The sequence below is a fragment of the Natator depressus genome, chromosome 1, assembly GCF_965152275.1.
Source record: "Natator depressus isolate rNatDep1 chromosome 1, rNatDep2.hap1, whole genome shotgun sequence".
NCBI lineage: Eukaryota > Metazoa > Chordata > Testudines > Cheloniidae > Natator > Natator depressus.
The window spans coordinates 201,933,469-202,004,062 of record NC_134234.1 but is presented as its reverse complement, the minus strand read 5'-3'; the positions used below and the strand labels follow the sequence as shown (position 1 = coordinate 202,004,062).

At 42.9% G+C, this 70,594-nt stretch overlaps 1 protein-coding gene across 2 annotated transcripts; it reads right to left on the bottom strand.

The window, feature by feature from the left end:
• Positions 1–13,572: 13,572 nt before the first annotated feature.
• Positions 13,573–58,040, bottom strand: SLC22A15 (solute carrier family 22 member 15). 2 transcript variants are annotated; one of them, XM_074974450.1, is made up of 12 exons: positions 57,805–58,040; positions 48,541–48,753; positions 42,234–42,366; positions 40,736–40,900; positions 39,210–39,339; positions 37,339–37,554; positions 33,962–34,102; positions 32,765–32,850; positions 30,012–30,132; positions 29,116–29,188; positions 20,577–20,765; positions 13,573–15,706 (listed from the first exon to the last, which is right to left on the bottom strand). In XM_074974450.1, exons 1-12 carry the CDS (start codon positions 57,889–57,891, stop codon positions 15,620–15,622), a joined length of 1,641 nt encoding a protein of 546 aa, XP_074830551.1. In that variant the 5' UTR covers positions 57,892–58,040; the 3' UTR covers positions 13,573–15,619. The 2 variants fall into 2 exon arrangements, with proteins under 2 accessions (XP_074830551.1, XP_074830561.1); XM_074974460.1 differs by lacking the exon at positions 20,577–20,765.
• Between the last annotated feature and the right edge of the window lie 12,554 nt (positions 58,041–70,594).

Sequence of the window (70,594 nt, the reverse complement as noted above, 5' to 3'; positions counted from 1 at the left end):
TTTCTAAAAAAACAAACAAGGCACCTTAGAGACTAACAAATTTATTTGGACATAAGCTTTTGTGGGCTAGAACCCACTTCATCAGATGCATGGAGTGGAAAATACAGGAGCAGGTATAAATACATGAAAAGTTGGGAGTTGCCTTACCAAGTGTGAGGTCAGTCTAACGAGACAATTCAATTAACAGCAGGATACCAGGGGAGAAAAAATAACTTTTGTAGTGGTAATGAGAGTGGCCCATTTCAAACAGTTGACAAGGAAGTGTGAGTAACAATAGGGGGAAATTAGTATGGGGGAAAGTAAGGTTTTAGGTTTTGTAATGATCCAACATTAGAAAACCAATGGATTTTCTGAAACTAAGCGAGGCTTTTTATGGTAAAGTTTGTTATAATGGATTATTACTCATCTAGTGCATAGGCAATTTACCAATAAATCTTTCCCTGAATAGCTTGCAAGATAACTCAACAATGTATAGATACAAACAGACATACCTGTCACTAGGCTAGGAGTGTAGATGCTGGGGTGTCTGGAGAGTTCTTGAGAGTCACAAGTAAGCAGATAACTGGGATTTGTCTGGGATGCTGGGTAGGGATACTGGAGGCCAGCTGAGAATCTGGGGTCTTATTGCGGGGGCTGGTGCCTGGGGACTCACTGGGTAATACCGAGGCCTCTGACCTTCTGTCCCTGCATGCTGACCACCTGTTCCTACTGATGGCACTTGTTCCTTCTAACTACTCCTTTCCTGCTCTGAGTGAGCTGGGGAAAATAGTGAGAACAGAGGCAAAGAGATCACCATCTGCACACTAAGCACCACAGCAGCTCCCTAGAGGGAGAAAGAGCAACTGCTACCCCTGGCTGGAGCCCAGCAAGATGGATGAGAATTCAGTAGAGCTGGGGGTAGGTGTGACAGGGATGCTACATTTGTGAATGGCATGGAGATGCTTAGCCCATAACAGCCTTGGAGAGGGCATGGGAATGCAAACCCAACCCAGTGAGTGAAGGGGCTTAGAATTCATGATTTCGAACAGATTTCCCCCCCCCCCCCCCCCCGATTTGTTAACATTGCTTTGAGGCAAGGACTTGGGGCAGGTCTACTGTATAATTGCAGCGCTCAGGGGTATGGATTTTTCACCCCCGAGTGACGTAGTTATACCGATATAGGTCTATAGGATAGACTTAGCCTTGAAATTGGAGGCATCAGACGGATTCAGGAGTGTGGTCCAGGCATACGTTAGTCACTTGGAAGAGGGCCCAGACTCAAACAGCAGTAAGGACACAGCAGGGGCTAGGTAGCTGCACATTTTGAACAGAGAAGGGAGGAAGCAAAGGAAAAATGAAGCAGGCAAGGGCTATGTTATGCACGGGCTTGAAGATCAGACAGCAGTTAGGGTCACGGTGGAAAAAGATGCACATAGAGGAACAATTAGGGTGACCATATTTCCCAAAGGGAAAACAGGACACCACATGGGGTTGGCTCAAGGCCCCCCTGGCCCCAGCTGCTCGCCCAAGGTGGCCCCAGCTGTCACTGGTCACTCAAACCCTGCTGCCCCCCCCCCCCCCCCAAGAACCCTTCCTCCCTCCCCCTCCAGCCCAGCCTCCCCCCTGCATGGGGGGGCGAGCAAATGGGACAAATGCCCATCAATACACTACAGTAGAGGATTAAAGTTGATGAGACACTTACTAGAAATAGGTTACAAATGGAACAAAGTGGAGCAAGAGTTCAGCACTTATGTACTATACTGATGGGCATGGTGTATAAAGCTAGATCGACCCAGCAGCCTAGCTTGGCTGGAAGAGGACCTCGTCAGAAGTTTCTACAAACTTTTGAAAGAATTCCTGTGCTCAGGATGGCTACCAATTCTCGGTCGTATATAGATACAACTGCAATAGGTGAGGTGCACTAACAGGTTCCTGGTCACTGTGGTTGGCACGTATTTAGTAATAATTCTAGTTAAATAGCCTCCTAGAATAACCTGCTGGCATCAGTGGATGATTACATTTGTTTTAAGAAAAGGAGGACTTGTGGCACCTTAGAGACTAACAAATAAATATTTGTTAGTCTCTAAGGTGCCACAAGTCCTCCTTTTCCTTTTGCGGATACAGACTAACACGGCTGCTACTCTGAAATGTACATTTGTTTTGCAAGCAAACATATTCCTCAATCTCTGTCAATAGACAATTCAAGTTCAAGCTGCTCCCCACTAACAAGATGCTTGGCTCTTCCCTCTTTATTGGCTGCTTTGTGCTGTCACAGACAAACAACCTCAGGGAACAGTTCAATCATTTGCATTACACTGGCTCAAGGTTGCAGTGGAGCAAGGGTAGATATGTAGGGCCAGAGCTGGTCAAATGGAGAATTCACTGCAGAGCTCCTGAGAAATAGAAAGAGCAGGAGAAAGTGGAGCACAAGCTTTTAAAATTAAAAAGCATTACAATTTTGCAGAAATAGGATTGTGTCATTTGACTGGTAGGAGGAACAAGAGCCTTCATCTGCCTGTATCCCCCCCCCAAACAAATTAAGAACACAACATGAACATGCCTGCCAATTTAATGACAAAAAAAGGCAGGGCTCCTCCCATCCATGCAGAGAATCTTGATGGGATAAGGAGTGGAAATTCAGACACATTTCAAATGACAGGAGAGGGCAAGGGCAAATGCCAATTTCAAACTACCCAGCCTCTGAGAACTGATCAAACTTAGCCCCCCACATTCACACTGCTCAAGGGAAAGGCCAAGTCACCCCAAGAGTTCATGCCACCAAGTTTTGTAAGATACTAGGACAAAAGCATAACAGTTACTTCTCAATAATACTCTGCCTTTCTGCAACACTTCTCATCCAACAGAGAAGGATAGGCTAGTGGGTACGGACTTGGGAGACTTAAGGTTTAATTCCCTGCTCTTCCACAGACTTCCTGTATGACCTTGGGCAAGTCACAGTCTCTCTGTGCCTCCAATTACTAGCTGTAAAATGGTAATATTAATACTTGCCTACCTCATGGGCCTGTTGTGAGGTTTAGTACATTGAAGACCAGAAGACACTCAGGTATGATGGTAGCGGGGGATGACAAATATTTTAGGTCAAGACAACTTTACAAACAATAAGTGTCATACCCTGTGATGCAGATAAACTGTATTGGTTCCATTGTATAGATTAGGGAATTAAAGTTTCAGAAAGGGTAAGCCTCCGGAATAGAAATCTGAGATTCAGCCCTATCTACTGCACTACATGATCTAAGAACTGTAAAAATGTAAGTAAGTATTAATCAGACACTCCCAAGTGAATGCCAATGAAATAGAATGAAAGCTGTACCCAAGGGGAAAAAGGGCTCTAGTAAACAATCACCACCTGATACTGTTTAAGCAATAGCTCTCATCCAGGGAGTGCATTATATGACTATTTTGGTGAACACTGCAGGTATATTCTTAGCCCAGCTACACACCGTGATATGCCTCGCAGGTTTACAAACAGAAGAAAAAACCCCAAGCGTTTGCTACATCAACAGAAGTTTATAGTAATGAAAACCAGAAATTGAAACTATCCCCACAGCTGGGGAAGGATGGTGCCTCAAGAATACATTAGAACTTAAGTGTTAGGGGGGCAAGCTGCAGCTCAAAGTGGCCATCAAAATGATAAAAGGATACTACTAATGATAAAGGATGGTAAAGGGATACGATTATATGGACAGCTGCCACACTGAGCACATTAAGTTAGAAGTTTTACATTTTAGAGACATTGACCCAAATTCTGCTCCCACTTACATCAGTGTAATGGGAAGAAGCAGTCCAATTCTGCTTCCATAGTGTTTAAATACTGCCTTCACTTAACTTTGGGGGTCTGCTCTGCTAAGGTTTAGGGTAAAAGCCAAGGGAAAACACAGAGAAAGTCACTGCTATTAGGCCGGGACTCTTTTGCTTACATGGGAGGTGACAAAGATACTCCCACCATCCAGGAGCCCATTTTGGAGGAAGAGCAGATTGGGGGAAATCCCCACAAACCCCAGAACTGCAGGGGTGGGATGAGCCTGAGCAGAGATGTGGGGCCAGAGAGCAAGTGACAGTTCAGCAGCAACTGAAGTGCCCTGTACTGAATGGCTTAATCTGCTGCCAAGGCTGCAGCAGGTTTTACCCACATGCTCTTTTCTTGAAGCACCAACATGCTGCTCATTTCTATACCAGACCCACTACTGAAGCAGCTTGGTAGGGATGCTAGTGCTGCTCCCCCACCTCCTGCTGGCTGAGCAGATGAATGGAACTTTTCTTAATCCTGCCAGAGGAAAGTTTAAGGGCCTTGAACTGTGATGGAAGTTTACACTTGAAATTAGATGAAGGTTTCTAACAACCAGAGGAGTGAAATTCTGGAACAGCCTTCCAAGGGAAGCAGTGGGGGCAAAAGAACTATCTGGCTTCAATATTAAACTTGATAAGTTTATGGAGGAGATGGTATGATGGGATAACATGATTTTGGCAATTAATTGATCTTTAAACTATTCATGGTAAATAGGCCCAATGGCCTGTGATGGGATGTTAGATGGGGTGGGATTTGAGTTACTACAGAGAATTCTTTCCTGGGTATCTGGCTGGTGAATCTTGCCCACATGCTTGGGGTTCAGCTGATCGCCATATTTGGGGTCAGGAAGGAATTTTCCTCCAGGGCAGCTTGGAAGAGGCCCAGGGGGGTTTTCGCCTTCCTCTGCAGCATGGGGCACGGGTCACTTGCTGGAGGATTCTCTGCACCTTGAAGTCTTTAAACCATGATTTGAGGAATTCAATAGCTCAGACATAGGTGAGAGGTTTATTGCAGGAGTGGGTGGGTGAGATTCTGTGGCTTTCATTGTGCAGGTCAGACTAGATGATCATAACGGTCCCTTCTGACCTTAATATCTATGAATCTATGGTGCTGCTTACACTGAACAAATACAATCTGTGAGTGATTCAAAGGACATCCTGAAATAAAGCAGATGAAAGCAATCCTGCCCTACATTCTCAGGGATCTGGTCCATGGCTAGCTACCATCTCAACAAAAAGGTCAGTCTGGATAAAGGTAAGCAGTATTTTTAATGTTTATCCAGTCTCTTAAACTTGCCCAGTCTCAAGCAATCCCATTATGCCACACATTCTGCATGGAGCAGTCACTCAGCCTTCCCCTGAATCCATCAGAATGGTATCCAAACAACACACCACACATGAGCAGTTGGCAAAGGAATTTTGTGTGCAATGGGAGAGTGGCACTGTGCATTAGGACAAGAGGAAACTGCACAACCCCCTCCCTCCTCCAACATAATCTCACAACCCTTACAATGTCACTACACCAGGACAGAGTGGGAGAAGGGTGCCCACAGTGAAGCCCAAGACCTCTCTACATCTATCCTCTCCACTTCATGGTGAGGACGAAGCTCAGCCCCCTCAGCTTGTCAGCTGTCAAGAGAAATATGGATACAGACCAACAGGCTGCTCTTTTAATTTGGTGAACTATGTACATGACCTAGGAGAGAGCTGCTGTCACTTCTGTACCAGGTTGTGTTTTCCCCCTCAAAAGAATTTAGGAGTTACTCAGTGAAGATGCTCTTCACAGCAGCTGGTCAAGACGGTAGTGGTTTCCTTCAGAAATTCAAAGACAATTTGGCCACCACTGTTTGTCTCATCTCCAACCATCAAAAAAAGATGCAAACTGATAATTCTGGGAAAAGCATAGTTGAGTGTATTTCAGAAATCAACTTTTTTTAAACCAATATAGGAGGCTGCAATGGGAGAGTTTTTTTTACTTTTACCTTACCAGCTTGAATCTGGTCCAGGTTAGACGTAACTAAAAGTTGTTACTGTTTGGCAGTCCATGGGGAAAGGTGTTACTGCTACCACAATTAGCACCACTGCTGGCAGTCTTCACAGAGGGTCCAGTATACCTCTCAAAGTGTCCATGATTTCAAGGAATGACACTGATGTTAGTCCCAACAGGGGTGGGGGAACCTCACCTTTATTACTGACGATTTACATCAGAAATGGAGAATGAAGCAGCTGAGACAGTAGATTGTTCCTTATTGTGAATAACTAATACCACAATACTTTCAAGTTTTCCACATGAATAGTTTGTCCTCCTCATTTCAGGTCTTTAATAAATTGCATTTCTCATTTGGGCCTGGGTGACTGAAAGGTATGAGGGTCAGTAGTTAAATGGCACTTGTTCACAGTGGGAATTTGTCCTAGTTACAGCCATTGATGTTAAAACTGCAGTTTGTGGCAGGGCATCTTACTGAGTTCCAAACAAGAAAGGAATGCATCAGAGAGAGTCACAGCTTTGTCATCACTAAGGGTTTGTATGAGTGCAGATAAACCAATGGCTGGCCACAGATAACTAACTCGGACAAATCCCCACGGTCACAAAGGATAGACCGAGGCCTGGTCTACACTAGAAAATTAGGTCAGCTCAACTACCCCTGAGCAGCACTGTTAAGACAACCTAAATCCCTGCGTAGACAGCAGTAGGTTGATGGAAGAATTCTTTTGTTGAGGTAGCTACGGCCTCTCAGAGAGGTGGATTACTTACACCAACAGGAGAACCCCTCCCGTCGGGGAACGTAGCATCTGCACTGAAGCACTGCAGCAGCAGAACAGGTTTAAGTGCACACAAGCGCCTACTGTCTCAACTCAGCTGTTCCCTCCAGGGCATAACTGAGGCAAGTAGTAGTAAAGGATGTGGAAGTTTATACTGGTGTTAGCTGCACTGTACGGATTCTGTAGACAGAGACCTTAAGTAGCAGGGCTTTCAAGTCTACACCTTTCACCAACACTACATTGAAAATTAAAATAAAGAGAGAAAGTATTAAACCATTATGATAGAAGAGACAAATGTAATGTCCACAAGAATGGGGAACAAAAGGTCAGTTTTGTTTAGTAATTCTAAACAAAGGTACCAAATTAATTGGTCGTTTGGTTGTTATGGACACTTCAACTGTTTGTAAAAATTCACTTAAAGACTACTGAAGAGGAAAAACGTCTTCAGCTTTAGCAGTACTTTGTTTTGAGAGATTTCTTTTATGCTGTAAGAATATAAAAAAGAGGTGAACCCAAAGACAGATGACTATTTTAAACAATGAAGCAATGTGAGAGCAGACTGACTTCTTCCCATCCTTGTCAGTGCCCAATGCCAGAGGTGGGAATACAAACCAGGAATCTTGCTGGTCACTTTCACTTAGCCTCACTTTGCAGAAAGGAAAATGGCAACATACCTCGCAGACTGTTATGTACATAACTTAGTATTGGATACATGCTCTTTTCTATTTAGTTTGTATAAATCAAAAATATTAACCTCTGAAGTGTAAAAAAAGGAGCTATTTAAGGGGAAGTTAAAAAATTAAATCAAAAGATGCTTTACTTACAGACATGTCCAAAGAACCTTACATTTTAAAAAACCTTCAATTACTATGCAGAGGTGGATATATCACAGTGAAAAACCTGTTGCCCAATATTTAGAGAAGAGACATTATCTCCAGTATCCCTAAGCCATATTTTTTCAGGTATATAAAGAGACTCTCTCTTGACGTGATACAGGAAGTGCACTTCAGCTATTCATTACTTTTTTCTGTTAATGAAAACAAGTGTTAAAATATTGCCAGTAGCTGTCACAGTATTTCATAAAGTGGTATAATTTTAGACTGAACTCTTTAGGGCAGGGACCATATTTTCATGTGTTTGTACAGCACCCAACACAACAGGACCCCAAGTCCCAATCAGTGTCTGTGCATACTACCATAATATAAATATTAAAAACAACTGCAGCATTGACATTTTACTGGGCTAAATCCCCAAGAGTGTTTCCAGTCTTTCAACATCAAGCAACAATTGAGGCTGGTAGTAAATTGATTCTCACATTCCACTTGCTCCAGTTTGTTTTTGTTAGAAATGATTTGTGATAGATATAGTGGAATATATTGATTAGTACTGACAGTCCCAGCTTCCCAGGGGTTTTGTGGCACTGCCATTCCACAATGACCTGCTTTCCACCTTGTCAATTTCCTCCTGAACAATCAGTTATAAATATCTGTTCTATTAGAGATCACTTCTCACCCTTCGGAAAACAAAAAGGGGGTCAGGCAAGTAAAATCAGTACAATAAAATAGGCTTGCAATGGTCCAGAACAGCTGATGTTTATTGAGAGAGCTTGCGTTAGTGAAAGAAAAGGCACAAAGTAAGCGACAAAGACATTTATATGAACTGTATGAGTCAGAGGCAGTTTCAGAGTTTTTACAAATTACTTAAAAGTTACCGTGCCATGGCAGACAAATATCTACGAAAGCTTAAAGATTAAGATCTTAAAAATGCTCAAAAGGTCACCCAGAAATAAACTAACATCTCCCAGAATGTAAAGCATATCCCATATTGATTTCTGGCTAAATAGTGTTATTACATTTTGGGAGTAAGTAGCTTTAAAATGTGTAAAATTTTAATGGAGTCCTTTTTTTAAAATCTCACATTGCAAAAGGTTCCAAACTTGAACCAACCTGCTGGTTTTACCTTGCAGAGCTCCAGTGAATTATAGCAGCTATAGATCAAACAATGTGCATCAAATACAGAAACAACCTAGACAGAAGACTAGAGTCTTAGTTGTTCTGAATATTTTTACATTTGTTACAACAGTTTAGTCCTCTGTGGCAAACACATCTTAAAAGGAGACGGACCCAGCACTTAGTCACACTGTATAAGTGAATGCCACCATTACAAAAGACATACGTTAGGGAAACAAATGTTTTGAGGCTTGAACAAATGGTGACTTCTTGGTGTTCTAAAAAAACACGAACAACCCCACAGGCTTTAACCGTACAGCTGTGAACTAGGCCTTGTACACGCAGTGCTCAAGAAGTCCAAATCAAGGATTAAAATATATTTTTTATATATATATATATATATATATATATATATATATATATATATATACACACACACACACATATACCCACACATTGCATAAAACAAACATCTAAAATTTTCTGCCTGGGTACATGGCCCAAGCAAAAACCCAACCCCCCTAACCACCAGACATCTTTTTGCTTAACCAACAGGCTGACAAGCACTTCTGAATGTAGGATCAAATTCCATCCTGGTGTAAGTAGGTACAACTTCACTAAAGTCAATGGGTGTTATACTGGCAATGAACTTGGTCTTATGTTGAAAAAACAAAGTTCATCCACTTAGCTGCTCCTCTGTCAGGGTAATGTCCAAATTCTGCCTGAAGTTGAAATCAGTGGGGTTGTGTAAAGTAACTCAGGGCAGAATTTGATCCTCTGTTCAGAAATTTCATTTGCTTGTCCTATGCGAATAATTAACTGCTTACGAAAGGCTAAGAGCAAGGAGAAACAAGACAGTGCCAGCGTACAGTCTTCTGCCCAACAGATGGGTTTCAGCACAGTAAAGGCCTGGTTTGCAGAAGAGCAGAGCATCACAAATGACAGCCATGGTTGTTCAACCCTTCTAAAACTACCCCTCACTCCACCCCAAAACAACCCTTGTACTTACATTCACTATTCAAAACTCACTGTAAAAAACATTAAAGCCATAAGTCCTTCCCCGTTTCAAGTTAATCAGTGGATCACCAGCAGCATACAAACAAAACAATGGAAAATATTTTTCCCATAGTTTCCTAAAATCTCTTTAATGTAATATTCAGTACCAAATAAAGATTAATGGAAAGAGGTAGCTTAAAAAAAATCCAATGTTATTAACTCAAGGAAGGAAAAGCTGCTACCATTAAGTACGCTGTGCAATAAAAATTCTCTTCATAAAGCAAAAATTATACCTGCACAATGACTGCATCTCATTCAATCTTCATCAATAACATGTAAAAAAAGGTTTTGATTTCACTTTTCCTTGGAATTAAAGACTGACCATTTAGAGACTCACCTGAAATTCTAAGGGAAGAAAATAGGTTATTAGCATTTCCCTAAGGTATTCTATTCTTCGATATACTGTAAATTGTATTTTTAATGTGTTGACAATACCAAATCTTTCCATAAAGTTCTGCTCTTTTCAGATTATACACAGATATTGGCTTCTTCCCAACTAAATCCTTAGCAGCCCTTCAACTTTCATTGATCATTTAAAACCATTTAAGGCCAAAATCTGAGCAACACTTCATGAATTTAGAAGGCTTCATGGATAATGCACTGTTCAAATACAGCTGTTTAGTATTTCTGTAAATATAAACTATCCATTTAGTAATCAGAAATTCTGATTACTATTATTGTCACACTTTATCTGGCTCCTGATTGACTATGAATCTGAGCAGTATATCAAAGTTGGCTGGGAAGCAGTAATATTTTGTTTTAGACACTCATGCACTATTTGTAATTGAGGGGCAGATATACAAAAGGGAACAGTGATTGGTCCAGGCAGCCATGTTATATGTATCCACATAAAGGTGTGAATTATGCCACCTCATGGCTTTGTCCCATTCCATTTACCAGCCTGGAGGTACAGAATCTCTTTGCAATCTTTTGGAGACAGGAAGCAGCCAGCTCCTGCTGTGCATTCCAGCAGTTGTCTGCATTTTTGCTGGCATACATGCTACCACCAGAATTTAAGTTTTTTTTTAAAACTGAGTTCCAAAAGGAAACTGAACTCTCTTGTAGACATTTTAATATTTAACACTGCCCTTAATTAAAAATATACCAGTTCAACCATCTACTTCATTCTATAAACTCCATGTGGCCTTCAATTAACATTTCTTAAAAGTCTGATGAGTGAACTAACAAATTCTAGCAAGTGGTCTTATCTTGTTTATCCTGATCTTGAACAGTGAGCTTTGATATTTACAATAAAATAAGACCCTGCAGAGTTGTGTATGATATATGAGACAGGCAACGGTTTCATATTATGTAAATTCTATACTTTGTTTTTTAATATTAATCTCTTTGGCTAATTACTGTCTCTGCAAGCAGTGAGAAGGGTTTCAGAAACAATGGTCATTAAAGTGCAAAGAGCATTAAGGCATGAACAAAGGTAGTTCTCCCTTTTCCTGTCCTAAAGATCCATGGAGAGATGCTTGTAAATCTAGTTTTATCCGGTCACATGGAAGAATTCCAAATGAACACACAGAACTAGTTTTAGACATTATTTCATTCCAGCTTAGAAATCTGGCAACTGCTTAGACCAATTCCGTAGAATTACCTACGGATAGCACCAGTCCAAACTGATTTGAGGACACTTAAAAGCACTTTAGCACTAGGGACACTTCAAATGAATCAAAGTAAAACAAAAATCGATTCCCTATTTATATTTTCTTAGTATTTTTCACTAGGTTTGCAATCAAAGCTATTTTAGGATGATTCAAGAAGCTATCAGTAGGAGACACGGGATGAAAAAAAGTAAATAAATTTAGGCTGACCTTCAAGGTAACTTTTTAAAACATCTATTAGACTGGAATAGTCCTATCACATGGATCATTTGAAGGTTACAGTAGATTGGAGTAGGCATTGGCAACTATATGGTAATGAAGAATGCTGCACTGGATGCTAGAGGTGAAAGCTACAATATCAAATAAGCCCTTTCCATATGATTTCTATAATAATAGCTATTTCTCCATCTAAGAACCTTTCCTTCACTCTTTATACCCTACAATGAATTCATAGAGTACTGAAACTCAAAACAGTTACATGCATAGTCCTGCACTAGAAATAATTAAATGTAAGAAGAGCTGTGCATAAATACTTAGCTGGTCCACCCAGAGGCGTGCATGTACATGCTAACTTCCACCATACAATCCTTGTGTTGCCCACAGATTTTTTTGGTGTATGTGCTGCCAGCCAGAATTGGGCCCATAATACTGATATACTGACATGAATGTATTACAGTTTTAAAATAAACGAAACTGAGAAGCTAACGCCATAGCTTCCATAACATTTTTCTTTCTTGAATTTGCTTGACCAAGTCAACATGGTCTAGAAGTTAGAGCACATCCCCTGCCACACCCTGACAACAGAGTTGGGAAATGATAAGAAGATGGGTCTCGCTGGAAGCAGTGCTGACCTGATCTCTGCTGTGGGAAAGTCTCAATTCTCTCCAGTAGAGCCCCATAAAGAGACCCAGCTGAAAAACAACTTCTACAAAACAAGGAAATACAGGTAAGAGACTGACAGCTACCAACTTGGATTTATTCTTATGTCTACACAGGACCAAGAACCCTGAATAGTGCAGATCACTTATGTAAAGTTAGCCTAGCAACAACGGAATAAAATAAACCTGGGGAGAGCATTTGTCAAACTTCAATCAAGAATTGCAAGGATTAAACCTGTCAGATCATCAGTGCTATTTTAGTGTCACTAACAGTGATACTTTTCTTTTTGAACTGGTGTATATTCAAGTTTCCCTGGGCAGATGTCCAATATGTGCTGCCCATACATGGGAAGACTTAGAATAAGGCCAGCTCTGAACCATTAGATTATACCTGGAGGTAGGGTAGCCATACAAATGTTGTGACTTGGGTCTCTAATTAAAACAGGCACTAGCTGCAGAATTCAGAACAGCATGCATTGTCAATCTGAAGAGTTCTGCTTAGCAATATTGGTCTGCCTAGATACAGTGTATGCTGTCCATACTTGCCATGAAATGCTGTGCATCATATGTGCACAACAAATGCTAACAAGGGCAAAGTATCTGATGCCACAATGGCTTAGGACTTCCCTGTATGAAACAGGAATCTTCTACTGTTCTGTAGCATGTGATCAGTTTGTATCACCCCCAACTTCTAAGCACAAACCCAAACACCAGAGGAGCCAGACTGAAGCACATGGAGCGGAAGAGTAATTAGTCATTTGTCAGAATCCTTCTGTAAAAAAAAAAAAAAAAAAAAACAAACCCCCACCTCAACGAACACTGAGCTTCCGCCTAGGAAGATCCTGTTCTAGCAATTCACTGGCCCCAAAATAAATAAATAGCCACTCAACAGCCTCTATGGTAGACAGAGTAGGAGGTCCTCAACCTTTGAATGTGCAAACCTGGGACAGACTCAGTATAAGGGTCTCCAAAAAAATTGCAATTAATTTATTTCACATAAAAGTTTCTTCATCCTTGGTTTTGCAATCATATGTATAAGAGTGCTTGTATGAAATGGAGGTACATTTGACCTTAAATTAGGGACTGTCACAAATTTTGACCATGATCCTACAAAGAAATCCATCCACCTGAACCACTGCAGCCACACGGAGTAACAATGGAAAGTTACATGGATGGATCTCTTTGCAGGTTTGGGACTTTTAGCAATCTAGAATGTAGATAAAAGCAAAAACAAAACCAACAAGGCCAAGAGCGCTAGTCAGTCTCACAAAGGAGTCCCTATTTCCACTGCTTAAAGCCAGAAAGAGGCAGTGATTCCATTGTGGAGACTGATCCCCTAAGAAATATAGGGTTTGTGACAACATCAATACAGTTCCTAGGTACTGCAGCATTAACTTCAGTAAGAGCTATTGCACATGTAGAACCTTTGAGGAAAAAAAATCACCAAGAACCTAATGAAAAGAAAAAAACCCTTTCCCCCCATGTTTCTTATAATCCCCATATTTTAAAAAGTGTCAAATGTCAAACTAGAAAAAAAAAAAAGCACAACACACAAACTTAATTATAACTCCAAGAACTCCACTCAGTCATTTTCCTATGTATAAATAAGGCTGAAAACATCCAGATTAGTTTTAAAAAGTTCTATTAATTTTGCTATCACATCCACAAGAGCTGTGCAAGAGTCAGGAGAGATCAAAGTGTGGGCTGCCGGTCAAATGTCCCACTGTTGTCTACAATGCAGCCAGCAGTCCTCTTCATCTTCCCTACTGATGTGCTACCTGCAGAGACTACTGAGCCCCACTACAGCTCACCGTTGTGCTCATAGCACTGTATCAATCAGTTCAGATCAAGATGGAGTACTGCATGCCAGAACATGTAGTCTTGTGGGCTTCCCCTCTGCACTGAAGATGAGGATGGCAGCACTACATTCCACTCAGGTAACAGAGATACAACTCTTGGGCTCCTAGAAAGTTGCCTATGCAGCTCTTGACTGGACAAAGTTTAGATACCCTGCTGTAAGTTTCAGATCCGATCTTCTGCTTCCTTCCGGAATAACTGAGTTTTTCGCTCTGACTCTGGAATATGTTCAGTAAACACCCTTCTCCCCAATTATTTGATCCATGTATTATTTTCCAATAGAATAACCAGCTACCTTTACACTTTTAATATGAAATTTGATCCCATAAACTGCAAAGAATTATATAGAAGTCAACTGTAACAGCTAGGAATATTGAATCCGTACCCAAAGGCCGCATCTATTAGTTGGCAAAACTTCAACACTCAACATCCTTCTCTTTCAGTATACTTTAAAAAAAAAAGTTTAGTGTAAACAAAAGAATACAGTTCTCCCTCAGCAAGGTCAAGTAACGAACTGAATGTGGGCTCAAGAAACTTCCAAAGAACATTATCTACGTACAGAAATTTAAAGTAAATACTAGCATCCTCTTGCAACGATCCCCAAGACACTAGTAGCAGCCTGCACAGGCAATTTCAGTACTCTGTACCACTGCATGCAGATCTCATTTTTCCTCCATAGCCATAATCATGGATAGCCCACAATAATGCAAAACATAGCTAAGTAAAATTACTTCCCGTAAGACATTCACTCTATGCCATGGAAAAACAAGTCCCTCAGTTTACATGGCAAAGTGAGAAACACAAAATCAATCAGAATATGCAACAGAAATTCAGAGCCATCCTGAGATTTACAGACTGTCATGACAAGCCTGTGTGAGAAAGAACCAAAATAAAAGGGAAAAAAAGGAAGTTGTTTTGGGAGGTGCAAGGGCTGGGTGGAGGAGACAGACAGGGGGAGAAGAGATCAGCAATAATGGGGATTTTGTTTTACTTAAGTCCCTCTGCCCTTTCTTATTAGCTGGTCCCTCTAACCTTTGATAGCCCCCTAGACATCCATCCTACAACATCAATGAGTACAGCTATCTTTTGTTGGTGTTCCCTAAGCACTTGAGGTATGAAATTCCATTTCAGTGAACGGATGCAGAACTGGTGGAGATTCCATAGTTCATTCTTTCCAGTGTGCTGCAGGTTACTTGAGAGGATTTCAGGAATTTGTTCCCATCATACTGGCCTATAGTATCTTCTGTGTCCAGTTTAACTCTTTAGATTTCATCCATCTGAAGAAGCCTAGTTGAAACCTTTCCAGTTTATGGATTTCAGCTGCTTCAAAATCAACATGAGCCCACCTTGAAGGAAAAATGCAAACACATGCAGCGGAAGTCTGCAAGTTGAATCAGTTCTCAAGTTCAAGTTTCAGAAATACCTCAAATCCCTCCCCATCATCTTTGGCCTCAAACCTAGCCTGCAATCATAAGTTTGAGCCACAAACATTTGAATGGTTTTCATGAGTAAGAAAAAAAAAAAAAAAATCAGCAGTGGTCACCAGTCAAACCACTGTAATGCATCTGAGTAGTACTCTAATTCCTCCCCCAGTGCTGGAAAGGCAGAGGCACTTGCCCTGTTATAATTCACCCGCAGACAGTTCCAGTTTTATTCTTACAGGTGGACCTGGCTGGACAAGTTTAAAAAAAAAAGGCATAAAAAGGAAAGCTTCCTCTTGTTACTTGATCATTTGGGTCTCTTCATCAGCATCATAGAATTCTTCATCTTCACTTTCACTCCCTGCAGAGCGATCTTTATCTGCAGACTAGGAAAAAAAATGAAATTGTTAATACATTCAACAGTTAACATTGAAAAAATGTACTTTTGCAGCACCTTCAGAGCATCTCAAAGTGCTCTTTACAAATAGGAAGCATTACAACCCTACTGAGAGGTGGGGAGGATTTTGCACATTTTACATAGGGGAAACTGAAGTACAGAGAAGTTAAATGACCTGCCCAAGGTCAGTTCCACTTGGATCTGAGGATTTTAGATTCATACTTCTTCGAACCCTCTTAGAAAATGATGGACTTTTATCCAGCATGAACTCCTGTGCTCCCTTTAGCAGACTAAGGAGGTCGGATGCAAGACAAGTGAACTGACTAGGATGGCTTGATCTGGCATTCTACAAAGCTTTCTGAGTTAAGAAAGCAGTAGCAATGTTCCTGTACCTCTGTGATCTACTAGAAGCAGAGGCTCAGGAAGCAGAGTTTGGGGGAAATGCCTCTTCATCCCTATTTATCATGAGTGGACATCTTCCTACACAAGCTTCACATTAAAAAAAAAAAAAAAAAAGGCATTTGCCAGGATTACCTGCCATGGAGATAAACAAAGCTCCATCTAGCCAACAATATAAAAAGCCTAAACACAGGTGAAAAGAGACTCATGGGACCAGAAAGCTTTTACAGAACAAGCTAACTACTAGAAAAAACAAAACAGCAAAAAACTAACCATGCCTGACACAAAGGGAAAGAGGTTCTGCAGGCACTGAAACTGTTGGAAAGGGAGAAACTGTGGGACAAAAGGCTATTCTGTACTCTTGCAATCTACAATGCAAGGGTGTGCAACATACATACCTGCAAGCTATTTTCACTACTTGAAAAGTTTGTGGCTTGCGATCCAAGTCAGGTGACTATCTGGGGTAGAGAAGGGAACTGCAGAGACAATTTGCTAAATGAGAGCTGAAACTAGATCTCCCTACTTCCAGTGCTGTACTTTGGCCACAAGATCATTCTTATCCTCCAAGCAAAGGATGAGGATACTTGCCCTATTTGCACTAATTACATATAAGAGGGGAATTGTTTCCCGCCCCCCCCCCCCCGCAAAAAAGGTTAGAGTGGTGCAAGTGCGAAAATACACACATTTTAAATTTTTTTTTGGATGAACAACATTCTTTCAGACAGAGCATTTCCAGCAGTAAGCACCCCCTAACACCTTGGTAGGGAACTGTGCTCTGCACTGACTAAAGGAATGGGTGATAAATTGTGAACAATAATAGAATCATAGGACTGGAAGGGACCTTGAGAGGTCATCTAGTCCAGTCCCCTGCACTCATAGCAGGACTAAGCAATATCTAGACGATCCCCAACAGGTCTTTGTCTAACCTGCTCTTAAAAACCTCTAATGATGGAAATTCCACAACCTCCCTGGGCAATTTATTCCAGTACTTAGCCACCCTGACAGTTAGGAATTTTTTCCTAATGTCCAACCTAAACCTTCCTTGCTGCAATTTAAGCCCACTGCTTCTTGTCCTATCCTCAGAGGTTAAAAAGTAATTCTTTCGCTCTACTCTGCGCTGATTAGGCCTCAGCTGGAGTACTGTGTCCAGTTCTGGGTGCCACATTTCAGGAAAGATGTGGACAAACTGGAGAAAGTCCAGAGAAGAGCAACAAAAATGATTAAAGGTCTAGAAAACATGACCTGTGAGGGAAGATTGAAAAAATTGGGTTTGTTTAGACTGAAAGGGGACATAAGTTTTCAAGCACATAAAAGGTTGTTACGAGGAGGGAGAAAAATTGTTCTTCTTGTGTCTTGCTTACCACACACCTGCTAATACATCCCAGAATGATGTTCACTTCCCCCCCCGCCCCCCAACAGTAGTACATTGTTGACTCATATTTAGCTTGTGGTCCACTATGACCCCCAGATCCCTTTCTGCAGTACTCCTTCCTAGACAGTCATTTCCCATTTTGTATGTGTGCAACTGATTGTTCCTTCTTAAGTGGAGGATTTTGCATTTGTCCTTATTGAATTTCATCCTATTTACTTCAGACCATTTCTCCAGTTTGTCCAGATCATTTTGAATTATAATCCTATCCTCCAAAAACCTTGCAAGCCCTCCCATCTTGGTATTGTCCGCAAACTTTATAAGTGTACTCTCTATGCCATTATCTAAATAACTGATGAAGATATTGAACAGAACTGGAACCAGAACTGATACCTGTGGGACCCCATTCATTATGCCCTTCAAGTTTGACTGTGAACCACTGATAACTATTCCCTGGGAACAGTTTTTCAACCAGTTATGTAACCATCTTATAGTAACTCCATCTAGGCTGCATTTCCCTAGTTTGTTTATGACAAAAATCAAATATACCATTTCCTAAAATATCCTTTTGATTTCCCTGAATGTCTCATCCAAGTATTGACCCAGCCCAATCCTGTTCAGCTTGCAATATCTGTCTTTCATAGATTCTGAAGTGCTTTAGAACCCAATAAACGAAGCACCCCTGAAACACAGCCCTCTGGGATGGAAGACAGCAACGAACCTGTGCATTACAGTTTTATAATACACTGCTACCTTGATATAACATGGTCTGATATAAAGTGAATTCTGATATAACGCGGTAAACGAGTGCTCCAGGGGGTGTGGCTGCTTGCTCTGGTGGATCAGCACGTTACGTGTGTGGCTTCGTTATAAAGCGGTTTCACCTATACCGCGGTATGATTTTTTAGCTCCCGAGGACCGTGTTATATCGAGGTAGCAGTGTATCACGGTGATTTATGGGTCTTCCTTGGCATGGAGAATTATCGCACTCAGTGTATGTAACTTACAGACCTAAAAGCCCACAAAGCAACTGCTCCCAGAGAAGAGGGGAAAACATTAACACATGTGTTGTCATAGAACAGGGGCCAGCAACCTATGGCATGCATACCGAAGACAGCACGTGAGCTGATTTTCAGTGGCACTCTGCTGCCCGTCTGGGGTTCCGGCTGCCAGCCCCTTGCCAGCCGGGATCTCAGCCACCGGCCCGCTCAGCCCACTGCCTGCCTGGGGACATTGGAAAACTCCGCAAGGAAAAGCAAGGGCAAGGATCACACTAAACTGATAAGATCTTTTTAATTTAATTTTATTTATTTATTTTAATTTAATTTTAAATGAAGCTTAAACATTTTAAAAACCTGATTTAATTTACGTACAACTGTAGTTTAGTTATATAATATAGACAGAGAGAGAGACCCCTTCTAAAAACGTTAAAATGTATTACTGGCACACGAAACCTTAAATTACAGTGAATAAATGAAGACTTGGCACACCACTTCTGAAAGGTTGCCGACCCCGGCATAGAATCAGACAAGTCTTCTTACTTTGCCCAACCCAGACTAACAACATTGGACACGGTCAGATTTTCTCCGCAAATTTTTGGGCACAGTGGGAGATTATCCAAATATTTCAGCTCTTATGAATCATGTAAAGTGGCTATACCAAGTCCTTGTCGATAATTAAGGGATTTGCCCGTACAGTTGTACCAGCAAATCCTCCTTGTATAGATGCAGTTTTTACCAGCAAAAGAGTTGGTTTAAACTACATCTATACCAGGAGGGCGAAAAAAAGCTATTCCAGCAAAATGGCTTTGATGGTATAACTGGGGTATAACACTATACTGATGGTATAACGCTAGTGCATTTGCTAACGCAGCTATGTCAGGAAAAAAAATCACTCCGCTAATCGAGTCTATGACATAGTATGTTGGCAAAACTTAAATATACACTAGGCATCAGTGGGTATCCAGCAGAACAATGTATTAAGTAATCCTAATGGCAGCTCCACTAGACCTTTCTATCACCTTTATCAGACAGGGTTAATGTTTAACAGCTTTTCATTTTCCATATGTTTTACCTGTGATTGTCTTAAAAAAAAATGTATGTGTCAGAGGCCATCTTGGGTGTAACTTCACTGAAGTAGACAGCGTCTCTGCGGACATGAATCTGGCTCCTTTTGTTTTATCTGGATTCAAATCAGATGTATATCTGGGGAAGCGTGTTCCTAAAGACTGAGTATTTTTTCATTTCATTTAATGTGACAAGATGTACCCTTCTAGTGCTCCAAGTCAATCTTTGTAAACCCTACAATACTTATACGTTTTGGACCAGTGTTAAGAGACCTAAAATCCCTCCCCAAACTTAATCACTCTTTCCACTCATTTATTTCTCCCTCCCCAGGAGAAAAAAATAGATGGAAGAACTCTCATACCAAGACATGACTGGAAGGTCAACAAAACCTGATGAATGAACAAAGGGAAGCAAACTCAGCAGTCAAGTAAACCTCACTGAAAATACCTTGCCTCCAAGTCTCCTCATTATTAAGCCTGGGAGCTGTTAGATCATGCATCTCAACTAATCTCAGCTACTACGGTCAGGTGTGAGGCAGACATCAGAGTTAACCAGGTTCTAACCAAGTTAAGGCTTTGTATGTTAGAACCAACATCTTAAATTGCACCCAAAAACAAAGTGGAAGCCTGCACAGATTATAGAATACAGGCACAGCCCTCCCTCATAAACCAGCTGCTGCATCTTGTGCCAGATAAGGTTTCTGAAAGGTCTTACGGACCAGCCTTATAGGACCCAGCAGCCTAGAGGTGACAGAGGCAGAGATCTCTGTGTTAGGGTCCTTTATCCTAAAGGGAAAGTTGTAACTTTCTCACCAAGCATGAGAGGGTGAGTTGACCTAGCTAGGATCTGAGCCTGCACTTGCAGAGAGTATTTCAGATATGATGGTAAGATCACTAAACTATCCCCAGTGTCCCCTTGGGGCCTGTCATCCACAGACTAAGCACCATCTAGTTCGGCACTCCTAAAGTTGACAGCTGTAATCGATGCACTACAATGGTGGAGAAGTATTAAGAAAAGTGATGTACCCGTGAGCCGCCTAGTGCTTGCAATGACATAGCTTCGTCCCCCAGTCTCCAGTATGAGCACACTTGCAGGTCTGATATCGTCTCTAGCAAAGGGCTGTTCAGTGTTTCTGGCAACAACAAACTCAGGAGCCCCGACAACAGGCCAGTCACTCCAAACACGATGTATGGCAGAGACCACTGCACAGATTTCTGGAAATTAAGAGCAGAGATAGTTAAGGAAAGGGGGGCAAACATATGGCATTTTACCTATTCAAGCACTTAATTTTCAGCCACCCTGTGAGGTAAGTATTGTCACACTACACCATGTTCTTCATAGAGATATGATGATATAATTATGGCATAACTATAATGTATTTTATGCAAGATTGATCATGTGAGATATCATTGAAAAGGCTATGATTTACTGAATATAATTATACTACTTATATGCATGTATCATTTTGGTATCTGAAGTTAGGAATATTGTTTATGCATCTATTACAAATGTGTTTACACCTGGGGAACGCCCACTAGGCAGAATGCACGCAGTCTAGATGGCTGGCTGGGAAGGGCCATTATGGAGAACAGGTCTTAGAAAAAGTTAATCTCCCACCAGGGAGCCTTCCTGAGGACTCTACAAACAGACTGAGTCATTGCTGCTGTGACCCTACAGACATGTGACCAAGTCACCTGGTATTGGACTCCATCTTGGAATATCAGTGTATTTCCACTGAACAGGCGCGGGAACCAAGCTTGGAGACAAAGCTATTTTAGGGAGAAGAGTGACATCAGGGTTCTTCGCTGGCTCCCCACCCAAAGGAGACGCTTGGAAACACCTGAGAAACAAGGACTGGACTGGGGGAGAAGGGTTGGACCCAGGCTAGAGGGATTTCTAGCCTGTGAAAGCAATATCTGGGGATTTTAAGCTGCAAGCAAGGGCAGCTGGCCCCTTAATCTCTACAAACTGCCTGAATCAACAATTAGGGTGAGAATTTGCTACTCATATCCAATCTCTTTAGTATATTATGCTTAGATTGCGTTTTTGTTTATTTCCTAGGTAATCTGTTTTGATCTGTTTGCTATCCCGAATCATAGAATATCAGGGTTGGAAGGGACCTCAGGAGGTCATCTAGTCCAACCCCCTGCTCAAAGCAGGACCAATCCCCAATTAAATCATCCCAGCCAGGGCTTTGTCAAGCCTCACCTTAAAAACTGCAAAGGAAGGAGATTCCACCACCTCCCTAGGTAACGTATTCCAGTGCTTCACCATTCTCCTAGTGAAAAAGTTTTTCTTAATATCCAACCTAAACCTCCCCACTGCTACTTGAGACCATTACTCCTTGTTCTGTCATCAGCTACCACTAACAACAGTCTAGATCCATCCTCTTTGGAACCCCCTTTCACGTAGTTAAAAGCAGCTGTCAAATCCCCCCTCATTCTTCTCTTCTGCAGACTAAACAATCCCAGTTCCCCCAGCCTCTCCTCATAAGTCATGTGTTCCAGTCCCCTAATCATTTTTGTTGCCCTCCGCTGGACGCTTTCCAATTTTTCCACATCCTTCTTGTAATGTGGGGCCCAAAACTGGACACAGTACTCCAGATGAGACCTCACCAATGTCGAACAGAGGGGAATGATCACATCCCTCGATCTGCTGGCAATGCCCCAACTTATATAGCCCAAAATGCCATTAGCCTTTGTTAGGATATAGATATTCAGGCCTGTCTGTAAAGGCCTATACTCTAAGAATTTAGGTGTATTCTTATCCTTTGGCTAGTTATAGAGGTATAAAAAAGAATCAAAATCACTGTCTGCCAGTGTAAGGTCCTTCTCTTACTGTGACAGTCTGAGGCCCTGTTCTTACGCTAAGGCCTTTGGCTAAGCAACAGACGCAGCCATAAGTTAGGAAGCGACCGGTCACCTCTTCACATTCCAAACTAGTCACATTGAAATAAGGTGCTATTGGGCTGTTAGGAATACAATCCTGTCCTGATAATGCCTATCGCCTCCAGAGAAAGGGAAGTGCCTAGAAGATGTAAAAGGAAACTTAGTTTGATAGCTTCCTGTCTGGCAAGAACTCACTTATCAATAGCTGGGATGTGAAATCCTCATTTCTGTGTTTGTTCTATCACTGTAGTCCCCATTTCCCCACTGTTTGTCTGTATAATCTCTGTCTGGTTCTGTGATTGTTTCTGTCTGCTGTATAATTAATTTTGCTGGGTGTAAACTAATTAAGGTGGTGGGATATAATTGGTTAAATAATCATGTTACAATATGTTAGGACTGGTTAGTTAAATTTCAGGAAAATGATTAGTTAAGGTATAGCTAAGCAGAACTCAAGTTTTACTATATAGTCTGCAGTCAATCAGGAAGTGAGTGGGTGTGGGGGAAATGGGAACCATGTTTGGCTAAGGGCAGGAATGGGAACAGGGACACAGGTGTAAGGCTTTGTGGTGTCAGAGCTGGGAAGGGGGACACTAAGGAAGGAAACTGGAATCATGGTTGCTGGAAGTTCACCCCAACAAACATAGAATTGTTTGCACTTTTGGACTTCGGGTGTTGTTGCTCTCTGTTCATGCGAGAAGGACCAGGGAAGTAAGTGGGTGAAGGAATAAGCCCCCTAACAGCCTTCTTGGCAACAAGGGCACACTGTTGACTCATATCCAGCTTCTCGTCCACTGTAACCCCTAGGTCCTTTTCTGCAGAACTGCTGCCTAGCCATTCGGTCCCTAGTCTGTAGCGGTGCATGGGATTCTTCCGTCCTAAGTGCAGGACTCTGCACTTGTCTTTGTTGAACCTCATCAGATTTCTTTTGGGCCCAATCCTCTAATTTGTCTAGGTCCTTCTGTATCCTATCCCTACCCTCCAGCATATCTACCACTCCTCCCAATGTAGCGTCATCTGCAAACTTGCTGAGGGTGCAGTCCACGCCATCCTCCAGATCATTTATGAAGATATTGAACAAAACCAGCCCCAGGACCGACCTTTGGGGCACTCCGCTGATACCAGCTGCCAACTAGACATGGAGCCATTGATCACTACCCGTTGAGCCCGACGATCTAGCCAGCTTTCTATCCACCTTCTTATAGTCCATTTATCCAGCCCACACTACTTTAACTTGCTGGCAAGAATACTGTGGGAGACCGTATCAAAAGCTTTACTAAAGTCAAGGAATAACAGTCCACTGCTTTCCCCTCATCCACAGAGCCAGTTATCTCATCACAAAAGGCAATTAGATTAGTCAGGCATGACTTGCCCTTGGTGAATCCATGCTGACTGTTCCTGATCACTTTCCTCTCCTCTAAGTGCTTCAGAATTGATTCCTTGAGCACCTGCTACATGATTTTTCCAGGGACTGAGGTGAGGCTGACTGGCCTGTAGTTCCCTGGATCCTCCTCCTTCCCTTTTTTAAAGATGGGCACTACATTAGCCTTTTTCCAGTCATTTGGGACTTCCCCCGATCGCCATGAGTCTTCAAAGATAATGGCCAATGGCTCTGCAATCATATCCGCCAACTCCTTTAGCACTCTCGGATGCAGTGCATCCGGCCCCATGGACTTGTGCTCATCCAGCTTTTCTAAATAGTCCCGAACCACTTCTTTCTCCACAGAGGGCTGGTCACCTCCTCCCCATGCTGTGCTGCCCAGTGCAGTAGTCTGGGAGCTGATCTTGTTCGTGAAGACAGAGGCAAAAAAAGCATTGAGTACATTAGCTTTTTTTACATCCTCTGTCACGAGGTTGCCTCCCTCATTCAGTAAGGGGCCCACGCTTTCCTTGACTTTCTTCTTGTTGCTAACATACCTGAAGAAACCCTTCTTACTCTTAACATCTCTTGCTAGCTGCAACTCCAGGTGTGATTTGGCCTTCCTGATTTCACTCCTGCATGCCTGAGCGATATTTTTATACTCCTTCCTGGTCATTTGTCCAATCTTGTAAGCTTCTTTTCTGTGTTTAAGATCAGCAAGGATTTCACTGTTAAGCCAAGCTGGTCACCTGCCATATTTACTATTCTTTCTTTCTACACATCAGGACAGTTTGTCCCTGTAACCTCAATAAGGATTCTTTAAAATACCGCCAGCTCTCCTGGACTCCTTTCCCCCTCATGTTATTCTCCCAGGGGATCCTGCCCATCAGTTCCCTGAGGGAGTCAAAGTCTGTTTTTCTGAAGTCCAGGGTCCGTATTCTGCTGCTTTCCTTTCTTCCTTGTGTCAGGATCCTGAACTCAACCATCTCATGGTCACTGCCTCCCAGGTTCCCATCCACTTTTGCTTCCCCTACTAATTCTTCCCGGTTTGTGAGCAGCAGGTCAAGAAGAGCTCCGCCCCAGTTGGTTCCTCCAGCACTTGCACCAGGAAATTGTCCCCTACACTTTCCAAAAACTTCTTGGATTGTCTGTGCACCGCTGTATTGCTCTCCCAGGAGATATCAGGGTGATTGAAGTCTCCCATGAGAACCAGGGCCTGCGATCTAGTAACTTCTGTTAGTTGCCGGAAGAAAGCCTCGTCCACCTCATCCACCTGGTCTGGTGGTCTATAGCAGACTCCCACCACGACATCACCCTTGTTGCTCAGGCTTCTAAACTTAATCCAGAGACTCTCAGGTTTTTCTGCAGTTTCATACTGGAGCTCTGAGCAGTCATACTGCTCTCTTACATACAATGCAACTCCCCGACCGTTTCTGCCCTGCCTGTCCTTCCTGAACAGTTTATACCCATCCATGACAGTACTCCAGTCATGTGAGTTATCCCACCAAGTCTCTGTTATTCAATCGCATCATAATTCCTTGACTGTGCTAGGACTTCCAGTTCTCCCTGCTTGTTTCCCAGGCTTCTTGCATTTATGTATAGGCACTTAAGGTAACTCGCTGATCATCCCGCTTTCTCAGTATGAGGCAGAAGCCCTCCCCTCTTGCGCTCTCCTGCTCGTGTTTCCTCCCGGTATCCCACTTCCCCACTTACCTCAGGTCTCCTTCCCCCGGTGAGCCTACTTTAAAGCCCTCCTCACTAGGTTAGCCAGCCTGCTTGCAAAGATGCTCTTCCCTCTCTTCGTTAGGTGGAGCCCGTCCCTGCCTAGCACTCCTTCTTGGAACACCATCCCATGGTCAAAGAATCCAAAGCCTTCTCTGCGACACCACCTGCGCAGCCATTCATTGACTTCCATGATTCAACGGTCTCTACCCAGGCCTTTTCCTTCCACAGGGAGGATGGACGAGAACACCACTTGCACCTCAAACACCTTTATCCTTCTTCCCAGAGCCACATAGTCTGCAGTGAGCCGCTCAAGGTTATTCTTGGCAGTATCATTGGTGCCCACGCGGAGAAGTAGGAAGGGGTAGCGATCCGAGGGCTTATAATCACTTAAAAAAAATATATCTTTTTTAGTTAATAAACTTATATTTGCTTGGTCTAAAACCAGTGTGTGGGAGTCATAACTGGGGGCAGAAAGTTGTGTATATTCCTCTCCACATTGAGGGAGGGGGCGAATTTCATGAGCTTAGGCTGTACAGTTCTCTGCGCAGTGCAAGACAGTATAATTTTGGCTTTACCCTCCAGAGGGGGGTGTGTGCAGTTGAGTAATTGGGAAGTTCCCTAGCTGAAGCCTTCCCATGCAGAACTGATCACAGCATCTGTATGTTTCTGAAGATGGGTGTGTCCCTACCTGTATGTGTGCTGGTGAAGGTGCAGACTGGAGCCTGGAAGAGGGCTTGACAGGCTGGTCACAGCAGTACAGTGTAAAGGGAACCCAGGCTGGTGGGTCAGGTGAGCTCAGTGACACCCCAGTTCCAGGTGGCACCCCATGGGGAACCCATCACAGGTATGATACGTAAGGCTGCATGTCTGTCACGGAGGTCATGGAAGTCATGGATTCAGCCCCTAGGCCAGCAGCAGCAGTTTGGGTGTGTGGGAGGGGGCTCAGGGCAGGAGGGTACACTTACTGGGGGGGAAGGGGGGCCCGCGAGAGGGAGGGGTGGGAAGGGGGAGGGTGGCTCCCTGGCTCTCACTGGCATAGGCAGAAGAGGGGCTAGGAGGTGCCATGCATTGGCATGCCCACAGGCCCCACCCCCACAGCTCCCATTGGCTACGGTTCCTGGCCAATGGGAGCTGCACCTGCAGAGCCAGCACCTGTGGTGGGAGCAGCAATTGGAGCCCCCCGGCCACAACTGCGGGGACATGTGGAGCCCGGCAGGGAGCCTGCGACTCCTGCCAATCCTCCCCCACTCCCCCCGAGCACCAGCAACGCTCCCCCCAGCACCAGCGGGGTCCCAAGCATCCCCTCACCCCCAAGTTTTAGTTAGGGGTATATAGTAAAGTCATGGACAGGTCACGGGCTATGAATGTTTCTTTACTGCCTGGGACCTGTCCATGACTTTCACTAAAAATACCTGTGACTAAAATCTAGCCTTCATGATACATAAAGATCGGAACAGATGATTTCAGAAATGCTTGGAACCTCTGGATCCACAGGTTTTGGAACGAATTTTAAATAAGTGCCTGCTAAATTCATGTTTCAGAGTAACAGCCATGTTAGTCTGTATTCGCAAAAAGAAAAGGAGTACTTGTGGCACCTTAGAGACTAACCAATTTATTTGAGCATAAGCTTTCGTGAGCTACAGCTCACTTCATCGGATGCATACTGTGGAAAGTACAGAAGATCTTTTTATACACACAAACCATGAAAAAATGGGTGTTTACCACTACAAAAGGTTTTCTCTCCCCCCACCCCACTCTCCTGCTGGTAATAGCTTATCTAAAGTGATCACTCTCCTTACAATGTGTATGATAATCAAGGTGGGCCACTTCCAGCACAAATCCAGGGTTTAGCAAGAACGTCGGGGGGGGGGGGGGGGGGGAATAGGTTACCTTGCTAAATTCATGCATTCAAGTTCTTGGCTATGAAATTTTTCCACAAACACTGATTTGTGCACACAAATTGAGTAGATGTCAAATGCAAAATCAAATTTGGGGGAGAAAAAAAAGTGTGAGTTGCCTAAAATGGAACTCCAGAAACTTGAATGTACCGTTTCAGGCAAATTGAGAAGCCAGGCAAGTTCATTTTGAAAAATTTGACCCTTTAGATGCAACTGTTAAAAAAAAAATCAGTTAAGTTTTAAGTCTCACTCACTTTCATTTGTGAAAAAATTCTAAATCAAGATAGGAGAAGTTAACACAGTATTAGACTATGACCAGGCATAAAGGCACAATGTTTTATCACCAATATATACAATCTCACAACTTTCTCCCCCACCAAAAAAGACAAGCCTTATTTACAGATGTGCTCAGGGGAACTCCCAAAACAAACAGTTTTTCTCCCCAATTCAACATTTATTTGTTCCCATATTTACGCAAAGCTGACATATGTTAAGTTTGATGAAGTCTCAAATTGATGATTTGTTTAAGATCGTTTGTTCAGATTCTCCACAGTGCCAAGTTCTTTCCGGACACAAGAGAATGGAGTGCTCCCCATATCCTCACCCAATCACCACCACCACGCATGTCAAGGAGCTTACGACACTTCCTCAGGCAGATCTACACTGGCCTGAGCCTATTATGGAGTACACTGGGGGCTGTATAGTCTACACCATCTAGCAATGGACTCTCAAAGGCCTCAACCCTGCCTTCCTGACAGACCCCTTTGCCCGAGTCAGGTGGGAGGGGATGCAGAAGCAAGAAAGCTCCACCCCACAGAGGGAATTGTCACCTGGTCAGAGTTGGCAGTTTCCAGTTCCTTTCTGCCAGAAGAAAATCTGACCATTTATTTTTATACAAGTACCTCAGGTCACTATACCATACATAATATATGTAATTCCCATCACCCTGATTTCTCATTCTGTTCAGGGCCTACTGCAAGACTCAGGCTCAGGGATTTTAAGTATCTCAGGTCTCTACACAAATATCCACATCTAGAAATATGACACTTAGCTACGAATTTTAATTTGCATGTATCTAGTGAGAGTGAAGCCAGTTGTGGCTGCCTCTCTCTTCTCCATTAAGATATTAAGGTTAAACCGCAAACCTCACATTTCAAGGAATAAACTGATCACATCATTCCTTCCCTTTCCCCATCCATTTCCAGAACTACATGTTTGTTGAGGCAATTTATATGAAGGGATTCATCTCTAGCATTAGCCACAGACAGAGTGGGGATAAGAACTACTAAAGAGAGTACAACAATCTCATCTGATATTGCAAATCCTACAAGCCAGCTTGGGTTTTAACTTTGCCTATCCAGGGTTTTAGGAGAGGCTCACCACCATAGTATCTGAGCATCTGAAAGTGGTCAGGCTGTTGCAGCGTATAGGCCAGTTCATGAAATCATTACATGGCTAAAACACAGACTGAAACAAATGGTGGGAGTTTTGCCTACATAAGGGCTACATCCTGCTGTCCTTCACCATGTATGGAGGATCATGATACTATATTGACATGTCCTCCATGTTGATTATATTTTACAGATCTTGAATCATACACAGTTTATCCTATTTCCCCCATCCCTGCAAACATCTGATACATCAGAGCTAAGCAAGATATAAAGATAAAGAAATAAAAATGTAAGTGCAGACAAACCAGTGAAGGGATGAAGGGAGCAATAATCCCACCAACCCGGGAAAACATGGAGCAGGAACCCATTCCAACGTTCCTAAAGAAAAATACAGGCATTAATCAATGGTATTTGCAGGAGAGGAATTAAGGAATTTTTTAAAAGGATGTCCGCAATAAGAAAATTCTTGGTCATGGTACTATGCCTATGACAAAGTTTGTTGGCAAGGGAGGTATTGGAATGCTGCTAAAAGCATTCCAATAATGGAATTGTACACAGTGCTGAAGAACAGAGACCCTGTTCACAAACAGAGTTTCAGGCATTAGTGTAGCTGCCACAGCAGAGACAAAGCCACTGTGAACTGTGATTTGGACTAGTGCACATTAACCTTTCTTGAAATTGGGGATAAATGGCACTAATCCAAATCACACCACATATCAGATTTGCGTGTCTACACTACGGGTGCACTGTATGAGCTACAGTGGCTGGCTGGCTACCAATGGCTGTACCTGGGGGAACCACCAGTACAAAGTGCATCTATACGCTACATTCATCTGTCCACTCTCCTACAACGAGTATGTGGCTCCACTACTCCCTATTGGATCAAATGTCAGAGCTGCTCAAGTGTTTGTGAATGATCAAGTTGCACTAAACAATTGCAGCCTCCTGAAGGTATAAGCCCCAACATCACTGGCTACACTAGCATGAATACTTAATGGAGTTGTCTTATATTTACCCAGCACCTGGCAGATTTCGGATGATACTGCTATAAGGCCCTATGACTAATCACACAAGTTTTCCTTTAATTAAGGGAAAGTCTCTATGAGAAGGTGCCGTTAACAGGACAAAAATAAAAGTGGAAGAAATAAGGATTAGGGAGATGGGCAAGAGAAACCACCACCACAAAGTGAATTCAGATTACCTGATCACTGTAGGATAAAGCTCTGACGTGTAGATATAAACAATGTTAAATGCTGCACTGATTGTCAGTTTCCCCAGTAAAGACAAAGAACGGCTGTTCACAACTGCAAACACTCCTGTGGCTGATAAAGAAAGTGTGACCCTTGTAAGGATCCATAGCATACAGAAATGTCCTTTAGTAATCACTTCAGTAACAAACGGAATGAAAGGGAATCTGCTGAAGAGTCTGTTATGCTGACAATATCTGTTGGAGGTGCACACATTAATTATATGTGGCTTCAATAGGGCTCTTAAAGCTCAGAAGAATTCAAGAGATCCATCCTTCAGGCAACAGTGGCAAAAAAGTCACCTATCTGATTTTGTAAGATGAGGAGGGAAAATGCACCCATTTTCTTTAGCTATACTGTCAGATTGCACAAAGAGAAAGAACATCTTCCTTTGAACACCCTGTGAAATGTATTTTAGAATTAAGTTTTACATTGAAAAAAAGAGACTTTCAAATCTGGCCTACAATTTTTTGGGGGGGGGAGGGGGGAAGAGGATGGAGAATAATTTAACATCTAATGTCAGTCCAGGTGTTCCTATTAAATTAAGAAATCCAGTAGATATAGTTTGTTTAAATTACGATAGCTCCCAGGACCAAAGCATGAGAGCCAGAAAAAGCAAAGTAAGTTTTTCTCATTGACCAAATTATGAAAAACAGTGAAGTTCACTTTCGTACTTAAATTCTGTTTTTAAATTGTTATAATAGGCGTTAGAAGTAAAAGAGAAGGAGACTGGTTTGAACATTTTAATGACAATTTCTAAACATTTTCTGAGAGTACCGTTGGCAAAAGCAATAAATGTTGAAGAGTAGAATTTGTACTATTGGTAAGCTGGTGCAAAGGACAACAGAAAATTTTTTCAAAAGTTCTTAAGTGACTTAGTATCTAGGTGACTTTCAGTGGGGCTTTGGTTCTTATGTGATGGGTGATCTAAAATTGCCTCATTAGAAAAAAAGATAGGAACTGCCATATAGGATCAGATCAGTGGCCCACCTAGCCCAGTATCCTGTTTGACATTAGCCAGTACCAGATGCTTCAGAGGAAAGTGTTAAAATCCTATACAAAGGATAATGACAAAAGACCCAGTTTCTATTTCAACCCAGGCAGTTAGTGATTGACATATACCCTGAACTTTGAGTTCTATCCCTTTAAAACAATTACATTCACCATTGTCTAGTGTAACAATAGATATTCATCCATATAAATGTTTAATCCTTTTAAAAATCCTGCTAGGTTCAATGGTCTAAAGCCTTTGACTAATGCTATGTAATACAAGTATGAAGTATCATTAATTTTATGTGCCTAGCTTTGAAAGGAAGGAGAAGGTTTCTATATCTGTGTACAATAGTTGAAAAACAACCTAGCATTGGACCTTTATATGGCTTCCTGAAATAAATTAAAAATTAGGGCTGTCGATTAATTGCAGTTAACTCATGCGATTAACTCAAAAAAATTAATCGTGATTGCAAAAATTAGTCACGATTAATCCCACTGTTAAACAACAGAATACCAATTGAAATGTATTAAATATTTTTGGATGTTTTTCTACATTTTCAAATATATTGATTTCTATTACAACACAGAACACAAAATGTACAGTGCTCACTTTATATTAGTTTTATTACAAATATTTGCACTGTAAAAAGGATAAACAAAAGAAATAGCATTTTTCAATTCACTTCATACAAGTACCGTATTGCAATCTCTTTAGTGTGAAAGTGTAACTTACAAATGTAGAATTATGTACAAAAAATAACTGCACTCCAGCCGGGGAACAGGCTTGGGGTAGCGCTTACCTCATGCGGCTCCTTGAAGCAGCAGCATGTCCCCGCTCTGGCTCCTATGTTTGGGGCAGCCAAGGGGTTCCACTCCACACACTACCCCCGTCCCAAGCGCTGCCCCCGCAGCTCCCGTTGGCTGGGAACCGCGGCCAATGGGAGCTGCAGAGGCGGCGCCTGTGGACTGGGAAGAATACAGCAGAGCAGCAGGGCCGCACCTCCGCGTAGGAGCCGGAAGGGGGGCATGCAATTGCTTCCGGGAGCTGCTTGAGGTAAACCTCACCCCAAGCCTGCATCCGAGCCCCCTCCTGCACTCTGAACCCTTTGGTCCAAGCCCAGAGCACCCTCCTGCACCCCAAACCCCCCATCCCCAGCCTAGAGCCCGCACCTCCAGCTGGAGCCCTCACCCCTCCTGCACCCTACCCCCTCCCGCCCCAGCCTGGAGCCCCTTCCTGCACCCTGAACTCCTCATTTCTGGCCCCACCCCAGAGCCCGCACCCCCAGCCGGAGTTCTCACCCCCTCCTGCACCCCAACCCCAATTTTGTGAGCATTCATGGCCCGCCATACAATTTCTATACCGAGATGTGGCCCTCCGGCCAAAAAGTTTGCCCACCCCTGGCGTAAGGTACATTTCCCCAATTCCTAGTATAAAGCAGAGGCCGCAATATGTTGGTATGGTGATTAACAGCACAGGACTGGTGGCCTGGAAATGGGTTCCATTCCAAACTCTTTCCCCAACTCATCACTAAGCCTTCAGAAAACCAAATTCCCCCTTACTATGCCTCAGTTTCCCCAGATGTACAATGGAGATAATAATTACCTACATCATGTCAATGTTATGAACCTAATGTTTGTGAAATCCTTAGATCCTGAGTTGGAGGGGGTTATATACATGCACAATACTACTATAAAATCCTAAAAAGGCATTTACCTTTCTTTTCTGGAAGAAACATGACAATAAGACAGGCCAGTCCTCCAAGGAACAGGAACGCTGCCAATGCCCGTTTTCGGCCAAACCTAATGGGGTCCCCAAAAAGGATAATACTTAACTTTTCTATTCCATTTTTCATCCAAGGACTTCAATGCACTGAGCAATCTAAAGTCACCCAACACCACTCTACTCACATGGCATAAATTACTGAAAATCTCCTGCAGAGTCTTTACTTTCTTACTCTTTAAATTTTCAAACAGAAATCTCTGGTCCTCTCATAGTATGGTCAGTGCATGAGCCTGTCAAGGATGCACTACGTAGTGCAGATTGTAAATCACTAAGAAATCTCCAGACAGACTGGCTGACTATTCCTATCTTTTTAATTTGTCTCCCATTGTGTGTGTGTGTACGCGCACACGTGAGGGGGGTTAAAGAGAGAAGAGGGGGCACAGAATGGGCGCATGCAGGAGGAGCTATTCCTCAAACACAGAAGGAAAAGGGAGAAAAGCCACCTATTAATAAAGTTCTGAGATGAGCTCTACTGAAAGAGAGAAAGAATGGAGTATTGCACGTCAAACATAGGCTAGATGGCCCAGTGTTCAGTAAGGTTGCCAGTCCTCCAGGACTGTCCTGGAGTCTCCAGAAATTAAAAATTAATCTTTAATTAAAAAGATTATGTCATGTGATCTAACCTCCAGGAATATAGCCAACCAAAACTGGAAACCCTATCGGTCAGCCCTATGAGGCATAATGCACATACACCAAGATGGGAGCTGCCCCCAAGACAGCACTCTAGTTCCAAAAGAATTCATCTTGGAGTGGCATAGAAAGTATTATGGGATTCTTCACTGTGGTGTCACAACATCAGAAGTCTGAAGAATGCCATCTTGTGTTAGTAGAGAGTCAGAGCAGCTAGACACTACAGAATTCTCCTCGAGAGCTTCAGTTTAATCTGTGTGCCAGAACTAGAGTATTATTTACTGCTTGGGAGTGGTTAGGAAAGATTGCTTTCTCTTTCATGAAAATTTATTAATTTTTTTACATAATTCATTCCCCCAGGAGGCCAGAGTAGGTTGGGACTGTTAATACTTCCTATAACATGACTAAACTGATAATACGCTAAGGGCAAACTGGTGTCCAGGAAAATTACCTCTGGAAAAAAATTAGATATTGAGCTTCATTCTATTTAATACTTACCATTTTTGGTTAATCAAGTAGATACAGATTGGGTAGGCAGGTATCTCTATCAGCCCAGAGAGAGCCAAGTTGGCATAAATACTTCCACCTAAGTCACCTGCATTGAGAGTTAGACCATAGTATACCAAGCTGCACACAAACCTGGGGGAGGGGGGGGGGGGAGGAGGAGGAGGAGGAGGAGAAGAGAAAGAAAAAACAAGTATAAGACTTTGAAACTGAACAATCTTTATTGGAACCTTTCACAAAAGGAGGACACACTGAATTTTTGAAGTACATGCACAAGCACGTACAATTTCTACTACTTCGGTTCCCAGTTTCAGAAAGTAGTCAATTAACTCATTTTGGTCATCACTCAAGAGAAAGTCTGTGTGTTACTTATCACTAGAACTTGCTCAGAACATCAGCTCAGTTACTGTTCACAGAAGGAGTTGACACTGCAAACAAGTGAAGTGAACGATGACATGAACAATCTTTTCCAGATGCATTAGCAGGCAACCTGAATTGCTGGAAAATAGAAAGACAGTTAAAAATGTCTATCCCACATAGGAACTTGATGTCATCAAGAGGACTCCCAGGTGACCAGTCCAGGACCTCTGTCTTTTCCCTTCCAGGTGTCTTCAGTTTTCTGGAAGGTGACAGGCTGTTTTGTCCCATTTCTGCTGGGTGGTCCAACCTGGTTGCTCTTTTTGGAGATGTTGGCATGGACCAATCAGATGCTGACCCATACGTTTGCTGAAGATTCAAAATGTCCAACCACAAAAAGTTGTTTTTGCTCCACCATCCAGTCAGGGAACAAGGCATTACCTTTCAGCTCTTGCAACTGGGGCTGGAATTTTCCTCTCTTTATGCAACACATCTCATCAGCTCAGCTTGTGAAAGGTAAGTTAGGCTATAGCTGTTGGTACAGCCATCTTGGGACATACGCTGAACACCAGCTTGTTTGCTCCAGTCAGCAACTTACTTCCACAAGTAGTTTTCCCTGGGCCCCTCTGAGGTGCATCCCTTGGCCAACTTTGCAGTTATGCTTGCTCAAGTTGCGGTTTCACCATCAACACTCTGCTAGCTCCTGAAACATCCACTTTAAAGTTCCTATAGTGTACACAAAGGCCCTCCATATTCTTTGATAATCTTTAAAATAGTTCTAGCAGTCCATTATACAACAAAGTCACTTCAAGAGCTGTTCTCCAGCAAGCTGGAACCACTGTATAAATCTTCCATGGTACGTATAGCTGAGCTGTATTGCTGATTGCATTATTGATCAAACAGTTACATTTCTCATTATTCCACTCTATGATCAAGTGTCCTTATAACATACTATTTGGTTTCAACTCCTCATTAACTTTTCTCAGCACAGGTTAGATAATATTACTAACCTGATAGCATAAGCATGCTTGATTACAAACCTCTTCACTTTATCACTAAAGTGAAAGTAAATAATATGAACGTAACCACCTTCTTTGTCTACCATGGGCAATCCAGAGGTAAACCTGGTCATTAAAGTTTACAATAGTTTGCCCAAGGCTGCATCACTTATAGTTAAGGCCAAGATTTTGTCACGGATATTTTTAGTAAAAGTCACGGACAGGTCACGGGCAAAAATTCACAGAAGCCTGTGACTTTTACTGTCACATCTGTGACTTTTACTAAAAATATCCATGACAAAATGGGGAGCTCAGCTGTGGAGTCCCCACACCGCCCGCAGCGGTTAGGTAGCTGTGGGGGCCCGCTCAGAGCTCCGGAAGCCCCCACCGCCTGCAGCGGGCAGGAGCTCTAGTGTGCTCCGGGGTACCCCCTGCCACTCAGTAGCTGTAGGATAACGGTGGACTGTTCATTTAGCTGGTAGAAGTCATGATGGGGCTGCTTCAGAACTCTCTGGATGCTAATGCCATCCTCACTGTGGCCAGCTGTGCACTGCAGTGTGTGTTTGCCAAGCGAAAGGAGAATCATTTCGCCAACAGTGAACTCAAGACACTACTGGATTGCAGGAACATTAAAAGCTACCAGAAAGTGCACCTATCATTACTGGGGTGGAATCCCCACAAGCAAGGGAAATAATTTTTTCTTAGGAATCTATTGTATCAGACTATGCACGTTTAAGCACATACTATTTGATATTTGAAACCGTTCTACCTGAATTTCTAAAGTACCAATCACCTGTCTGTCTAGACATCATCACATTCATAAATCAGTTTTTCTTTTCTGCTTACAAAACAAATTGGCCTTACAAAATACATTTGTTAGTGGCTGCCCAGATCTTTAAGAGAGCAGATGACACTATTATTATATGGAAAGTTTCAAAAACCTGTTTAATAACTTACTTTACTTTTCTTACCCTGTTTATCCCAGGATATTTGCATTAAAACATCTTAAATATAAAGATAATGTCTCCTTTTGCTGATTATTCCTCACCTGAAGTTAGAAACCCCAATCCCAAGAAACCCCAACCAATAAAAATCTACTCTAACAAAAGTCAACCTAAAAAAGGTTAATGAAATCTAAGAAGTCAAGAACAAAACCCTACTCCAATCAGAATTACTACCCTGAAAAGGGAGTAGTGCCAAAGACTCCATGAAGTCCACTTTTACATGGAAGGTACTCTGATACCCTGGTGATGGGCAGCGGTATAAACCACTAAGACAGACAGACAACTGGTTGCTGTCATGGCAGTATTACAAAAGGAAGATTGTTTATTTTAAAAATAGAAAAAGTATTAGCTAGTGGTTTGTACAGGGGACTGAGAATTGGAGACCTGGATTTTATTCCTGAAAATGCCATTACTTCATGTAACCCCTCAGCTTTTCCATTTGAAAATGTGATCTTACCCAAATTTGAGCAGATCCTGCAAAGAATGTACACATATGTTTAACCTTAAGTGTGTACATCTTTGCAGGACCAGGGCTTTTGTAAAGAGTTTTACGATCCTTTTATGAAGTGCTAGATATTTATTTTTTAAAGCAGCTCTCTGAACAGGGCAATATCTTGAATACTAGAATAAAACGGGCTTACTATCCAAAGGGACCAAATAATTTGGGCACTAAAAAAGAATCAGACTAAAAACCCAACAACCCTGGGCCAAAGAACTAGGACATGACCAATCTCAGCAATTTTGGAGGGCTGTAGGGAAAGAGTTCTCAACTACTTTTGAGATTCTTGGATGAAAAGTATCATAAAAGTGTCAAGATGAAGTACCTCAGGCCTAGATTATTAAAATGACATCAGGTGAAGAATAAGCACCAAGAGTTAAGGAACTCAAACAAAGATTCTGTTCCATGCACAATGCCCATAGTAATAAAGAGGCTGAAAGCATGACGAGCTGTCTCTCAACACGTTTTTCAAATACTTTAAAAAGAGCTGAACTTAAAAAGAAGTGCAAATACCAGATGAACATCATGATCAAAGTGCGCCCCAAAAGGATCTTGTATCGGAACAGGTCCAAGAAACTGCTGGTCTCTCTGTGACTCCTGTCAGCTGGGAGCTTTAGTGAAAAAGTACATTTCTGCTTGCAGTTCCTCTTTGCAATGAGATAGAGGGCATTTTCTGCTTCTCTCAGCCGACCTTGTGAGTATAACCAGCGGGGGGATTCAGGAATGAATCTGAAACAGAGATTTCATTGAGGCTTTAGGGCCCTACTCTTATAGAGGATTGGATTTGCCTGTTTGGAATAAAGCTGAAGGACATTTCAATGTCACAGCATGTTTTTTCAAACAACGTTTCACCTCAGTTTTAGAATTCATCTGTAGTTGCAGGTAAACTACACTTTAATAAAAAGTGGGGCGAATAAGAGCATCTTTATTTACCAATTTTCTGAGTATCTAACATGCAACAACTTTGCTCTGTATTTTAAAATTTGACTCAAATGTTAGGAGTCTGCATTAGAGAAATACAGAATTAAGGATGTGTGGATTAAGCAGTTACAGTACACAGGCAGCTGCTGGTTATGAAAAACTAAACTAGTTTAGCTGTCTCACATCTTCTCCCCAACACAGTCCAAAATTCTCTCCTGCAGGCATCAGAATAGTTACTGCAAAACAGCTCTATCACTCCCTATTGGCAGAATCTGATTCGTACAGCTGAGACTGCTGCCTACAAAAATCCTCCTGTGCCTCTTGTTTTCAGTAGCTTATAACTTCCTGAAGCTTTCACCTTTCCAGGTTGTAGTCTCTACCCAAAGTTGATTTTTTTAAACACATATTTAAAGTGATCCAGCCACCTTTGCATAAAAAGTTAGGAGAAAATGTTCCTTTCCTCCTGTCTAACACAGAACATCCTTGCAACCTTTTTTGAACAGCTCTAGGGTCAAACAGCTGGAGGACTGAGATTTGGTACAGAAATTGCACTTACTGTAGAGAGGTACTTTTGAGCAGAGCTTTGAAGTCCTGAGAGGAAAGCATTTATATATTTTATTTTTATTTATTTTGCTTCAGAAAGACAAGCTGAAAGGTTAGGGTGTTTTTAACTAAAGATTTTTAACCTAAAAATATCAGGAATGTCAAGTCAGACTCTTCACTAAGGGAAGAGCAAAGTTCTCATTGGGATCTATATTTTAACACCTCAACTGAAGGTGTGAATGTGTTGCATCTCTAATAAAGGTTTCTTTTATTTAAAATGTCACTGAAGTTAAACAGCAACTAGAAATCCTACTCTTACAAATGCTAAATTTTTGCTCGTGATGTCTTGGCTGGAAGGCTATGACAAATGGACAGCTAGTCACAAGATCCAAAACATGAAAGACAAACCAACAGGAAAAAACAGTGCTTTTGATAAAAACCTTTTAGGCCTCTTTACCCATTATGTAATAAAAGAAGATGGCACCAAACTAAATTTTTCCCTTTTGCACACCTTTAAGAGTGTATGCACAACCTCAGTGCTGTCCCTTGTGTGCATACATTATAATACTGCCCTTGAAACTGAGAAATAGCATGTGACCATATAGTTACATATATGCAGCATCTTGTAGTAAATGTGTAAATCCAGCACATTCAGGTATATGACAAGTGCAGAGTAAGCTGTTCTTAAACATCATACTAGAGAGTAATAAAAATATGGCATATCTAGGCCACTTAAATCTGCAGATATGTCAGCACTGCAATGTAAGGGAGACATGAGATTTCTCTCATACATCACATAGAAGTACCACTATCTTCACCCTAGTGCTCCATTTGATCCTTGGAGAACTCTTTGACCTACTTTCTCAATTCCTACTCTTTTGATGAAGGCCAATGAAACAGTTTTAAAAACAATAACTTACAGAGAGAGGAGAAAGACTACTGTTCCCTCCAGGTTAACCACAACTGCCAGAGTCCTCCAGGAGCGAATGAAGTACCCTAACATAGCATACTGGGCAATTCCCACTGCAAAGAACAGGCCACCAATCGATCCTAACATGTTGGAAACGTAGGGAAAAAAAAGAAATGTTACAAACCATTTCACTACATTGCTCATCCCCATTATGTGCGATCAGAGAGACTAGCACTTTACCAGGAAGGCAGGAAGTATGGACAAAAAGGCTACTTGACTCAAAATCACGGAAAAGAGATCCTTAACAGGGAAGAACTGTTAAAAAACAACAACAAGCAGGAAAAGAACAGGACAAAAGAAAAATGCTACTAAATAATCATTTGGCCTTCCTACAAACTTTTCACCCATCAATTTCAAAACATTATAAACAATTAGATCTTATAACCCCCACATGGCTTGTTGCAACCTCCCACACTCGAAAATAAATACTACTAATTATTGGAAAGATGACATTTCCAACATAAAACTTTAGTTTATAACCTTCATGGTTCATGAGATATTAAGCTTTAAAACTGTCATTGATCCCTTAGCCAAGCACTTCCCTGGAATTAGGCAAAGAGTAAATGTGTCAAGTTCCAGACTCTGGAGAAGTGTAATTTGCAGGCACTGTACTGCATGACAGCTTGTATACTAGCAATGACTACAGTTAAAGGTGTCTAAATATTTCCATTATATGTTCTTTGCAGTGTTGTTGCAGCCACGTTGGACCCTGGATCTGAGAGAGACAAGGTGGATGGGTGAGTTAATATCTTTTGTAGGACCAACTTCTGTTACCTTTTCCAGACCTGAAGACCTCTGAAAAGCTCAAAAACTTGTCTCATCCACCAACAGATGTTGGTCAAAGAAAAGATATTGCCCATCCACCTTGTCTCTCTTCTATTTTAAGTTTATAGGCTGATTTTTATCACAGGGTGATTTTTTTTGGGGCGGTGGGGGGGCAGTTTAAACAAAAGTGGTCCAGCCACTTTTGAGTACAAGGAGAATACAGGAAAAAAAACGGGGGGGGGGGGGGGGAGAAGAAATGGTTTGTTTGATAAAAAAAATTGTGGGCTTTTTTTTGAGTCCTGCTACATCAAAACTGCATGAGGGAGGAAGGAATTGAAATTTGGCAGCCAAACAGCTCCCCTTGAGAAGTGCCTTCCTGGGTCCAAAGTTCTAAGTGAAGGAATGCAATATCATGCATACATGCGTGGCTTGTTCAGCTGTGTAGTGTGCAGAGGAGAGTAACTCAACTAATGTGCATTTGCCAGTGTCCAGTCTTAGTGGTGCAGAAATCTGAAGTGGCCCAAAGTCATTTACTGTGTTCATCTAAGGTGTACATTAAATGTGGCAAGGCTCAGAGACTGTATGATCATGCATATGCACAAGGGAACAGAGTCTGCAACATTAAATTTGGCATTTCTTGGCACAAGTGCTTAAACTGAGATCTCTAGAGCTGAACAGTTTTCTATAAAAGTGTTGCAGCTAAAGCTGTACCTGCCAATGCCCAATAGGCAGTGCCCACACATTCATTCAGTAGAACAAAGGCCACCAGAGACATCCCTCCATTCATCACCCCCACCAAGAAGCGAGAGACTGCAAAGAACTCATATGAGGGGGAGAATCCATTTGCAATGGCAAACAGGATGTCAAGGGCAAAACCTGGAAGACAAAGCGTAAGATTTAATTTCAGAAAAATACCTGAATGAGAAAGACAGCATTTAGCATGAGCATTACTTGACATTCAGTGAAACCTGTTCTAATCAAATCATATTCAAGAGCTACAAAAGTCTGTTGCTTAATGTAGATGATGGGGCAGAATTGTAGTAAGCACACTGGGGCAATCTCTTAAAGGAGACTGCTTTAGAAAGGTGGTGATCTTCACAGGATTTACTGGTTTCAGAGTAGCAGCCCTGTTAGTCTGTATCCGCAAAAAGAAAAGGAGAACTTGTGGCAACTTAGAGACTAACAAATTTATGCATGCATCCGATGAAGTGAGCTGTAGCTCAAAAAAGCTTATGCTCTAATAAATTTGTTAGTTGCTAAGTTGCCACAAGTACTCCTTTTCTTTTTACAGGATTTACTGCACTAGTACCCAACACCAGTTAATAGAGAGCTGTTTTTCCTCTGCAGAAAAGCCACCATCACATTTGACAGTAACCAAGATATCTTGTTAGTAGTTTCAATAGAGAAGCCCAGGACTGAACAGGCCATGAACAGATTTTTCTTCTCATCCCTAGAAGTTCTCTCTCCAGGTCATAACTCCTCCTTGTTGTCAGAAAACAGTTTGGAGGAAGTTTGCACTGCTGTTATCTTCCCTGTATCTGTTCTGTGACTAGAGGGTTTCAGTGTTCGGGGTCAGACACCTTTTACCAGCACCGAGTTAATACAAGACTTAAAAATATGTCATGCTTTTTTTTTTTTTTTTTAAAAAGTGTTAAACTTTAATATATGTCCTGTACATGAAATCCCCCGAACAAATTTATGGTATGAAAATGGTACATGATGTCCATGGGTTTTAAAACTCTGCTAAGTTCACAAATATCCAGCAATGCATGCATGATTTGAGAAGTGATGACAAACTCATCTGGAACTTTTAGGAGTCTTGACAATTAAGTGAGAGGTTAATGAATAATTAATCTCGGATACTCTGAAATTTTAGTTTCATTTTGTGGAACATTCAGGGATCATGAGCATCATGGCAAACAATGTGGGCCCAACTTTTAAGTTTAAGCACATGTGTTGGGGGTCCAAACTTCACAACTGGTTGCTTAAACACTTCAGGCTTTTAAGTGCTGAACTGAGCACACAAATATGGATTATTTGTCCCTAACTTGGGCTCTGTGTGTGTAGTGGAAGATGCAAAATTCATCTCTATGCCTTGGCTTTCCACAAAACTTGGATAACTGCTACTGTGTCTTCTGAGACAGACATGAAGGCACTAACAAGACAATGACATCTCTCCAGTCATTTTGTTAGGGCTGCAGTGGGTTACCTGTGAGATAGACTTTTTTCCTCCCAAAGCGATCTGAGAGCTGGCCAAAAGAGATCACTCCAACAAAGACACCACTGAAGAAAAACGAACTGGCAGCACTGACTTTGTACGATGTGTTCCCAATTAAAAACCACTAGGGAGAAGAAAAAAAGTTTTAGTCAAAGTCCAAGAAGTGAACAGCTTGGGCAGGAAAAATCTTTTAAAAAGAAAACTCCAGCTCAACCTCTACTTCAGTCACCAAAATATCACCCCCCACCCCAAACCCCCTAAAGACTTTGGTCCATTGTACAATTCCTCCCCTCCTCCAAAACAGTAATGCCTTTCACATCTGAAAAGAAGGTTAGGTTCCCCAAGGGAACATTATTTTTTGTTGGCTTTGCTGTTTTTTGTCTATGTACCTTTCATTTATGTACCTGTATGTACATGACCATTATATCTAGGCAACATACACAGAGTTAAGAGTCACAATTTGGGTCCAAAGATGACCCTAGCTCTCCTCATCATGACCTACCTTGTAAGTGAGATCCATTTGGTTGGCTTCTACTTTTCTGCTTTTGTAAGCACTGGCATTTTATTTTTTTTAGAAGAGCAGGCAGTGGGAGGTGGGCGGGGGGGGGGACACGACACGGACTGGGACCAGAACCTTTCCCAAGCACTGTCTCTATTGCACCTGTACTGTGGATAACATGAGTCTCCAGAGCTGTTAATCTAGGCCAGGCATAGTCAAATTATTTTTTTGTGAAGGTTCAAATTTCTTGATCAAGGTATAGTCAAGGTCCATACGCCTCCCCACTTCCCCCGCCAAACATGACCCAAGTGCACCCTAAACACTCAAACCATGTAACAAACAAAAATCTCATGATTTTGGGGTAGGCTAACTCATGATTGAGTTCTTGGGGTTAGCAATACAAAAAGTGAGACTCTAGAAAGGATTTGAATGAGAAGGTGGAGACCTAGAGCATTAGGTGACATTCGGAGTTTATTCCAAGAACAGGATGCAGCATGGAAAGAGGCATTAATGAAGGACTGGGAGAAGGAAACACATGTGGCCTCAAGGCTGACACTGATGGCTAAGAAGGGAAACACTGGGGGAGAGTTGTACAAAGCCTTGAAAGTGAAGATGAGAAGTTTTATCATCTTTAGCAAGAAATTGTTCTGCACATATTCACCTCATACGTCCCCTAATTCCTGAACTCTTCATCAAAATAAAAAAATTACCTCGGTCAACTTTACAATCCATTTTGTTATTATGAACATTTCTACTTGATAACATCCAAGTCTCTTATAGGGCTGGGTTTGTTCTTGGAATTGAAATCAGATCCAGTTTCATTTTTGTAGCAGGTCTATATACTGCAGCCTCTACAAGGCAATAACCTCCAACACAAAGGAATTCCAGAATGAACCTAATAAGTGTTCCATACTGTTCAATGATACTATCTTCTCTTGTGTTCTCTCCACTACAACCATCTTGTTTACCTTTCCCTGTTTATTGCTGCTGTGTTCACTTCCCAATAACAACATCCAGATCCTTTCCCTGACATGTTGGCTGTATGATTGTGCCATTTTCCCCACTCTTGAAACATCTGTGCACTGACCTTCTGAATTCCCTTCTGTCTTCTACTACCCAGATGCTCCAAACACTGTTACATATAGTTTTTCTAGCAGAGCTCAAAAAACTGGTTTGAAGCCCAGTAATGAACAGCCTCATCAGAAGCAGCAAAAGCATGTAATCAAAGCCTACAGAATATTTCAGGAACACCATGAAAATAACTTGATTCGTCTTACTGTATGTGTAATTCTGAATTATCACTTAATGGGTGATATGTGCATGCTGTTATAGTTAGTAACATGGCCATAAGGAATCCAGATGCTTGAGAAAATTAGCTTCTAAAGTTAATTATTGCCATGCATTTTTCAAATGTTTTTTCCCACTGTATGTGGAAACATCTAGAGAACAGGACTCCGATAACATATACACACTCATTTCAATTATCTAAGCAGTTTTTTTTCCTGCAATATCACAAGAATCATATTGTAATTCTTGATATAAATGTTAATTAAGCCCGATAATCATGTGTCTGAGTAAAACTTGATGCTTTCTGAATCAGTCACAGCTCAGGGAATAATTCAGTTACAGCAAATTTGCTCTCTAAATTCACCCAAACGGTTAGAAGAACTTTATTTTAATGTAGTCAAGACATAGTACTTCTTTCCCCTGTATAAGGCCCATTACATCACATCAATTCATGAAATACTTGGTCTGTGAGTTAGTCGATTTTTTTCTAGCATGAATTTGTGACGGCCATGAGTTGTAAAGACACAACAGTGTGCAGATCACCCCAAATAAATGCAGATCATGTCTTTAGACCACTCCATCATGAATTAAAACATTTTACAGAAATTTTTTTAGGCAGTTTTTGTACATTTGACAGTATTTTAATAGAACTATACTTTTCACCTGTAAAGCCAGGTACCACAGTTATTAGGAGTGCAACTGAACAGAACTTAAAAAGGAAAGTTATAACTAATACCTTTTAGCTACCTCATAACTTTAAAGCCTACTACAGCAGAACCTTCCATGCAATAGGACAAGTACTGCATCCCACACTGAAGTCTGAGAATCTCCCCATTCCAGTAGTTTAAAGCTCCAATTTCTAGTATGGCATGGTGTCCAATATCTCATGAGAAACATGATCATTCAGAACTTGTCGACAAGGGTCTAGATTTTGAGAAGAGGTGATATTTTCAGTGCTCATTATGACATGCCTAAAGAAGGAGGCCTTTCACCGTGTGGTTGTTCAGCATCTCTATAAGTCAGGCTCCTTTAAGATGCTGCAAGTTGGGCACCCAAAAATTGCATCACTTTTGAAAAATCTAGGCTAAAACCTTTAGAATACCACAAAGAATCATAGAATATCAGGGTTGGAAGGGACCTCAGGAGGTCATCTAGTCCAACCCCTGCTCAAAGCAGGACCAATCCCCAACTAAATCATCACAGCCAGGGCTTTGTCAAGCCTGACCTTAAAAACTTCTAAGGAAGGAGATTCCACCACCTCCCTAGGTAATGCATTCCAGTGTTTCACCACCCTCCTAAGGAAAAAGGTTTTCCTAATATCCAACCTAAACCTCCCCCACTGCAACTTGAGACCATTACTCCTTGTTCTGTCATCAGCTACCACTGAGAACAGTCTAGATCCATCCTCTTTGGAACCCTCTTTCACATAGTTGAAAGCAGCTATCAAATCCCCCCCCTCATTCTTCTCTTCTGCAGACTAAACAATCCCAGTTCCCTCAGCCTCTCCTCTTAAGTCATGTGTTCCAGTCCCCTAATCATTTTTGTTGCCCTCCGCTGGACGTTTTCCAATTTTTCCACATCCTTCTTGTAGTGTGGGGCCCAAAACTGGACACAGTACTCCAGATGAGGCCTCACCAATGTCGAATAGAGGGGGACGATCACGTCCCTCGATCTGCTCACTATGCCCCTACTTATACATCCCAAAATGCCATTGGCCTTTTTGGCAACAAGGGCACACTGTTGACTCATATCCAGCTTCTCGTCCACTGTCACCCCTAGGTCCTTCTCTGCAGAACTGCTGCCCAGCCACTTGGTCCCTAGTCTGTAGCGGTGCATGAGATTCTTCCGTCCTAAGTGCAGGACTCTGCACTTGTCCTTGCTGAACCTCATCAGACTTTTTTTGGCCCAATCCTCCAATTTGTCTAGGGCCCTCTGTATCTACCCTACCCTCCAGTGTATCTACCTCTCCTCCCAGTTTAGTGTGAGGTGATCGTCTCCAAATATGCACTATACCCCTAGCAGACCCGAAACATGCTGTAGTTTACATTTATCTTAGTAGGATGCAGAATTTTTAAAAAGATGAATCTGTGCTGCAAAGTTCAGATCCAATTCTGAACTTTTCCAAAATATGAGGGTTCAGATACAAACATTTTGTGTAAGCACTTCCTTAATTATTTTTTATTTGTTCTTTGCTTACATCTCCTATCTACAGAATGACGCCATGTGAAAAACTCTATGGAGAATTTAAGTCCTAAGACATTGGTTGGTGACACATACACAAACGTACTTAAGGTTAAAAACAAGGGGGAAGAATTCAAGGGGATGAATACAGAAGTGTCTACAGAAGATTTTAAAATGTTATAGCCAATTTAAATTGTCTTAAGTTATGCACTAAAATTATTATACACAATCACATTTTAAATTTAGAGTTAAGAACATTATATTCTTTTTTACTCTTCATTCTTTTTGCTCTATAATACAGGATGGAGCAGCACAGAAAGCGTCTCTGAACACAGTTAGTCGGGAGTGTATTAAAACTGGCAGTTTTTATTAACATGCTCGTAACTAAGGCTGAGAGACCGTCGTGGAAAGTCACAGATTCCGTGACTTTTGCAGCAGCCGATGCAGCTGGCTTGGGGGTCACCTGAGCAGCTCGGGCAGCCCCTGAGCCAGCTGCACCAGCCGCCGCTGGGGCAGTCTCGGGCCACCGCGCCGCACCCCGCCCCCCCCCAGGGGCAGCAGGAATTTGGGTGCAGGAGGGGGCTCAGGGCTGGGGTGCGAGAGGGGGTGAGGGTTCAGGGCAGTGCTTACCTTGGAGGGCTCCCCAAAAGAGGCAACATGTCCCTCCCTCGGCTCCTAGGCTGAGGGGTGGCAAGGCAGCGCTGTGCACTGCCTCTACATGCGGGTGCCGTCCCCGCAGCTTCCATTAGCCATAGTTCCTGGCCAATGGGAACTGTGGAGCTGGTGCTTGGGGCGAAGGCAGTGCATGGAGACCCCTGGCTGCACCTCTGTCTAGGAGCCAAGGGACATGTTGCTTATTCCAGGGTGCCAGGCAGAGCCTTGTAGGGAGTCTGCCAGCCCTGCCAAACTCCCCATCCAGCACCAGCTGGGGTCCCAGGCCACCACCTTCCAAAGTATGCATGGCACTTCCCACAGAGCACTCAAGATTTAGTCATGGGTATTTTCAGTAAAAGTCATGGACAGGTCACGAGCCATGAATTTTTGTTTACTGCCCGTGACCTGTCCATGACTTTTACTGAAAATACCCATGACTAAAACATAGCCTTACTCAACCAATGAAGTTTGAGTTTTTTTAAAACACATGTCCAAGCTAAATTAATACCTCTGGACATTGACCATACATTTATAACCACTACCAGTTGGCTAAACTGCACAGGTCTAAATTCAGGTCTTACATTTACAAGTAAATGTGCTCAAAATGGGCAACTACATATGCTAATTTAGCATTAATGTGTATGTAAGGCAGGGGTGGGCAACCTGCAGCGTGCGAGCTGATTTTGGGGGGCACTCTGCTGCGAGTCATGATCCCGGCCGCCAGCCCCACTCAGCCCGCTGCCTGCCTGCCTGGATGATCGGAACCCCAGGCAGGCAGCGGGCTGAGCGGGGCCAGAGGCCGGGACCCCGCCTGGCAGGGGCTGGCAGACAGAACCCCAGACTGGCCATGGGCTGAGCAGCTCAGCCCGCTGCCGGCCTGGGGTCCTGGCCAACAGCCCCACACAGCCCGCTGCCAGTCTGGGGTTCCGTCCACTGGCCCCCGTAAAAGTAAAATGTATTACTGGCAAGCCATACCTTAAATTAATGAAGACTTGGCATGCCACTTCTCAAAGGTTGCCAACCCCTGATCTAAGGCCTAGCTCCACAGCATCTCATGCACTGTCCAAATCCCCACCCCAGTACAGACCGGAGTAGTTTATATGGGGAATTACATAGGAACCATGGGAGGGATACTTGCAAAAACTTATACTCCATACCTATAAACCCTAAACCTCACCCTGGAATACCTTAAACAGCTCCTGCTATGGAGGAGCTACAGAGCAGCCTGGGGTATATTTAAGCATAGCACTATTTATGAATTAAGCCCCACCATGAGAATGACAAAAATTACAGAGGAAGAACACAGCCACCATGCAGAACTTTGAACACTAATGCCACTGATCCTTTTTCTCAGTTCCAATCCACTTCTAGAAACATGCAACAGTGTAATGTACAACTCCCATATGGGAAACTTATTAAAGTTTTGGAGGAGACCCAAATGAGCAAGGTCTATACAGCAGAACAAGGCTGGTTTGTTGTTTCCACTCATACATTTGAACAGACAACTTGTTCTCCAGTTGGACTAAAGCACCTACTTCTTTGATAATCAAAACACTCATTGGTTTGGAAACCAAGACAAGAAAATTGTACAACCAGCTCCTCTACTCCTCCCACTTTGCCCCCATGAGATGTATTAATCTCACACTGGGCTGAGAAACCCATTTCATTATTTAATACCTCGGAAGCTATTGATGTGAAGCTGCTGCTGAAGTGCACATGCTTATGAACTTCACTCCCATTGGCTGTCAGAAGCCATTCCCCAAAGGCTCTCTCTTCATTAGTTGACTGGTTGCTATGGCTTTGATTAGCTGAGAGCTCTTCAAAGTCCCAGTGGTAGGGAGGTGTCGCCCCTACTAGCGCAATGAGGATTGCTTCAGTAGCTGCATAGAGCTGAAACAAAACAGACAACAATCAAAGATGCTAACCCAACACCAAAAAAGCAACATTTCATCCACAGAGATTTCAAGTCAGTATTAAAATGCCCTTCCTGTCTTTTTAGATTCTCTTATGACTTCAAGATGCTTTGACTGGTCCCCAATATCTAACATCATATACTCCAGTATCATGATTCCAGACGAGTGGTTCACATGCTTTTAGAGCGTGGATCACCTATTGAGAAACCCTCTTTGTGGATACCTCCTTTCCCACCAACCTTAAGAACCCAGTGACAACTACAGGAAATACAGGGCTTGGATACATAAAAGAGTATTTAGAAGAGTATCAAGAAAACAAGATGAAAATGCATTTCAATGGAACTAGATTACATTCTTTTCCATCTTGTGATTTTATGTCTGTACTGTTCACTTCGTCCCCTTTGGGGGACATTTTACTATTTGAACCACATATCCCCCCATTGCCTACAGCAGACACCCCCATCACCAATCAAATCTCTCCAGATCTCATTGCAGTTTGATTGTGTCCTCCTGTTTGCTACATTCCCAACACTGGTGTCTTCTACAAACCTGATCAATTGATTTCTTTATATTAATACACACACGCAACTGTCACACCCCAATGGCCCCCTCTTTCAAGGGGTCCCCTGGGAGAGGCAGATTAGCATTGTATATTGCTAATGCTGTTGCAAGCTTCGCAAACATTTTGGGAAGGTCAAAGGTGTGAGTGTGGGGTGGAAGATTCCTTTGCAGGTTGCGAGAGGCCAGAGGGGGAAGGAAGAAGAGAGCAGAGCACGGGTTAAGTTGACACTACAGCTAGCTAGCTCAATTCGACAATAAGACACTGGCCCCAACCCAAGGTCACGGCACTCGACAAGAAGTCTGCAGCTGTGTTTAGATTTCACTCAGCCCCAGCCAGCCATGAGAAAAGAAAAAGTAAACTGAATCAGGGCTGCAGAGATTGCAAACAGGTGAGACGACGGGTGGGGGCGAAGCAGAGTTTCATGTCCCTGGAGCCGGTGTGTTTTGGGAAAGCTGAGGCGGCCACAGAAAGTTGGTTTGGACTGGTACAAAAAGCACCATAAACAGAGGTCGTTGAACGAAATGCCCCCAAAAGAACCCAGAACTTAAAAACCCTTCTAAGAGCCGAAGAGACCTGGAGATCAACAGCGGACCCTGGATGACCCATGCACGGGACAAGAACTCCCGTCCACCCCTTCTTCTTACATTACACCTAGGCTTGGCCAGCCTCGGGTAGTGCAGGTGTGAGTATGAAAGTGGGTTAGGGCTTGGGGCACTAACGCTTTCTTCCCTCCTCTCAGTGATGTGGGGAACCCCCCTCCTCCCAGCACTCTCCACTACTATTTTATCAATAAAGCTTTAAAACTTAGATGCTTGGTTTGCTCCTTCATCTCCTCCCCTAAAGATCCTGCGGCCTCAGCCTGATCACCTGACGCCTCAGGCAGATTGTGTGACGGATTTTTGTTACCAACCTGACAAAGATGAGTCAGGGATCAGACAGACGCTTTTTATTTAGTCAAAAAGCCCACTGAAAATCCAGAGTGCCCTAGTCTGGCCTACAGCAGGGAACATTGCTGCCTGAAGACTGAGGCTATGGCTACACTACAGAGCTTACAGTGTAGTGCTGCACCAGTGTAGTGCTGCTAGTGCAGATGCTCCAAGCCAACAGGACAGAGTTCTCCCATCAACTTAATTAATCCAGCCCCCCGAGTGGTGGTAGCTATGTCAGTGAGAGAAGCTCTCCTGCCGACATAGCGCTGTCCACACCAGTGCTTAGGTTGGTGTAACTTACGTCACTCAGGGGGGTGGCTATTCACATCCCTGAACGACATAACTTATACCGACGTAAGCTGTAGTGTGTACAATAGCGAGTTGTTTCCCCATTAACAAAGAAGATCCACAGACCACCAGTCTACAAATTCAAGGTGTCCAGACTCCAGGTTGAAAACTACTGTTCTAAGACTTTCTGTAAAAATGGAAATCCCCCAACCGGAAATCAGAAAAAATAAGGGAAGATTTTATAAAGTTGTTTGTGGCATTACCAGATATATCTCCTAGGTCTGCTGGATTGTGTGATCTTATTTAAACAAAAGATCAAATAATGCTATCCTGGTCTAAACAACACTTGAGGATTCAAGGGTTCTTATAAGCCCAAAATACATTTATTACCAAGTTAACAGGCAGCACCCTTAAATTAGTAAAATATTTTGACACATTTGGTTTGGGGAATGGAAGCACAATACTCATTTTTCCTTTAAAAGAAATCTACTCCACAGAGCACTCAATCCAAAGATAGATAGATACAAGTGTACAATGGGAGGAGATAGATATTTTGGCATGGAAAGATTTCAGCTGCAAGTTTTCTACGAGTAACAGCATACACAGAGAAGAACAATTTTTAAAAGCCTATTTTTAAAAATAGGTCCCTTGAATCGGTCCTTTAAATTAAAAAGTACATGAAATATTCGGGACATATCTTGCTGCTATTAAATATAGAACATATTTCTGCATTACAGCTTATTGGACTCACTGTTATAAGACTGTTTTAACCCAAAGCTCCTCAGAGCTTTTTTGCCAACAGCAATGTTGCCAACTCAATTTTGTCATAAGCCTGGAGACATTTAGTGTTTTCTCAAAGTCTTAGCTTCTGAAATTAAGTGAGAATCTCACCTTTCATTTAAAAACAGTTCCTGGCCCTCATAGTTGTAGAGAAAAGCTTGAAAATATGACCCAGATCAACATCACAGGTAAAAAAATCCAGAAGACAAATAAAAGCCAAATTTCTATTTTATCATAATTTGTGGGGATGTGATGTTACACAATCAGAACACTAATGTTTTACATTAATTTTGCAATGGGTAAATAATTCTGCAAGGTAGTAGAGAACTAGGCCTTTTATTTTCAATTTGGTATTCACCCTATACAATAAAATAAGGCAAAATCATGCCATTTAGTTTACACTCTGCCTTACAGTCCTGTAACATTTGAATTTGCTCCACACAATGATGCTATTGTTTCCACACAGATAAAGCACTGATTTATATTAATAGGTGACCATCAAAAGGGAAAAATAGCCATATGCCCTTTTTTCTTCTTTACGATGGATGCGGTAGGCTTCAAATATGTAGTTTTTCTAATGTGCTTAACACAAAAAACAACCAAAATTCAGATCCTGTCTTGCCCAGAAAACTCTGATGACTAGCAAACCTGTGAAATTACATCACCATAAGAGCAAAGAAAGTGCAAGCTGACCAACTGAGAGAGTGTGACCCTGGGAGACCAGGTGCCAGCTCATGCCCAAGTACCCATGTCTCAACTGAACCCTGACAAATGCACAGTTGGAATCAGTCTGGCTCACTTGTGTGTTAGTATTGTTAAAATAGGCATTAGAATTAAAAGAATGTTCAGTATTTAGGCTTTATTGACTGCTTGGGCGTTGTTGTATGCAATAGTTTCATTTATAACATCTGAATCCCATATTGTAAGGTAATATTTGAGCCATTGCATTGTGAGCCTCTGTGACTGTAAGTCACCAGACAGGAAAGAGACATTAATTAGCGTGAAAGGCTGATCTTCAACAGAAGACATTATGTCCTTCCCAACAGGAAAGGTCCATTGACATCAGATGGACTACTGTGGGATCTTAAAGAGGACAAAAGACATTTGTTGTTCTGCTGTCTCCATCCACCTCCCCTGCCTGTGAAGATGAGTCATGCAAGTGGATTCCTCCTATCAGCTGAGCTTGCAGCTCAGAGCACATGGCAGCAGGGTGATTAAAACCCTGTATAAAAGGGATTAGGGGTATCTATGCTATTTGAACCGGTGGGGGGGCGGGGGGGAGGGAGTGTTTCTAGGCATAAGCAAGAGATACCCAGCTGCTTAGGGATAGCCCTAAAAGAGATACAGAGTTTGCTGATTATAGAAGCTTTTATTACCTTTGGAAACCTACACAAATAAATTACAATCTTATCGACATGTACCTGCTTAAACCTTGTAAATAACTGCCAGGTGCATTTCCTTCATAATAAATCTTTATATAATTTATTATAGGACTGACTACAACCATTGTCTTTGGTGTGAGAACTAAGTGCAACTGACCCGAGGTAGAGTGACAGGTCCTTTAAGACTGGGAGTAACCTCAATATTGCTGTGATTTTTGGTATAAGGGACCAATCCAAAAGGTAAGCTCACCTGGGTGGCAACACAGATTAGAGTATGCAAGGGGCCTCTCTGACTCCATGCTAAGGCTGTTACAGAATCTGAGGAATTTACACTTGATAACTGGTTGGTAAAATCTAACTATAGAATTCACAACCAATTCTGGGTTTGTGCCCTGGTTCCTAACAGTCAGCCCTGAGGTTGATATTCTCGCTCTTGAGCCACTTCAGGCAGCGTTACAGAGGGGAATAGATTTTTAGTCAGACTGTTTAAAACTATTCTGTTAAAGTTTTGAAGTTAATTTCCAAAATATTAATATGTTAAGTCAATATCTAACAAAAATATCTCATCACCTCTGCTCCCGATACCAAGGTGTCTGTTCTCATCATAAAAAAACTCCAAGACAACCTGGATATCCTCCAATAAAACCAAGAAAGACTAGAGTTGGCATTTCTAATACTACTGATGTAAAAGTGAACACTCACACACAAAAGAACACATTTTAAGAAAAAAATTACACATTCTTTATCATATAGTAGTCAAAAAGAAGCAAGCACAATATTTTTGGGTTGTTTTAACAAGTCCTCTCTTGGTCACCTTTAAAGTTGTGGTTTTTGGTTTCTTTTTTCAAACCAATTATTAGAATTGGGGTGCTCACCACAGGGTGCAGCAGCAGCACCCTCTGTCTACTCATCCTCATTCTTGGTACCTGGGGGATGAAGGAGAAAGTTTCTCAGAGTATTGCTCCTGGATGGCCCAGGAAGCCTCTAACTTCCATGCTGGCATGGCACCTGGTAAATTTTTCAAGCATTGTGTGGTCCCTTTCCTGGGTGGAAGCAGATTTCATGGTCATATTGGTCAGTTTCCAGTTTGGAGCAAAAACCACCTACATGAAGTCAGATATTTTCTTAGGCCTGGTCTACATTTAAACTTTTGCTCACATAGCTATGTTGGGTAGAGTTTCATTTCCCCCCCCTTCCTCCACACTCATAAGCCCTAGTGTAGGCTTAGGCCAGGTCTACAATACAAACTTAGGTCGACAGAAGCCACCTAATAACGTATGCATCTATACTACAGGTCATTTCTGATGACCTAACTTGCCTATAATGTCGATTTAATCAATCCACCTCTGTGAGAGGCGTAGCACTTAATTAGATGTTGATGGGTCAACAGAGAGGCAGTGTAGAAGCAGCATTGTGTAAGTTGACTGAATTGGCTTCCAGGAGGTGACCCACAATACTCCACTGTGACCGCTCTGGAGATCGTTTTCTACTCCACTGTAGAGCAGCCAGGTACACAGAAAACAGTTCCTCCCCTGTTAAAGCCCCGGGAAGTTTTGAATTCCCATTTCTTGTGGGATCAGCATGGAGAGCTCGCCAGATCAGCTGATCATGGCAACTCAATGCCCCAAATGCACTCCAGCCTGCACTACACAGGAATCATAGAAGAGGACTAGAAGAGACCTTGAGAGGTCACCTAGTCCAGTCCCCTGCACTCATGGCAGGACTAAGCATTATCGAGACCATCCCTGACAGGTGTTTGTCTAACCTTCTCTTAAAAATCTCTAATGATAGAGATTCCTCAATCTCCCTAAGCAATTTATTCCAATGCTTAACCATCCTGACAGTTAGGAAGTTTTTCCTAATGTCCAACCTAAACCTCCCTTGCTGCAATTTAAGCCCATTATTTCTTGTCCTATCCCACCTGTCAATGCTTATTTCTCCGTACCAGAAACGGCACTCCACCATGTTCAGCTGCTGTGTGACACTCCAGCAGCAACCGGGAACTGTTTCGTTCTATGGCTTGCAGCAATGCTGCTTGAATGACATCACAATGTTACACACAGCGGCTCCTGTCTTGGCTCTGGAAATAACGCAGGATAAGGAACGAGGTGTTTGTAATGCTCACAACAAGAGTGCACAGCTGAGCAGGGTCCATGCTTCTCAAGCTATGGCATACGCACAGCTAAGCCAGGCTTTCGAAAGAAGGTGCAAGAAAGTTGTTTGCTGTTGATATCGGGAGGGAGGGAGGACACTGCATCATGGGAGGCCAAAGCCATGTTCCCATTCCCCACTGCGACAATGTTTTGGTCCCATGAGGCATTGCAAACCCTTGCCCAAGCCCCCTGCAGCTACTTGCACCATGGGATAGATAGCCATGGTACAACTGCTGTGTGCATCAATGCAAGCGTTGCTAGTGAGGACACTCCACCGACAAGAGCATGGTGAGGACATTCACGACCGACTTAATTACTGTGGCAGCTGGATGTCGACTTACATTAAGTTGACTTAACTTTGTAGTGTAGTTGTACCTTGAGTTATATCAGTAAAAAAAAAAAAAGTCCTTTTGCTGACTTTTTATTTTGTTTGGGAACCTGATGTATACTATATTGGCAAAAGAACTCTTTTGCTGCTATAAGCTGCATCTACGCTAGGAGACTTGCCGATATAGCTATACCAGCAAATCTTTGTAATACAGCCAGACAAACTGCAACACATGCAACTCCTTCTCACAGAAGCCTCAGGTCCACTCCTAGTTAATCTCAAAAAGCATGTGTCTTGGGCATCAATCTATTTCCAGGCAGTACCTGCCACCCAAACAAATCAAACTGATAAACATTCTCTGTGCCCCTTTTCCTCCCTCAGCCCCTGCCCTTTACATATGATAAACCCCTGGTCCTAGTCGTAGGAAAGCCTTGAACCACAGCCTTGAGAGGTGGCCTACCCATTAGCCCCCCATTTGTGCAGCTCCTCTGCAATGCAAAGGAAGCTCAGAAAGTTGTAATGGCGCAACAGATGACCCATACAATACCCCCAAAACCTAAAATTATTTCTATGAAGTGTTTCATCCTGGATGCTTTTACATCCATGACCCCACCATTCCAGCCATTACCGCTTTTTACTGTAGCTGTATTTCATTAATTAAAAACACAGTAATCAGCCCTTATAATGAAGTATTGATGAATTTACATTAGATTTGAATGATATAGTCTCATACATTTGACTATTATTGTTGCCAAGAGATCCAGTCCAACTGTCTTTAAAAAAAGAGAAAACAGTAACACTTTCAACGCTGCTTTGCTGCCACTTGAATTGCCTTATCAACAATTCACAAGCAGCCTCATTGTTCTCAGCAAATAATAGGTGAAACATGTACTGCCAAACACAATAAGTCATGAAACTTTGACCTTTCTAGTACAAAAAGATTAAATCTGCACCTTGGAGAAAGAGATGAATTTAGCAAGATGAAAAAAAATGGCATTGCTGCAGTAGGACTCAATGGCAGGGGATGGTGAAAGGTACCCAATTATTCCTCTTGGCAATGTGAGCATTACGGTGCTTAACCGTCTTTCACAGACTAGATCACCCAGAGGCAGGAGACAAGGTAACATCGTAGATTTAAGACTAAAGGTATTTGAGATTTGGAAAATGAAGGTGTTGAACAGCAGCAAAGCATGCTCCACCTTCCTTGCCCTGAAAAGCATCAATAACTTCTAGCATTTAAGGCTGACCTTATGAGCTAATTCTAACAAAATACAAGCTTGATTAATTTGGTCGTATAAAAGATTTGGAATGGCTGTGAAGAAGGGAAAAGATGAAGCTTTATACCAAAATTATCTCATGCAGTAGCTTGTGACTTGAAGGAATTTATATTCTGAAAATGTGCAGGTGAGAGAGAGAGAAGAGGGTTAATGAAAACATCATAACCCCCATAGTGTGTGTGTGTGTATATTAGATATATTTTAACAAACTCTCTTCAACCATAAAATAAACTGCATATATCAAGTACCTTTCACCCACTCCCTCGCACTTCGCTCATTATTCCCTCTGAGTCAGGACTAGTACCTTTCCACTAACTGCCTTAAAAAAATTAAAATATCACAGAAATTATAATTCCCCTACTATCCCTCCTTCCCAATGCAGATTTGATCCAGACTCCTGCTCTACCTGGGGGATTACTGACCCACATCCAGTCAGTCCTGCAACCAAAGATAGCTTAAAGGTTCAATATCTTTTAAATCAGTAGAGAAAGAAGCAGGTGCGTCAAGAAACTGGAGTCCAACTTTTCCTATCTACAGGTACATCATGTTTTAAGGTCTGAATTTAAAGATAACTATTTTAAAGATTTTTTTAAAGAGATACTGTAAAAGACATCAAATATAGATATAAAGACATACATTTATGTGGCAAAGAATTTTAAACATTCAAAAGTCAGATTATAATTTCTATAATCACTGTCACTGGGCCACACTATATATACACACACAGACAGAGCTGTGCAATTCCCACACAAATCTACCTGAGTTGTCCACACCCACACAGAGACAAAGGTGAAATCATTGTGTATTGAAGTTAGACTCAAAAGCATGACTAGTAATGCAGGATATTCCATCTGTGCAATGCAGCCAGGCTACAGCGAAGGAAGAAATCATCAATTTGGAGCATACAAAATTCAAACCATAATAGTGAAGTGAGTTTTGCTATACAATTCTTGTTCGTTTTAAGGGGAGGGAAAAAAAATTGAAGACTCAATTCTCCCAATTCCACTGAATTACAAGAAATGTGCAAGCATAAAAACACGCACCTCAATGCACGGGTCCCTCCCCCGCCGTCCTCCCCCGCCCCTCCCAAGCACAGGGCACCCCCAGGGCAGGCCCCCTCACTCGCCCCCCCTCCAGGACAGGACACCTCCCCCCCCACAGACCTCCTTACCCGCCCCCCCGGGCACAGCGCCCCCAAACACCTCCTCACACACCCCCAGAGCCCCTCACCCGCCCCTCCCCACAGGCCCCCTCACCTCGCCCCTCCCCAGCCCCCGCACCAGGCCCCGGCCGCCTCGTCCCGCTCGGAGGCGCCGGGCCGGGCCCCACCTGCAGCAGCACGGCCAGCAGCGCGCACAGATACACCTGGTAGGGCCCCATCTGCCCCACCAGCGCGAAGGCCTCCTCCACCTCCATGCCGGGCCGGGCCCGCCCCCTCGCACGCCCAGCAGTAGCACCGGGGGCCCGGCCAGCCCCTGCGCCAGGGCCGCAGGCAGCGCATCCCCGGCCGGGCGGGAAGCAGCCAGCGGCTCTGTTTAGGCAACCGACACGATGGCTCTTTGCCGGGAGACACGATGCGCATGCGCGTTCTCGCGCGGCGGGAGACGAGAGCGAGACAAACCAGGGACGCATGCGCAACTTAGCGGGAAAGGAACACAGGGGCAACATGCAATGGAGGAACTCGACGAGCCGGCGCATGCGCAGCGCGGCTCTTCTCAGACGACGGGTAGGCACCTTTGCGGTCATTGATAAGGAAGGGGCGGGGCTTGAGGGGTACAAGGGCGGAGCGAGAGTAGAAGTGGGCGGGGCAGGGTGAGTGGCAGCGTTCGTGCCGGCGCGAGCGATCAGAAGGGGAGTGAGGGCCAGCTGCCGTGGCGTCTTGGACGTCGCGGCGAGCGGGCTGGCTACTGGGGGTGCGGTGCTGTGCATGCAAAGTGCAGCTTAGCACCCAGCTTCAGAGGCTGCCTTCCTGAGGGAGGGGTCGTCCATGAAGGAGTTACTCTGAACGTGCTGGACCAGTTCTGCACCTAGGCTTCCAAGAAAAAAAATCAGCTTTGCCTGAAGACCACAGAGAACTATCAGCCCCAAAGCAGCGTGCTGGGATACTGTAACGACCGGGCCCGTGTTTGCCTATCCCACTGCCCTGGCAACAGAATTACGAGCCTGTCTCGGGGCCTGCGCTGCAGGCACTGGGTTTAAGTATTTACTTAGCTCAAACAGTGAGACAGATCCAACTTTTGTAGCAAGAGGACCTGAGTTGTATCCTCAATGTTGCCCCAAAGTTGAGGATGTTCTCTGCCTAGTGTGCTGCATCAAGGAAACCACAAATGGTCAGAGGCCGTGAATTTATTACAGTATATTTTCCCTTGATCTTCACAAGAAAACTCCCGAGAACATGAGGATACCAAGGTTTTAGCGTTTGTTATTCCATGAGACTTTTTTCCTGTGGTAGCAACAGCAGCTTCCACTTGGCAGCTTATGTAGCCAAGGTGGACACGCAACCAGGCCCTCACCCCGTTATGGCCAGGCCTTTTGCCTCCCTCTCTCCCCCTGTGCACTCTGGTCAAAACCTAATGAATTTTTGAGAGAAAAAAACCCTATTAATTTAGGTGAAGACTGGAAAAGCAGAAAAACCTTACTTCCACTAAAATCAGGCTTTTCCTGTTTTTTTGGCTGTTACAATAAGCAGGGGGTTCTGACCAGAGTGCATTTGTATGGTGAGAAGTGAGGGTAAGGAGCCTTCTTAGAGTAGGCTAGTCAGAATAGGGTGAGGGACCCACTAACCCATGCTCTCACCCTTACCCAAATCCTAAACTCACTGCCTCACCCCTAAATCTGGAGTGACTCCGGTCCCTTCCAATAGACCTGTGTGAGGTCTTGCACTCCAGTCTAAAGGAGTGGTTGTGGAGAGCACTTCAGCAGCATGCAGAAGTATGGATATCTACTGCTACTTCCAATTCCTACTGCTCATGACATTTCCACTATGAGCAAAAAGAAATAGAGAGGTTGGGCAGACCATAATATGATTGCCCCCCTCTTGTTTCTTGCATGCTTTGATCAGCAATGGAATAGTTAAAATATTAACTTTTAAAATGCCACTATTACATTTCTTAGTGAACCCCCCATTGAGTTAACTGGCAACAGTTTACACTTACGATTACATCTGGTTCATATTTTGAAACTTATCTTCACAACCATAATGGCTAGAGATTTTTTTTTTTTAACTGAAAGCTTTGCCTCAGGAGTGTAAGGAGGCAGCCACTGAGGAATAGTACCAGCTCGCCATGCTACCACAAACTGGCAAAAATTAATTAGCATGCACACAAAACCCTTTACCAACGGAAAGACCAATAGTGCCCTCATTTCTGGCTTATTAGGAAAATTGTCCCAGAAGAAAAATGTACAGTGCTGGCAGCTAACCATAAATTCCCATATGAACGCCCAACTGTAGCCCTTATTCATGTGAGCAATCCATTGAACTCACTAGCATAACTCCCATGAGGAAAGGCTGTAAGCTCAGGCCTCAGTTCCATAAATTACTAGATATGCACATATGGATATAACTTGCCAGATGCATTTTCCAAGTTCACCTCTCTAAGAAAATAGGTTAAACCACCTTATTAAAGCTGGGAGACCATTCCAACCCATCAGAATTTTGGTTCCCAGTTTACAATATCTATTCTAAATAGCTCTGAGGTCCCTCTCTTAGGGGAAACAGAGTGCTGGAGTTCTTCTGGCTTCCTTGTAGTACATGTTCCGCAGCAACATGACATCAGCAGTCTGGAATGTCATCAGTGAGGTGGTAAAGATACCTGTCATGGTACTTTGCTGGCTTTCTCTTACTGTACATGAAAGTTTTCTAACCAGACTAATCATCTGCATTGCAGCAGGCTTACCCCATAATGCTAAGGAAGCCTAGCATACGGCTAATTACTGTTTTCCAAACAATCCACTAAGGCCTTTTTGTTTCTCTAATGTACCATTTGCATTTTTTGCAGACAGTGAAACAAACAATTCCTTTGGAGGTACTTTTCAATTTTAAATGAGGATCTAAGAAGATGAATTTCTGGCTGGAATTTGAATAATGTTACAGCCTGGCCCAGCCCTCGTTTCTGGACTAACACCAGTCTTGTAAATGGACCCAAATCCTGGACTCACATGCTTCTAAGCCAGCCTTCCAGATCTGGATAGTGACTGGGAAGCCACTGTTCCTAGCTCTGGGTCTCTTGGGCACACACCCAGGTGCAGACTCATGTCTGACACCCCTCTTGGGCAGTGTAACCACGTAGTCAATCCAATTTAGGATACGTCTACACAACAACTAGACACCTGTGGCTGACATGGAAGTTTACACAGCAATGAAACAGCCCCGCAGCCTGAGCCCCCGCGAGCCTCAGTTGACTGGCAAGGGCCAGCCATGGGTGTCTAGCTGCTGTGTAGACTCACCATTAGACCATGGAACCAGTGTCCCAGCCTTCCTGAGCCCCCCAGTGGCTTAGATACATTTCCCCAGAGTCCACTTGGCTGTGGGATTTCTAGTTCCTCAATTAACCCTTTCAGTGACAGCATGGCAGGCAAGCAAGGAATACAGGCTTAGCAAAGCAAGTTCTTACCCACAGACACTTTTTCTCATAACAAAACACATTAAAGGGTGACATATCTTTGAAGATCAGCAGACAGTCCTAAAATGCATGTTGGTCTCACCTAAAGGCTTACCATCCCCTGATGCTAACCTAAGCAGGACTAGCTTCTTCAGACACCCCTCCTGTCTATCACAGGCCATTACTCCACTCAGCCATCTGCACACTAAACCCAACAACTGGAATTAAACCAAAATAGTGCAGCCCTCGGGGTCTTAACTATTGTGTGTCATAGGCAGAGAACAGGAGGGACTGAGATGCACCAATGCCTGAGGAACTGATTGAGACATACCCAGATGATACTCTGACTGTGCTCTGCGGACATATCCTAAGGCTACCAATGGCTAATCCTCTCAACCTCCCCACAACAGCCTAGTGGTGGAAGATTCTACTCCACTGGACACTCTTATCATATGGTGCCCCCAGCTGAGGAACAGAGACACAGGGACTTCTTCAGAAGCAGGGTTCAGAAGCTGTATGCAGCTTGCAGTAGAGCATTTCTCTATCTAATCCATGTACATCTTGGAGGATCTCCCTGTCGGAGGAAGTCTAGGAGCCTGTGATCCCCAAGGACCCATGATTATCTCAGATAAAAAGGGCTACCAGCGTTATATAGAGGGGACTACAAAATCATCTTCAGGAGAAGGCTCTCATTTTACAGTATCAGGAAGAGACTGCACAAAATCCAATCCCTCCTGGCAAAGAAAGCCAATTGATCCTGCACCACTGGAAAAAGAGGGAAGAGAATTTCAGGTGATTCCTGATACCCAAGAAAACAGGAAGCTTCACTCCTTTTTGGATCTCAGCAATCTCAGTTTTTATGTAATGAAAGAAAAGTTCAAAAGCTTTTCTCATGCACCTCATAGAAAGCAACTGGCTGTGCTCTGGAAATCATGGACACCCGTATGTCCTCAAGGGTATGTTTCAACCACCCAAGGTATTATTTATGATTACAGTAATTATCATTATTATTACTGGAGTGTTCGGAGGATCAAGGTCCAAAAGTGTAGGATGTTCTACAAACAGAACTCTTGCCCTGAAGAGTTTACAATCAAATTTAAGACATGAATCAACAAGAGGAATGTGGGAGAGAGAACATAAGAACGGCCATACTGGTCAGACCAAAGGTCCATCTAACCCAGTATCCTGTCTTCCGACCGTGGCCAATGCCAGGTGCCCCAGAGGGAATGAACTGAACAGGTAATCATCAGGTGATCCATCCCCTGTCACCCATGCCCAGCTTCTGGTAAACAGAGGCTAGGGACACCAGAGGACAAGGAAAACAGTGACATGAAACACATGGGTACATAGACTACTTGTGTGCACTGTTAGATTGTTTTGACTCAATTGATTTTATTATTTATGATCAATGTTACAACATAAATAAGTAAATGAGATGAATATAAGAAGTCCCTACTGGCCCTCTGCCTAGTTGATATCACCTGGTAGTTTTCCATAAGCATCAGGGCAGCAGTGGGTTGGAAAGGATTTGAATAAGAACAGGGTAGTGGTTTTATAACTAGTTCAGGGAGAGCACAAGAGGAAACACAGAAGGAAATGTGCAGGAGAACAAACACCCATTGCTGGCATCATCAATGGAGCAAAGGGCAGGAGAGGATAAAGTGGGTTGTGAAGTGCCTTAAAGGTAAGGGCAAAAAGCTTGTATTTGATGTAGTGAAGAAGTGGGAGCCAACAGAGAGATTCAAAATGTAGATGGGTATAGGGATGACATGTTTAGAGCAATGGGCTGGAGAAATGACCTTCTGTACAAAACACAACTTCAAGAGACCTTCACATTCGATTGGGATTGCGGACAATTTGCAAACCACTCTAAAGTAGTGGCAATTCAGTCTGGGTCAGAATTTCTGTCTGGCCCCATTTCTACAATTGGTCTCTCCAGAATTTTGGAGAAGTTAAGATCTGGATTTAGGCCTGCACCTCTATATTGGACCAAACCAAAACCCCAGGTCTGAACATCACTGAACTTTGGGAAAGTCAGAATACAAAACCAAATCTGAGCTTTGAAGCTCAGGCTCATCTTTGTTTACAAGCATGTCCGATACAATTCATTTAATAGTCACTGTCAAGTGTTTGTGACTATTAAAATCATTCCCAGGTTAACAATAGTGATGTTACAGGAATCAGCATAACTGAGTGTATTGGCCAGGAGGATAAGTATGATTATAAAAGAGATATTCACGGTCATAGATGTTGGCATTTGCATTGATGGAAAAGGAAATAAAAGGGGAAAAAACAGCATGTGCCAGTATGATGTGGTTTAGATGAAACAATCAGTTTTTGAATGTTTCCCTGAGGCATGTGTCCTCTGAATAACACAGACCTGTGAAGTGTAAGTTTGGTTGCCAAAAAAAGAATTACACAACTGAATAGAATGAGATATGTAAATCACTTTTGTGAAGGGGGAAGAACTGTATTTGTTTTTTCTCCAGATTTATAAATCTGGGATATTTTGGAACAAAGAATTCCAGAAGTTCTGTTCTTATCCACAAGGGGGAGCAGAGGTCCTGTATAAAATTTGTCTAGTCCTTTCAGCACAGCATAGTTGTCTAAAACAACTAACTACACAGCTGAGGGTGGGGAAGGAATTAAAGAGAAAGGGGTGATGGCCTGGGCCTTAATTCAGCAGTGGACATACATAACATAAATACAAAATAGATAGGAACATCAAAGTCTGTGGAATCAGAGATGACTCATGAGGCTTACATAGCCAACACAAGGGAGGGGTGTTGCTAGTATCACATCTGACTGCCTTTGACTTCCCTAATCCTATGGATCAGGTACCAGTTTTGCAGCCTTACCATGTGAGAACAAGTGAGAATCAAACCTGCAACCTCTAGGATTGTAAGCAAGTGCTGGGCTACCATCCCTTTAGACAGTAATATCGACAGGCATACATCCACCAATCTGAACCACTGGAGGGAGCCTCTGTTTGCACTTTGAGTGATTTTAGTGAAAGGGATCAGATTGACAGCCCCAGAGAATAAAGTTCTCTCTTTATTCCCCCAAAATATACAACTCAAGCAGCAGCAACATGAGCTTCCTTCTCCTGCTCCCACCACCACCAGTGTCCCTGACCCTGGCTCTGCAGGGTCCCCCTGACCAAGTCACAAGATCGTTCATTCTTCATCACCCATCCAGCTACTAATGGAGACTGCCAACCCAGGTGTCAAGTAGCACTAGTGGATGGTGGCTTTTTTGTGATGTGGAAATACTAAATATCTATTAGGAGCTAGAGTAAGACTGCTAACTAATTTCATATAGGCCACTGAACAGCCATAGGATGACAACAGTTCCATTGAGTTTTGATGGTATGAGTGCACCTCCAGGCTTCAACAATATTAATATGCCTTGCTACTGACTATGTCATAGATTTGCCATTGGGTCTGACTTCAGTGCATGATATTCTAAGAGGATTTGGCATTTATGACTGGTTCATTGGCCTTGACACCGGAGGCATAGAGAAAAGAGGAGTCTGCATAAGTCTGAGAGTGTATCTCAGACGCCTTTAATGACTGCAGTTATTGGAGTGAATTGTGTTGAGAGTACAAAGGATTGTAGGGATGAAGGCATACCCGGGAAAGCAGAAGGTGAAGAGATGCCACAGAGTTCACTGTGGCTGGGTTACTCCCCTGACCTAGCAGTGATTGTAGAAGAGGAGCTCAGTTTATTGGCAGAGGTTAACCTGCTTGCTTCCTCACAGACCATTTTGTGATCTGGAGAGTAGCGATTTTAATCAGAGATTCATCCTGGATCCCCTGCTTTCCCATGGGGAAGAACTGGGTGAGACTGTAAAAAGAGTAGGGAAACTTGGAGCCAGTGACCATGAGTTAACTGATTTCATCAGAGTAGCAAAACAATATACATATACAGCCTCAGCAGAGTGTGGAAATAATAGTCCTTCTGTGTATGGCTCTGCTGTGATCATAGCTGAAATACTGCAGTCAGTACTGGGCACCGCATTGTCAGAAAGATATTGACAAATTGGAGGGTGTTTAGAGAAGAACAGCAAAAATAATCCCATTTCACTGGTCAGGAATTGCCAGAGCACAACATGCTCTGGTCAGGTCCCCTCCAACGGGCAGAACTCTTCCTACAGGAAGGGCACCAGTAGTAGGAGGTATAGAACCTAAGCAGCATAAAGCAGGGATTGAGGATCTGACCCATGAAGTTACACTGGTGCAAAGTGAGTAAGTGAGAAGAGAACCAGCACCTAGCTCCCTAAAAAATGTTGGTTTTAATAATCCATGATGTCATTAGTAAATCCGAACAGGATTTGACAGTGTCCCTTTAGTGATAGATTGATTGCCTAGACAAGGACTTTCCCATTTAAGATGGTCTCAGATTTATTTTACATGTTTGCTTTACTGAATGCAAAGATCACAGGAAACTGACTGAGTTGTGTTATTTATTTATATGTACTGCCCTATTAGATTTCAAGGCATCTGCTGCCTGCAGTGCAACTGCTATTTTGGGAGGCAGAGTTCATGCAGAATGTTCTAGCAGAGACACACACACACCGTGCTCTCTGTAGGAGACTTTTCTCCTGTTCTTTTCTGTTTTGTTATTTTTCTCCTGATCAAAATAAAAGTGCATTCGGACTTTTAAGCCTTGTTGACATTAGACTAAGTATATTTTGAGAGGAATTCTGCCATTGTTTCATTGTTTCATTGTTCTATCAGTACAAGCAATGGTGGGAGCACTAGTATAGATAAGGGATGGATTTTTTTTTTGCCAACAAGTCATCTAGACCTGCTCTGAGCAGGATTAGAGAACACAGTGGTAAAACTATCAGCAGTCTACACTAGTGCTTGCTGCACCATGGAAAGTAAAATAGTGGGAGATTTTGTGGGAAACGCAAGTGTAGCCACGGCTTTAAATGTTTGTTCCTTGTGCATGGAAAACAGCCTGGAAGTGATGAGACAAAAAACACAATACTGTACAATGCAACTTTATTTTGGACAGCATATTCTATTAACAGTATGCCAACTCCCTTACAAAGTTAAATCATAAATCCTAGCAGAAGGACAGAGATAGCTAACCGGTGATTAATATGGTGATTAAAAAACACAGACAGATAGATAAAGGAAAGTATATTCCTATTATTTAGAGGTGGACCCAAGCGGCAAAATTCAGATCAACATCCGGATTTTGAACTCCCTTGAAATCTATGGTAGTCACATCTGGGTGTTTGGTTCAGCCCAATACAGACACAGGGAGCAGCTGGGGAATTAAGTTCCTGGATTTCAAACCTTCTCCAAGTTCAAAGGTGTTTTTGATTGAATCCAGAGGAGATTTCCATCCTCTTTTGCTGACTTCGGGCAGTGTGCACCTGCCACCCATCGTCATGACAGAAAAGCAAGACTTCTTTAAATAAACACTCATTAGTCACTGATTTCTTCTGAGTTTCAGTTGGAGTCGTTGAGTGAGTTTACATTCTATTTCCAATTATCTGTGAATAAAGCATAACAGCTACACAAACATGGAGGGAGGGAAGGGAAAGGGAGAACAGTCAGAAGAACTCTTTGGATTCGGTTAAAATAAATCAATCCTTAATTCATGTACAACCAAATCAGTTTTTGTTTCTCTGTTTTTTAAATTGAAAAGTTTCTCCTACAGGCTCTTTATCTGATGTTTAGCTATAAGGTGTAGCACACTTCACATTGATTTAGTGAGAGGGTTTATATTAGTCAACAAGTGAACTGTCATTTATTAATCATGTATGTACTTAGCAGCAAATTCAGAGTCCCAGGCAAGTCATTGTACCTTTGTGCCTCAGTTTCCCCAGCCAGAAAATGAGATTAATAATACTTGCCTGCCTCCAGAAGTTTTGAGAGGCTTCCTACACTCATGTTTTAGGGCCCACCCCAAAGGCCATTGAAACCAATGCAAAGACTTCAGTTGCCTTGATTTCAATGGGCTTTGGATCAGATTGTTAAAAAGCTTTGGGGTCTTCGGGTGTACAACACTGTAGAAGTGCTACATATTATTGAAGGGTCATATCCTGAGCACCTTACTTAGTTTATACTCAGCCCTTACTCCGGCAAAATTCCCATTGAGAAAGGACTGAGTAAAAACCAAGTAAGGAGCTCAGGATCTGCTCCATTTTCTAATAAAACAGTGGATACATAATACATATTGCTGAGCTTCATTCTGCCCATAACATATCAACTCCCACAGAGCGTCTTTCCTCCCTGAAAATCCCAAAGCACTTTCTTGGTAGGCAAAATTTAGTTACACCAGGACATTGGGGTGAACATTCCTACTCTTCTGAAAAGTGCCAGAGAGGAGTTTTAATGACCACACGAGGTTTTACATTTCAGGACCTTGGTTTTACATTTCATCGTAAATACAGCCCTCAGCAGCAGAGTGCATCCATGAGCAGTATTCTCCTTATTGTACAGCCAGGGGAAGGGAGACATCAAGAAGGATTAAGGGGTTGATCCTGCACTCAGTGAATTCAATGGCAAAATGTCTTCTGTAGTGCAAGAGCAGTCCTTAAGTGACCTGCCCCAGACCATCTAATGAATCAGAGGCATAGCCAGGAAAAGTACCCAGATCTTACTAATGTCTAGTCATGTGCATTAACCAAAAAATCATGGTCCCTCTTTAGCCTGCTCTAAGCTGCTACCACTCATTTAGTTCCACTGGTGACAGCAGCACCAGGAGCCATAGTGCAAACAGGCTGATGGCCTTTTAGGATATGTCTTCACTACAAGTGACAGTACGATGGGAGTGCAGGCAAGCATAACCATGCTATCTTTCATCTAGCTAGCACAAGTAGTAATACTGTAGTAGTGACAATGCGCTTCGGTGCACGCTAGCTGCTTGAGTACGTACCCAGAGTCCCTGGCAGGCTCTCTCTAGGCCGGTTAGTCCGTGTTGAAGCCCATATATTCCCTACTGTTGTTACCTTCCTATCCACACTACAGTTACACCTTAATTTGCCGTGTAGACGTACCCTTAAACACCAGTTGGTCTAACTCGGCTCTGCATAGGCCTTATTGATACAGTGCTTAATATCCCATTAGTAAAGTTCAGCAGCCAATAGCTCACCAGAGATTGCTAACTCTGGTGGGGCCTGACCTAGCAATGGTGGGAAATCCTACAAAAGTTCCTTTGTATAGACAAGGCTTTAAAGGTTTACATCTTGGCAAGATCCTTCCCTGGTGAACAGATGTGATCTACCCTGGAAATGTTCATTGCTTTGATCAGTGTATTAACATGCAACATTTCACTTACCAAAATTCTTTATGCATCCAAACATATTTCTCTTGCCAGGCAGCAGGAAGAAGTATTCTGAGTATCCAAACAAAGGCACTCACTTCTATACAAGACATAACACCTCTTTGAAATATACCCTGTAACGATGCCTGTCAAATCAAGACAAAAATAGCAGTCCCTGAATCGGAATGATGTGTAGTTTGCACCAGCCGTGAGCATCATCTGTTTCTCTTTCTGGATTACAGGGTGTGAGCCACATGCAGAGAATTGCTTAGTCCACTTCTTTGTCTGCAGTCTTGTAGAGCTGCACTTCATGCAGCAATAGGTATCAGAACAACAGGCCTAGAAAGTCAAGTTCTCTGTTTCTCCAGAGCTGCCTCCCAAGCTTCCATCACACCCGGGTTGCATGAAGAATGGAAACATTTATTCCCAAATATTTTCCCAGGAATTGCCAGATTTCACCATGGATATTATTCATGAGTTATTCAGCCAGCTCTTCTTTACTTCCTGCCATAACAATGTGCCATAATATTCACCTTGAGGAAACATCTCTGGTGGCTAGAGGGGAGTTCAGTCCTCATGGCCAACTCAGTCCTTGGCCTTTCAGCTGAGGTTGCTGACAATCATGCAGTAGTTGTGCTGGTTTCTGTTCACATGGACAGCTGTCCACTAGGAACTAGACTAAAGCCTAGACTAGACTCATCTCATACAGGGGCCAGAGAACAGTGATCAAATGGTAGTGACTTTTAGTTATCACTGACCTGGGGTGTTGTTGAGCCACAATCTAGAGACGAAAGTCTCCATCTCCCAGTACCCTGTGCCATGCAGCTTCTTCCCTTGAATGGACACTTAGCACTTTGCTATGATAAACAAGTGCAAGGTAGTGGGCAATCAGGCCGTTGGGATTATGCAGCCAAATGTTCAGAAGTGTCCACTGATCTTACATGTCTACAGTTTTGGGTGCCCAACACGAGAGCCATTGGGCCTTGTTCTTGGTCATGCTGAGCACCCAGAATTTCAGCTGAAGTCACTGGGAGCCATGGGGCCTAAGTAGCTCTGAAAATCAAATACAAAGTACCTCAGGCTGCGCACCCAGAAGTCAAGGCACACCAAGTTAGTGAACATTTCTGAAAATTCAGGTTTGAGTGCTTGATTTTCCTCTCACTCACCTAGTGGAACTCCACTGAATTCCCCTCAGACAGAGACAAACACCTACAAGATCTCTATCAAGCATTCTTACAACCACAATACCCACCTGCTGAAGTGAAGAAACAGACTGACAGAGCCAGAAGTTACCTACTACAGGACAGGCCCAACAAAGGAAATAACAGAACGCCACTAGCCATCACCTTCATACCCGAACTAAAACCTCCCCAACACATCATCAAGGATCTACAACCTATCCTGAAGGACGACCCATCACTCTCACAGATCTTGGGAGACAGGCCAGTCCTTGCTTACAGACAGCCCCACAACCAGAAGCAAATACTCACCAGCAACCACACACCACACCACAGAACCACTAACCCAGGAACCTATCCTTGCAACAAAGCCCGTTGCCAACTGTGTCCACATATCTATTCAGGGGACACCATCATAGGGCCTAATCACATCAGCCACCCTATCAGAGGCTCGTTCACCTGCACATCTACCAATGTGATATATGCCATCATGTGCCAGCAATGTCCCTCTGCCATGTACATTGGCCAAACTGGACAGTCTCTATGTAAAAGAATGAATGGACACAAACCAGACGTCAAGAATTATAACATTCAAAAACCAGTCGGAGAACACGTCAATCTCTTTGGTCACTCGATTACAGACCTAAAAGTGGCAATTCTTCAATAAAAAACCTTCAAAAACAGACTCCAATGAGAGACTGCTGAATTGGAATTAATTTGCAAACTGGACACAATTAACTTAGGCTTGAATAAAGACTGGGAGTGGATGTGTCATTACACAAAGTAAAACTATTTCCCCATGTTTATTTCTCCCCACCCCCCACTGTTCCTCACACGTTCTTGTCAACTGCTGGAAATGGCCCACCTTGATTATCACTACAAAAGGGTTTTTTTTTTGTTTTTTTTCTCTCCCCCGCTCCCCTCCTTGCTGGTAATAGCTCACCTTACCTGATCACTCTCGTTACAGTGTGTATGGTAACACCCATTTCTTCATGTTCTCTGTGTATATAAAATCTCCCCACTGTATTTTCCACTAAATGCATCCGATGACGTGAG

Coding starts and splice junctions, on each gene's coding strand:
- SLC22A15 (XM_074974450.1), bottom strand. CDS start 57,891: ATGGAGGTGGAGGAGGCCTTCGCGCTGGTGGGGCAGATGGGGCCCTAC. Junction 20,766..29,115: donor CTCCCTTCATCCCTTCACTG/GTTTGTCTGCAC, acceptor CTTAATTTCCAG/AAATCTGTGCAGTGGTCTCT. Junction 15,707..20,576: donor AAGCACTAGGCGGCTCACGG/GTACATCACTTT, acceptor TTTTTTTCCTAG/TCTGCAGATAAAGATCGCTC.